Source organism: Cyprinus carpio, unplaced genomic scaffold, assembly GCF_018340385.1.
Source record: "Cyprinus carpio isolate SPL01 unplaced genomic scaffold, ASM1834038v1 S000006747, whole genome shotgun sequence".
NCBI classification, from domain to species: domain Eukaryota; kingdom Metazoa; phylum Chordata; class Actinopteri; order Cypriniformes; family Cyprinidae; genus Cyprinus; species Cyprinus carpio.
In genome coordinates, this window is record NW_024879346.1 from 319,912 (window position 1) to 384,800 (window position 64,889).

Sequence of the window (64,889 nt, forward strand, 5' to 3'; positions counted from 1 at the left end):
ATTCACTGATTTCTTCGTGTCCCGTGTATTGTTGCTCTGTGCGTGAATGAGTGTGTGAGTGGGCGTGTCTGCTCGTTTCGACTGATCAGCTGCCAGCTGATCTCATTCACTTCACCAGCTGCTGCCAATTCACTCAAACTATAAGGACTCACCACACTCTCCTCTCGTTGTCAGATCGTTGTTTGGATGTCCACAGGTTGTGTCGTCGTGATCCGTTCCAGTTCTGTTCCTGAGTCTAGTTCCTGTTCGGTGTCCTGTGATGTTCGTCTCGTCTTGTCTGGAAATCCACCATCACCTGTCTTCACCAGCACGCTGACCACCTAGTCCCTGCACCACCAGCCCACCCGAGCTCCATTACTCCGTTGTGTTTGTTTTTCTTAATAAAGAACCCTTGCATCATTGCTTCCACCTCTCGTGTCATGACATATGTCTTCCGCCATTTTAGAGATTTCCACAATGATCAGGCAGGTTTCTCTTTCTAACATGAACATAGATGAATTGATGATTTTACGTTTTTGGTTGCGCTTTCTCCCCCGAACATAAAAACAGATGATAACGCAGATTTACGGTCATGCACGCGCTTTCTCCCCCGAATGTAAACAAGATGTCTTACCGAGATACGTTCATGCAACTCTCGCTTTCCTCCCGCCGAATGTAAACAAAGCTGATTATCGCAGGCTTACGGTCCATGCACGGCGGCTTTCTCCCCCGAATGTAAACAAAACTGATTACGCAGATTACGTTCATGCACGCGCTTTCTCCCCGAACATAAACAATGCTGATTGCGCAAAGATTACGGTTTCATGAGAACCGGCCGACGCTTTCCTCCCCCAACCGTAAGCACCGCTGATTACAGCAGATTACGTCTATGCCACGCGCTGTCCCCTTCCCCCGAACGTAAACATCGCTGATTATGTCGATTACGCTCTTGGGTACTCTCCAAAATGGTGGAAGACGTAACTCGAGGGAGAAAAATAGTTAAATAAATTATGTTAGTTTTGATGTCTTTGCTCTCAAAAAGTATTCTTGTAGCTTTGCAAAACTGAAGTTGAGATATTATGTTTTTTTAATCACGTTTGTGTTGTTACAAACCCGTGTGCGATGTCACAAAGAACATTTTTCAGTTGCATTGTCTATATGCAGAGCCTGAGAGCTCTCATATTTCAACGAAAATATCTTAATTTGTGTTCTGAAGATAAACGAAGGTCTTAAGGGTTTGGAACGATATGAGGGTGAGTAATTAATGACAGAATTTTTATTTTGGGGTAAACTAAACCTTTAAGGGACTTTGACACAATTCTCACTGATAAACAACTTAGAGAATATAGAGAATGAAAAAGATAAATGAAAGATAATTGCAAAGTTTGTTTTGTTCACTGTAGTCAGCACAAATTATATTAACCCCTAATGGGTGTTTATATTGTTTTTGTCCAACCCCTGTGTAATTATAACAACATATTATTATATACAAAAACACACATATAAATGTATACATATATTAACATAATATATTGCATAATAATATAAAAGCCTGCATTGTCATTATGCAAACATTGTTTTTTTTTTCTGATTCACCCTAAAAGAAAACACCAGTAATGTGTCATTTTGTCTGTTTTCCTTCCATGTCTTAAGGCACAGCACTAGTACTACTGGCTAATTCATAAAGCATCGATGAGATCTTAAGTGAACCGAACAGCTGTACTTTTTAAAATTAATTCTAAACAGCCTCTTTTGAAAGTGTTTATATTTATTTTCTAGGATTTTATATGATGCAAACAAGTAACACTAAAGGAAATGAAGGAAAGAAAATAATTCACCAAATGCGTTATTATTTGGTAAATAATTTATTTTTACATCTATATTACATTCAAAACCAATGTCAATAAAATAAAATATACACTAGCTTTTTTTTTCTTCTTCAATAAAATAGTGCCTTATTGTCAGTTTCAAGGCATCCTTATCAGATTTACAAAAAGAAAACAAAGTATTCTTTTCCACTGGTTATTGGTTGGATTTAATATTTGCATCAGTGTGTCCATTAGACTTCTTTCCTTGTATCTTCCAAAGGCAAAAGTTGGTCCTCGATATTCTTCAGCTCCTGCTCCATATTTGCAATCTGCTATTTCAGAACACAATAAATGCATGCAAGCTCCTTCAGGCTGCTGAAATATTTTACTCTATAGACAAGGATGAAGCTTTCTCACGGGATATACAGAATGAATTATATTCAGTGCATGCATAAAACATTTCAATCCACATAAATACATGTGGTTTAATCTCCAGCTGAAACTTTAATAACACAAAATAAATAATGAGGGTTTTCTATTGAAAATGGAATTTAAACAGTGTATGAAAAAAAATTGTGCAATGAGGCATGCAAGCCACGCTTCATGCATTTTGAGTAAACATGGAAATCTGCGAGACTAGCTAGTATGTAAATCTGTTTTTTAAATGTCTTTTCTCATGAATAAAACCATGAATAGGAGGGTGAATCTCACAAAGAAATGTCCAGGTTATATTTCACATTACAATTTAAAAAACCAAACAAAACAAACAAAAACAATACAAATGAAGCCTATTTTTAGACTAAATAAATTGTCTAAAAATTGTCATTAGTGCAATGCAATATATATTCTCATTTTCATTAGTGTAATAAAGAGGGAGAATTCATCATCCATACATGAGACATGTTTTATGTATTTTATATTTTTATTTTGTTTAGTGTAGTGGGGGGGTTGATTTTATAGTCATGAGATGTGTTTTTTTTTAAACATGTACAAATTGTGATGCAAAAAATAATAATTAAAATTATATATATATATATATATCTGATATATATATATATATATATATTAGTCTATATATATATATATTATATTAACACCTGCACCACTAAAATACTGCAAATTATGAGCTATTGTAGTAGTGACACTTACACAGCTAATAACCAAAATTAGTGCTAAGTCAACAAAAACTTGAGGTTCTCTCACAGTCAGGTCTTTCCTTCGTCTGCTGGCACTGGGCCCTCAGTAACCTCGCCACTCTGACCACCCATATATATATTCCTGTACCAAAGAGAAGTCAGCCTCCTCCTTAGGAAAACAACAGTGCTCCTGAAGAGCTGTTTTTTTTTTTTTTTTTTTTTTGACTAAAAGAGCGCTGCATGTTATCAGTTGGCGTCTGAGTGCTACTTTGTTTTGGTTGGTGTTTTGACACAGGCTGCCATTTGTGTTGTGGTGGTCAGAGTGGGTGAGGGGTCTCTGCCACAGCTCCTCTGTGAGGAACATCATAAAGGGCGAGAGGAGAGTGAGAGAGATGGACACGCTGTGATACAACACAGACCTGCCAGCTGCCTTTCTCCAGCTCTCTGTTCCTCACTACAACAGCCTTCACCTTTCAACACTGGCTTGATGCTTTCCTGAAGACGACAGTTCATCATTCAGTGACTGGGACGACAGTGCTTCCCTTGACAGATCATACTCACCAGATAGACGTCACACAATCTGTGGAGCCAGAAAGAGTGCAGTGCAGACGTGACCGTGTGGAGCTCGTAGCTCTGGAAACCCCCTCACACTGCTGAACCATGCTGCACAGACGCCAACAGATGCACCTGTCCATGCTGGGGTGCGTTTCCCAAAACCATAGTTGCTAACTAAGTTAGCAACTTTGTTGGTTGCAATGCAATTTCCCATTGCCAACCAACTAAGTTGCTAACAGGTTAGCAACTATGGTTTTGGGAAACGCACCCCTGGAGAGGGTAATGGTGTGAGTGGAAAGAGGATGGGTATGATTGAATTAGCTATAAAAACATTAAATAAACTCTAAAATGTAAGTTTTTTGTATCGTTCTGATGGTACACAGACTTATAATAATAATGCAAATGGCTCTAAGCAGGGTTGCCAAGTCCACAGTTTTATCCCTTGAGCTGGTCTATTTTTGAACTGTTCTCCATACAAGTTTAAGATATGATATAGTGCATAAATTATATCTGACTGTAATTCTTGCTTTGAAACATTTTACCCATTTTATGTTCTTCCAGTGATAAAACCCTGCTAGACAGAGTAAGGGGATTTTTGTGAAGAGGCAGCACTGGTAGGGTGCCTTTACTACTATATAAAGTGATTTTTCATGTTTAAAGTGGTTTTTAAAGTTTAAAGTGTATATTTTACTGTTATATATGTTTTTTTTTCAAGTTGAAAGTGCATATAACTTTTTGGACTTGTTTTGACCGGCAACTGGGCTAGTGTTCTTACACAGATCTGGCAACCCAGGTTTTTAAAATCAATATTAGTTGGCCTTATGAGTTAAGAATTTTTCAATGCTTATAATGAGAGAGCAATGTGACTAATAGCTATTATAGAGTTTTAGTCTAAACATTTGATCACATCTGACTGAATTTCATGTTTTTTAAAGTCTCTTAAGCTCACCAAGATGCATTTATTTGATCAAAAATACAGTAAAAACAATAATACTGTGAAATATTATTACAATTTAAAATAACGATTTTCCATTTGAATATATACTTAAAAATGTAATTTATTTCTGTGATCAAAGCTGAATTTTCAGCATCATTACTCCAGTCTTCAGTGTCACATGATCCTTCAGAAATCATTCTAATATGAAGATTTGCTGCTCGGGAAAAAAAAGGATTACTGATTATAATTATCATCAATGTTGTGCTTTCATATTTTTGTGAAAACCATGATACATTTTTAAGGATTCTATGATGAATAGAAAGTTCAAAAGAACAGCATTTATTCGAAATATAAATATTTTGTAACACCATAAATGTATTTACTGTCACTTTTGATCAATTTAATGTGTCCTTGCCAAATATCAATTTCTTTAAAAACCCCAAACCTCTGAATAACACTGTATACATTAAAAAAATCACATCAAATACGGCACATACTTTTATACTTTTCCTTTCCATTTCTTTCCTTCCTCAAAATTCCCTCCAAAGTATTTGAAGCAGGCTTCCAGTGGATTTGATAACTGACACGGGCACACTGTGAAACTCCCAGCAAACACAGTTATCAACTGATGGGAAAAATCTCACTGAAGAACTGAGACTTAACCCTTCAAACTGATTTTCTGCCATTTGCTCCTACAAGTCATTTGCACTGGCTATGATTTAGTCTCATTACACCAAACAAGCAAATGTTAAAACATCGGCATAGTGCCAATGCAAGACAAAATACAGCACAAGATAAAGTGTGTACTTTATTTAAACCTTGATGCAGAGCGATCATTAAATCATGTGGGCATCATTCAGATCAGCTCTCGTGCTGTAACACCCCCAGCGAGCAGCATTCATCTGGGGTTGGCTTTATTGATTTAATGAAGATATATTGGTAAAACTTGCATCATGCACTGGGCGAGGGTGAAGTGCACGGTCTGCCCATCTTATTACAGAAATGTCTACAGCTCAGCACATGAGACACAGCCAGGCTGATGTCCTCTCCTGAGACAGGTGTTTTTGTTCGAGTAGGAAAACACTCAGCAGCGGGAGGTGAAGAGCTCTGGGTGCATCTTGATCGTAAGGTTTGATTAAAAGCACTCATCTAATGAGGTTGACTTACCCTGGGCCTTATAAGAGCAGAGCGCAAACATCAACGCGTCTGTCCTACGTCTCCCTGGAATCCCTTTCGGGGTAATCTTTCTTCTGCGACCGGACACAGGAATTGAGGCGAAACTTGGCTCTCATTGGCGGGAAATGACTGGATCACTAGAATAGAGCAAACCTGGTTACTGACCTGTGCTTCCATGGCACCACGCTTTCCTTGACTTTCTCTTGAAGTCTCTACAGAGATGAAACCAGAATGTGCAAGAAGATGTGAGTCTTTAGCCGTTTCATATATTAAGATTTCAGCACGGATTCGTTGTGCTTTCAGAGCGAGTGGAGTCAGTTCTGCCCTGAGGCCTTCATAAAGACATCTCGTTCCACTGATAGATGTCCATTGCCTGCTGTACAAAGTCTGGTGTTTTATTCATTAATAAGTCTAAATTATTACGTTTTATCATATACTGAGGAGTTAGAGTGTTCGTAGAAAGTAAAAAAAGGTTAATGGAGAGAAAAAAAATAACGGATAGAAGTCAGGACAAAGTTCCGCCTAACCTCTAATGTTAGTCTAATGGTATGAAATTAAAGAAGTGTATCAAGAAAAAAAATACCTTTTTACTCAAATATAATTCCAGTGTGGTTTTAGTATTAGGTTTATAATACTTGGGTAGGTATTATATTATTATATCGTTTCTATTTAATTTTTAAATTGTTATGTAATTTAGTTTCTTGTCAATTTATTGTTATTTAGTAATTTTTTTATGATTTTTTTCATATTTCTTTTAAGCAGTTTATGTTTAGTAGTTAGTTTTAGTATTTTTGTACTTCACTTCCTATAAAATTATTATTATTATTATTTTTTTTTTTTTTTATGTACAACCATAAAATTCTGGCCAATATAAGTCAATAATTCTTTTCAGGGCCCATAAAAAATAAAGGGGCTGATATCAAAATTCTATCTCTCTTTTTTTCTAAATTAAAAAACAATAACAACAACACCACAATTAAAAATTATTAGTTTAAATGCTACACGGAAAATAAGAAGCACAACTTCAGACACATAATAAATCTATATTAATTCTGAGATTATTGTAGATTAGATTTAACAGTATTAGTAAATACGTATTTTTCAAGATTAAGTGAGTGTTTTAGATGTACCGCAAAGGTAATATAAATGGAAAAAATATAGTGTGCACCATTAAAATATTTCAATATCAACAATTACTGAACAATTAAAAAACTATCTCTGTTATTGGTCCATATGTATTGGGCTTTCCCCACTATTAGCTTTGAAACATGGACCAAAATATATGATGACTCATCGCATGCACAGATTTTTTGTCCAATCAAATGCTCGTCTCTCACTGATACCACCTGCAAATGACTAGCAATATCAAGCAGTGAATTATGGTCAATGCTGGGCATTAAACTAAAGGCTATTTAAAAATGGTAGACAAGATCTTTGATTGGCTCCATCCCAACGTCTAGTTTTCAACAGTAAAAATACATCAAAACAGCATCAATTTTTGGCTGAGAGTGTGTATGTGTCTGTACATCCAAAGAAACCCTGAGAATGACATCAAGAGGGTCAATGACCATTGGGTCCTAAAGATTTTACTCATCTTCCGCCCATATTTATCTCGCACCAGAGAGTGCAAGAGCACCTGTCCCTGACACAGCGACGGAGCAGAGAGAGAAAAAGAGCAATAAAAGAGTCAGAGCTGCACCAACAGAGACATGTTGATGGCAAAACAGACGGTAACATTTCTCAGTGACATTTTGGATACTTTTGTTATATGACCCGCACATCGCAATATCAATTTTCAGTTTCCTGCCAAACTATTACGATATGGCATTTAGAGTTTATGAGCTCAGGGATAAAGCCATCAACCCAACCTGTTTAAAGGGCAGCTTGGCCGGTCACCTCTCTGCCAGCATTTCCCCATTCCCTGGGCCACCCAGAAGATGAGGTCCCGGTCACTTCCTGTTTCCAGAATGGCATTGGGGTAGAAGTGTTTGTATTCTTTTTTATGATGGTGGGTGGTGTGATAGATGATCTTCTGGATGTTGTTAATAATAAGAATTTTTTTATTTATTTTTTTTTTTTTTGTGGACTCTATGAGTTTTTTATGAAGCTGAAAGAAAAAATGGAGTTTAAAATGAAGAACCAGAACCTTGCTGAGGCCAGCCGAGCATTGCGAACGGGAAGAGACCATAAGAGAACCAGTATCAAGCACATCTGGGTCTGAAACAAACATTTCAAAAAAAGTCACCAATTCACGTGCTACAGTAAGCATTATTGAACTACATCACTTGCTAAAATAGTTTTTTCTGCTGATTATTATTAATTATAAATAGTTACCAGGGGCTAAAAAAAAAGTGCCTTAGAAGTATCATAAGAGCAGCCCAAATTATTATTAATAATTTTTTAATTATTATTAAGTCCTTCTTCATTATTAAAAACAGAGTATGGTATGTATTAATGTTATAATATATCATTTGGATTGTTTTGCACTCTTTTGTTTTCATTTCATTGAATGTTTTTGATCTAGGTGACGTGTTTAACGTGAGTCTAATGCTGATTATTATACTGGCCCTGTGTCATTTGAAGTCCAAGACAAATGTCCCTAAAATGCAACAATAAAGTTTAATTCTACTCTATCCATTCTGGAAAACATATAACAGCTTTGTTGTGTGAAGAACCACCCAATGGTTAGGTTATTCATTGAACACTCAAATCTCATTCATGTTGTGGTTTGAATTAGCGCATATTCATTAATGGAGTCACTATAAGTTTGGAAGATAAAAAAAAAAAAAAAAAAAATCATATAAGGTTTCAATAAGAACCATTAAATTAGTGTAACATAACACATTATGATTCCTCTACTATACATAATAGATAATTAATTTCTTTCTTTCAAAGAAATATATTGAAACATACACTACTGTTAAAAAAGTTTGTGGTCAGGACAATTTTTTTTTTTTTTTTTTTTTTTTTGTGGAAAGAAATAAATTTTATTCATCAAGGATGCATTAAACCGAACAAAAGTAACAGTAAAGATTTTTTAATGTTTAAAAAGACTGGTACAGTATTACAGTTTTCACAAAAAGGTATTAATCAACACAACTGCTTTACACACTGATAATAATAATTAAATGTTTTTCTTAAGCAGCAAAAATGTCTGAAGGATCATGAGACACTGAAGACTGGGTAGTAATGATGCTAAAAATTAAGCTTTGATCACAGGAATAAAAGGGATAGTTCACTCAAATGAAAATTACCCCATGATTTACTCACCCTCAAGCCATCCTAGGTGTATTTGACTTTCTTCTTTTCAGATGAATCCATCAGAGTTATATATATATATATATATATATATATATTATATATATTATATTATATATACTATATATATATATATATATATATAAAACTTTATAAACTATAATGTCTAGCTCCAGCGGATGACGTAGGACGTAGGCGTAAAGCTCTGGTGAGAAGTGACAAACACCGAAGCACAGAGGAGAGAGCAAACAAAACACCGGTCACAAATTAGAAGTACAAAAGAAGGATCTGTAAAAGAAAATGGCGGGGGATTTCGGTATTAGCCAAGAGGAAACTGGTTTGTCCTTTGCAGTAAAAACAAAACTTGGTTCTCGCGGAGACTAGCATATTCTCACTGGAGCTTATGTGACGCCTACATCCTACGTCATCTGCCGGACGCCACTCTCTACTGAAACACACATACGACAGTTAGCAGAAGCTAGAGATTATGGTTTATATAAAGTTTTACATTTGGATATTTTTCTTACACAAACTCATCACTATGCTTCAGAAGGCTTTTATTAACCTCCCGGAGCCGCGTGGAGCACTTTATAATGGATGGATGCACTTTATTTTGCTTCAAACTCTCTACCACCCATTCACTGCCATTATAAAGATTGGATGGTGAACCTTAAGGTGTTTATGTTTTCAAAAACATTAAAAATCTTACCAACCCTAAACATTTGAATGGTAGTGTAGATTAGGAGTATAAATCATTGAAACAGAAGTGTGGCTGATGTGAACTCTCACCTTGTGTGAGCATGATGGCATCAGGATTCACTCCAAACATCACAGCGGCACATTGTCGAGCCTCTGCAGCACTTCTGCCCCAAACCCACTCCTCCTGCTCCAGACACAGCCAAGAACCGTCAACGCTTCAGTCAAGACCTCACCTAATATGATCAGGCTCGATTCATTAATACATTATGCTGTAGCAGGTATGTTAAGATCATCTCTGGCCTACAGATTTTATGATAGTACCCCACCTCTGTGTCCTTTGAGTCTTCCAATGTCACTCGATAGGCTGGTATCTGATGACCCCACCAAAGCTGTCTGGAAATACACCAATCGCTGCAAGGTGGAAATTAACAGAAGTGTGTTATTTGTCAAACATACAGACAGACATAGACATGACCCTAAATCACAAAACAGAAAATTTTAAAAATATAGCTTTGCATAAATAAAAAGATCCATGCAGGGTAAATAATAAGACTAACCTGATGTTGGACAGTCAGCCCTTACACATTTTTGTATAAAAGTGAGGAATTATCTGTAGATCTCCTTCTTCCACTGCCTAAAAAGAGCATTTATATGCATATCAATGTATAAACTAACAGAATAATGAAATTAACAGTTAATTAATAGTTTGTCCGCTATCATTGACCAGTAACAGGAATATGTTTTCCAGTAAAGCACTCGATGAGCCACACATTTGCTGTTGCTCGAGGGAATATTGACAGATACAGTTAATACAACACACACGCGCGCACACACACACACACCAACAAAACCAGCATTATGTTAATTTAACCATGTACTGTAAATATGCATGTATGTTTGATATGCTCAAATGTTTAGAGATGGTAAGATTTTCATTAATGTTTTTTAAAGAAGTCTTTTATGATCACCAAGGCTGCATTTATTTGATCAAACACAGTAAAATCAGTAATATTGTGAAATATTTGTACAATTTAAAATAACTGTTTTCCATTTTTAAATGTCATTTATTCCTGTGGTGCAAAGCTGAATTTTCAGCATCATTACTCCAGTCTTCGGTGTCACATGATCCTTCAGAAATTTTCCTAATATGCTGATCTGCTGCTCAAGAAACATTTCTGATTATCATCAATGTTGAAAACATTGTGAGTGATATAACAATAAGTAATATATAAATATGATTTCATTGCGAACTATGAGAAAGAGTTACTGTGTGGTTTAACACATCAGCACCATTTCAATCTGATTCAACCACACATTTAAGTCACGCTCACTCACTTGAATTGCTTTTCTGCTCATTTCCTGACAGCGCACAAACCACTGTTTCTTCAGCAATGACATCTCCAGAACGACTATGTGGGAGGAATAAAATCAAGAGAGGACAAAAGGTCAAAGACTACTGGTATTTTTTTAGTCGAAAGAACATGACAAAATTTTTTTGAAAGGAATTGTCTATCCTGAGTAAAAATGTAGTGTAATATAGCCAGATAATTCAGCAGCCTGTAAGTCTTTTCAAAGTTAGAGGATGAGGAAAGGTTTACTGCTTATGGACCAGGTTATATCTGCGGATTGGTAATGACATGGGATGCTCCTTCTGTCCTCTGCACAGCTTCTTCTCAATCAGCGCAGTAATTACTTGTTGCCTTGCATCAAATTGCTTAACACCCTAAGAGACAGAAACGTTTCATGCTAAATATCCATAGAAATATTCTTTTAAATATAGACCCTCTATACAGATTCCTTATATACTGTAGATATCTAGATATGCTTTAACTTTCTAGACCAGACTTCCCACCATTTTAGGAGGCTGAATGTGGATAGGTTGGTCTCAGAGCACTTTCAAACTCTCTGTAGTTTGATGATCTTGAGATATTCCTGTAGCTTGCTGACCTTCTGTAATACATACCGCTAATGCATATGTAGAGGCCTACAGTACAGATGCTCTGACCTTTATAAAAGTCTTTCCATTGAGACAGACCTTCAGTTTGTTCATCTCAGAGCCCTCTGACACTCTGTAAACATTCACAATCCTGACATGTTCCTACACCTCACTGAACACTGTAATATATACATTTAGATGCCTGCAGTTTCTTTGACATTTAAAAAAAAAAAAAGCCTTTCCAACATGCAAGAAAAGACTGAGAATGTTTTCTCAGAGCCTCCTGACACTCAAACTGAATGGGCTTCTTTGTGTGAATAATACAGATTGATGTTCAAACCAAGGACAATAACTATAACTATAGCTATAAATCAATTTTTAATCATTTGAATAATTTTAATTCTATTCTTTGAGAATATGGAAATACACATCACAGGTATTACGATAACGAAACAGAGGAACAATATCGTTGGAAAGACTTTCCAGCTGATGAACGATAAAAACATTGACAGCCAACTTCATAGTGTGCTTGTAATAAACAAAACTTTATTGTCCACTGGTGTAGACACTAACATACTTATTGTTTTTAAACAGGCCTTAAGTATTGAGTACTGTATTTTAAGTCAGTGTCTTAGGGGTCACAATCATTTTCAATCATTAAAGAAGCTGGGAATTAAGAAACATAATATCATATTAGTCAAATCTTTATGTCAAATAATCACTGAATTAATACCAGAAGTCTTTGCCTATATGTAGAATATAGATATTACTGATTTGCTTTAAACAAGAGATCAAAGTTGAAAGACAGGAGCTGAGACTAAAGGTGCAGTCACAAATTTCACAGGCAAAAAATGTTCACCGTCTATTGTCACTACTGTAGAGATGTATGAAGCACAGCTCACACAGAAGTCACTTTAAACCTTGTCTCGGCATTTTAAAGCTTCCTGTAAATTTGTATGACCAACTTTAAATCAGTGCGAAATCTCTTGAAATCTATTTCGCCCTCACACAAAATTCCTGATCATGAATTCCAATTGAAATGACTGGATTTGAACCACTGGTCTTCGAATCTGACTGGCTTTCACCATTTCTATAATCAGTCTGCTTTCGGTATTTCTCACAGCGAGTGTCATGGCGGACGCCCAAATCTACTATAATTTTAAAAATAATCAGTGGGTGGACGAAGTACACAGGTCAAGTACTTTGAGTAAACATACAGATATGTATAATAAAATATTACTCCAGTAAAAGTAAAAGTACTCATTTTTCAATTTTACTCGAGTGAAAGTACAAAAGTACTCGATTTTTTTTATGTACTCAAGTAAAAAAGTACTGATAAATAGATTTATTTAGCAATTTTATATAGGCTACTTAATTACTTAATTTAATTTTATATCAGCACATATTTTTTACAATCCTACTGCTCAAAATACCTGGGATTTTCCCAAAATAACCACTATATGGAGTCTATAAGACATATTTTTGTTGTTTATATGGAATACTTTGACGAGAGTGATGTAGTAATGTTCACTGTGAAGCTTACACTGTGATGTTCCTGAGAGAAAACAGATCTGACCATCTGATCTTCACCAGTAAGATAAAAGTGTTTTAAAGTTTGTTGTTTTGCAGAACATCACAGTTATATATGACGTGAGAATAAGGCCTGAAGTTAGGAAGAACATTTTAAGGTGAATATAATTATATTTACATAATGATTTTTTTCTTCTCAAACCTCGTCTGTGGTGTAAAAACACCCCTGGTCTAATACCCCCAGAGGGCATCATTTCCCACTTTGATAATTACTGTAGTTACCATGTTCTGAACATCACAGCCTTTCTTTTCCCCCAGATGTAATCTATCTAGGTGGTTGAATAAAAATATTTGGACTTTATTTAAATCTAAAAGTTACCTCAACTTAGCACTAGCAAGCTTGTTAGCTAGACAGTTAGCATCAGCTAACAATATTTAATTATTTTCGGTTATGAATAAACATTTGCATTAAATATCAATAATAAAATTAATTTTTGGTTACACTTTATTTTAAGGTGTCCTTGTTACAGTGTAATAAGACATTTAAGTACTGCGTAATATTAATTAACTACATGCACTGAATTGTTATTAAAATAGAAAGTACAGGCGCATTTCAATAAATTAGAATGTTGTGGAAAAGTTCATTTATTTCAGTAATTCAACTCAAATTGTGAAACTCGTGTATTAAATCATTTCAATGCACACAGACTGAAGTAGTTTAAGTCTTTGGTTCTTTTAATTGTGAAGATTTTGGCTCACATTTATCAAAAACCCACCAATTCACAATCTCAATAAATTAGAATACTTCATAAGACCAATAAAAAAAAAATAAAAAAAAAACATTTTTAGTATATTGTTGGCCTTCTGTAAAGTATGTTCAATTACTGTACATGTACTCAATACTTGGTAGGGGCTCCTTTTGCTTTAATTACTGCATCAATTCGGCGTGGCATGGAGGTGATCAGTTTGTGGGCACTGCTGAGGTGGTATGGAAGCCCAGGTTTCTTTGACAGTGGCCTTCAGATCATCTGCATTTTTGGTCTCTTGTTTCTCATTTTCCTCTTGACAATACCCCACAGATTCTCTCTGGGGTTCAGGTCTGGTGAGTTTGCTGGCCAGTCAAGCACACCAACACCATGGTCATGTAACCAACTTTTTTTTTTTTTTTTGCAGTGTGGGCAGGTGCCAAATCCTGCTGGAAAATGAAATCAGCATCTTCAAAAAGCTGGTCAGCAGAAGGAAGTATGAAGTGCTCCAAAATTTCATGGTAAACGGGTGCAGTGACTTTGGTTTCCAAAAAACACAATGGACCAACTCCAGCAGATGACATTGCACACCAAATAATTACAGACTGTGGAAACTTAACACCGGACTTCAAGCAATTTGAAGCTATGAGCTTCTCCACCCTTCCTCCAGACTCTAGGACCTTGGTTTCCAAATGAAATACAAAACTTGCTCTCATCTGAAAAGAGGACTTTGGACCACTGGGCAGCAGTCCAGTTCTTCTTCTTAGCCCAGGTAAGACACCTCTGACATTGTCTGTGGTTCAGGAGTGGCTTAACAAGAGGAATATGACAACTGTAGCCAAATTTCTTGACACGTCTGTGTGTGGTGGCTCTTGATCCCTTGACCCCAGTCTCAGTCCATTCCTTGTGAAGTTCACTCAAATTCTTGAATCGATTCTGCTTGAAAATCCTCATAAGGCTGCGGTTCTCTTGGTTGGTTGTGCATCTTTTTCTTCCACACGTTTTCCTTCCACTCAACTTTCTGTTAACATGCTTAGATACAGCACTCTGTGAACAGCCAGCTTCTTTGCCAATTAATGTTTGTGGCTTACCCTCCTTGTGAAGTGTGTCAATGATTGTCTTCTGGACAACTGTCAGATCAGCAGTCTTCCCCATGATTGTGTAGCCTAGTGAACCAAACTGAGAGACCATTTTGAAGGCTCAGGAAACCTTTGCAGGTGCTTTGAGTTGATTAGCTGATTGGCATGTCACCATATTCTAATTTGTTGATGTTGAATTGGTGGGTTTTTGTTAAATGTGAAAATCATCACAATTAAAAGAGCCAAAGACTTAAACTACTTCAGTCTGTGTGCATTGAATTGTGTGCTCAATCAATTTGAGTTGAATTATTAAAATGAACTTTTCCACAACATTCTAATTCATTGAGATGCACCTGTACATGTAACGTGTAACAAGGACACCTTCATATAAAGTGTTACCGAATTTTTTGCATTCATGTAAACCTATTGTAGAAGACTCCCAAAACAATATTAGGAAGTTTAAAAATGGCATAATAGGTGCACTTTAAAAAATTGTATGTTAAAGTGTACTTTTATCACAAGACAATATATGGTCCTTCTTAGAGACAAAATGCATACTGTTCATAGTATACACGCTGCACACTGCAGGAACAGTATGGATATCACAGAAGAATACTATTCCACACCAAGCCATTGAGAAAACTGAGAATAACTTTTTATTACCGGATCCATCGTAAAACAGGTTCTGCTCCACCCTTACCAAAAAGTAGTATACTTCAAGTTTATTTTATTAAGTATACTTAAGTAAAGTTCAAGTATATTTAGACTTTTTGTAAGTATAAGTCAAGTATACTTAAATGTCATTTTAATGAGTATATTTCTGAGGAGTACATAAAGCCCATTTCTGAGAAGTACATAAAAAGTAAACTAAAAGCATACTTTTCTATTTTTAGTTTAAAAGAAGTATACTAATAGCACACTTGAATAAACTTCTTTTTCGTAAGGGCAGTCAAGAGATGCACCTAGTTTTCTCAGCTGATAATCAATCTCATCCCCTAAAATCTACTAACTTGTGTCAGTAAGATTTTTTATGCTTACAAAGCCTGCATGTATTTAATCAAAAATACAATGTAGTGAAATATTCCTGCAATTTATTTTAAAAAAATTATGTTTGAGCATATATTCTAAAATGTAATTTATTCCTGTGATCGGCGCTGAATTTCCAGTATCATTACTCCAGTCTTCAAAAACTAAAATTTAATTAAAACTAAAAATAAAAAAATGAGAGCTAATTCAACATATTAATACATACTATACCATATAAATTATACGAAAATAACACTGCTTGGAGTACCATGTAAATGCAATAGAACATGAATATGGTAATCATTGAGTACAATGGTATAACAAAGCAAAACAATAAATAAAATAGGAAACACAATCAAATACAAACTCAAATGTGTTTGGCAATGAAGGTTCCTGTTTTTGAAATGTTATGAATAAACTTCATGGCATGCATCTTTTATAGTATACACATCTAACAGTATGATCAGAGAAATGCTGAGTATGAAAAAGACAAATAAAAGGGATAAAAGCAATGTTCCTTCACTCAGTGTGGGCTGTCACAGGACGCACACATCCTGTTGGCAGTGGTTTTTCACACTAATATTTTTATGTCTAAAATTCCATATGACTTAAAATGTTTTGATAAAAAACGCAGATGAGTGACTAATAAAAAAGCCGCAAACAATCAAAGTTAAATTACACTGGATTATATTTCCTCCTCGCGATACAGAGTTCTCGCAGCGTCCGCTGTTTCCTACCGGATAGTTTTTAAAGGGACACTCAGCGGCTGCGTCTCAAGAGCTCACGAGCTGCCTATATAGAGAGCACTAGTGAGCATCAAGGGTGCGTTGCGCGTTCCGAGATCGCAGCATTTTTTAGTGTTTTCTGAGTCAATAACATATTTAAATATACAATTCAGCTGAGCTGACTCCAAACATTACTATATTGTCTGAAAATCCTGTCTAGGTAGTCAGCTCGCTTTTTTTAAACACAGCCAACTTCGGGAACCGGTCCGTCCGCAAACGCGTCCTTCCGAGGAGTGATTAGACAGGCGCAAACTCATCTCATGTCCTCGTCTCTGATTCATATCGCGTCCAGCTCGACATTCTGACCGAGAGCTGCACTCGTCGTTCTTTAACATCCTTTAAACCGAGAGCAGACGATCATCGACTGAAGGAGACCGAGCGCCGCTGGAAGGTTTGTCGGGCTTTGATCAGCGCTATGGCGGAGGTATCAGGTACATCGAGCGAGACGATAACGGAGACCGTTCAGACGGGCACACCGCCTCCGCCCCAGCAGGTACCCTGCCCTAGATAGCGTACACACCATTACGAGCCACAGCTACACCGAATCATTCAGGTTCACGGACTGAGAACCAGCAGCCCGGGGTCTCTCATTAACTGATCGTTTGTAGTTAGCACATCGAGTAGTTTAACAGACGGACTAGATCCCAGCGCGAGGCCTGTTCAGTGAGCAGCATGTTCACCAGGGCTCTGGTTTCGGTGTGTTAGGATCACAAGTTAACCCACATCACAACAGAAGTCCTCCTGAAAATCTCCCTTTAGAGAGATTCAGCACGATAACCGCGGTTTGTAGGTCAGTTACTGCAGTTCTTATTGTTACTGCCGTTATAAAAGAAATTAAATTGTGCTTTTTACAGCCTTGTAAACACTTTTACAACATGTACGGCACAAAAAGTACTCGGGACAGTACTAGGGTTATTACAGTTAACTAAATCTAAAACCTAAAAAAATAACATTTTTGTAACTTAAAATAAAACAATAAAACGTATTTCAGCTGGTTGCCAAGGTAACTTCTCATTTGCATTTAAACATTTTCGTTTAGTTTCATATACTAAAACTAAAATGAATAAAAATATTATTAGACATATATATATATATATGTATGTATGTGTGTGTGTGTGTATGTGTATGTATGTATGTGTGTGTGTGTAAAATAAAAATGACAGATCCAACAAAATTACTAAAACTTTAAAGGAAATTCAAACGAAAAATATATCAATAAAAACTAATTCCAAATGTTAATAAAAAACTGTAACAGTATGTTAACTTAGTGTTTATATATATATATATATATATATATGTATGTATATATGTGTATGTATGTATGTATGTATGTATGTATGTATTTATATTATACATATTTATTTTTTGTTCAAATTTGTAATGAAAAATACCACAATAGTGATCCCATAATAAATATATATATAGTATATATATATATATATATATATATATATATATATATATATATATATATATATATATATATATATAATACCATATTCATATACCATCATGCGTGGTGTTTTACAGTAATTTAAAGAATGGTAGCTATTGCTGTGGTGTACTGTATGTCTAGCAGATGTTGGTGTACTGTAGTACAGTACATGGTAAGATCCCATGTTACTTTAATACGGTTTTACAGTCAGTAACATAAAGCCAAAACAATGGTTGAGGTAGCTGTCAGTCACCATCATCGTTGTCTAACTGTTAATGGTTACTCATATCTGTAATAACATTTAATAATGTAAGTAATATTCTCCCTATGATGGGCTGGTTGTGTGTGCTTTCAGGAGGGCAGAAGCCTGACCATCAAGCTCAGGAAAAGGAAGACGGAGAAGAAAGTGGAGTGGTCCAGTGACACGGTGGACAATGAGCATCTGGGCCGGAGGTCTTCAAAGTGTGAGTCTCGTTTTGTTAGCATTAGCTCTGAATCCGTTATTCAGTTTGATATTCATCGAGGACTTGATGAGAATCTGCTTCATACTTGAAACCAGTGTAGGACAGATCTGCATCTGGGCCAGATTTTAAATAGCTGACCTTGAAAATCAGGTTTTAAATGACTTGCATCTATTGAACGCTTCGTTTCTTTAAATAGATCGTCCTCGGCTTGTTTGTGTTTCTTCCGTCACATTCTTCTAAAATGGCTTTGATGTGTTCAGGTTGCTGTGTTTACGAGAAGCCTCGACAGTTCGGCGAGTCGTCCTCGGAAAGCGAGGGGGATGACGAGGAAGGCTGCGGAAGCGCGCACTGCATTCTGGGACACGGGAGAATAGGCCATGGACAGAGGGAGGGCGGAGGGGGCACAGCGCCCCCTAGCTCTGGGGGATCAAACCCTCACTAGTAGCTGAGGCCAGTGGGAGAGTGGGTTTGGAGGGAAGGGTAACGGACGGCGTGGCCACTACATTCATAATCCCTCATCCTCACTCACATCTGATTACATCACACCATCACGGGGTGTCGGAAGCTTTTTGATGAATGAAAGCTTGTAGAGCAATGCAATGTGATTCGTTTTCTCCTCTGTCATTAGTTTGATGACCGGGAGAAGACTTTTTTTGCGATCTGAATGCTGCAGAAAATTTGTTGTACATAGGTTTTTAATTCTTTTGTCGAATCTGTATTTATGTGTTTGCATTTAACAACTTGATCTTATCAGTTTTGTGTCCACAAATGGATTAAAACCTTAAAATATGATTCGGGAGGGTTATACCTTTTAAGCGGATTTAAAAGTAATAAATGCAGTGTAAAAAAGGACTTTTCTATCATATATAATTTGCCTTCGGTGTCACAATTCTAGCAGCAGTTTTTCTTCATATCACTTGAGGAACTTCAAGCGTAATGTGTGTTGTGTGTTATAGTGAATTTAAAACATGGCAAGGTTCAGGAACTCAACCCTTTGGATATTTTTACAAGGGTGCATTAAATCATCTCCATCAGCCGTCATAAGTTTGATTGAGTTATAGTGAGACTCCCCTCAGACAATCAGACTAGTGAGAGACTCGGCATGTACGTGCAAAGACATCGATGTGTTTGTAACTTCGTTTTGTTGAATTGGAATGATATGTGTTTGTGGTGTTGGTTTTGATTGCGAGTTGAGAACGTCTGCTTGAGCATCACACAAAACTGACTGAAAATAAACCGCAGCAGTGAAATTAAAGAAATAGTTCATAAACATATGAATATTTGCTGAAAATGTACTCTCCCTTTAGGCCATCCAAGATGTAGATGATGTAGATGTTCATCAGAACAGATTTGGAGAAATGTAGCATTACATCACTTGTTCACCAGTGGATGCTGCGCAGGGAATGGGTGCCGTCAGAACGAGAGTCCAAACAGCTGATAAAAACATCACAAAAATCCACAAGTAATCCACATGACTCCAGTCTATCGGTTAACGTCTTGTGTGTGTCCATAAGAAACAAATCCATGATTAAGACTTTTTTTTTTTTATTTCAAACCACTGCTTGCGGCAAAAAATACGAGGCCATAATCCATAATGTTGCTTTCTCCAGTAAAACAGTCATCTTGTCTGAATCAGGAGAGAAATATGCACAGATCAAGCACTGTTTACAAGCAAAAACAGTTCTAAATGAATATGTTGCTGGATTTTGATGAGAGGACAACAGGGGATGAACCTTTTCCATTGGAGAAAGTGTTATTTTGGATTATGATATTTTGGCCAGACTTGACAGTTTAAAGCTAAAACACTGACTAATGATGGATTTGTTTCTTAGAAATGTGCAGCTTTTAACTTCAAAAGATGTTAATTGATGGACTGGAGTGGTGTGGATTACTTGTGGATTATTGTGATTTTTTTTTTCAGCAGTTTGAACTCTCATTCTGACGGCACCCATTCACTGCAGAGGATCCATTGGTGAGCAAGTGGTGTAATGATACATTTCTCCAAATCTGTTCTGATGAAGAAACAAACTCATCTACATCTTGGATGTGCTGAGGGTGAGTTGGTTTTCAGGTGATATTTTGATTTATTTCTCAGCTACTCCTTTAAACAGTGAATTGATCTGAAAATGTTTAGATTTAAAATATTTTCTTTTCATTTGCATGCCTTACACGAAATACAGGGGAAATGTTTTGTGTGTGATAAAGAGGATCACCCAGTGACATGTAAGGTGTCTCATCTCATCCTGGGCGCTATGGCTGCTTTTATTTGGCAGAAATTGGTATAAAATCCTGCTAAAAGTGGGAGAAGTGCATGCCGTCAGGATGGTGTGTTGTAGTTTGACTTGAGCTCTAAGGTGTAACTGGATTATATGTGTAATAAAGAGCACGAGAGAGTGCATGGCTGAATGCTGGCCAAGACCAAATGCACATAGCATCATCTCTCTTCTGATGTCACATACAGTTTACAGTTGATTCCCATCAGGACCGTCACTGCAGTCATCAGCATCCAAGCATTCACATGCATCTGTTGTCCCTTTACTGTGAATGCACCTGTATGTACATAGCAATGGTCATAGAATGGATTTAACATGAATAAACAGAAGTTAAATTATGTTGTTTATATCTATTAAATGCTTAATGGCAACCGTAATGTGTGTTTGACTCTCATCCTGATTCTATTCAGTCCTTATGAAATGTACATTTATATAATGATTTATGTGATGCATTATTAAGGGTTCAGGAGCTAATATGTTTTAGATTAGTCATGTGGAAAGTGAGTGTTAATTTAAAAATATACATTAGAAGCATAGAATGGAGATGTGGATCAGTGATGTTATTAAAGGGATAGTTCACCCAAAAATTTAAATTTGATGTTTATCTGCTTACCCCCGGGGCATCCAAGATGTAGGTGACTTTGTTTCTTCAGTAGAACAAAAATTATGATTTTTAACTTCAGGCGTTGCAGTCTCTCAGTCGTATAATGCATGGCAATGGTAACAGAATCTATGAGCTTAAAAAAAAACATGCACAGACAAATCCAAATTAAACCCTGCGGCTCGTGGCGATACACTGATGTGTAAAGACACAAAACGATCGGTCTCTCCAAGAAACTGAACAGTATTTATAACGTATTTTACCTCTAATTCACACAATGTCCGAACTGTTTGAACTCTTGTGAACGCGCTTCACAGCAGCAAGTGGACCATTGACACTTGTTAGAACATAGATAGAGTGTCTCAATAGATAGGTGGTGGTAATGCACTTATAAGTCTGCAATCCACCATAAAGTAAGAAGAAGAAGAAGAAGAAGATGCCTCAGGCGCCTGCTGCTGTGAATGCACATTCACAAGAGTTCTATCAGTTCGGACATTGCGTGAATCAGAGGTAAAAAACGATATAAATACTGTTCAGTTTCTTGAACAGACCGATCGTTTTGTGTCTTTACACATCAATATATCATCAAGAGCCGCAGGGTTTAATTTGGATTTGTCTGTGCATTTTTTTTTTTTTTATGCTCATACATTTTGTTACTATTGTCATGCATTTTACAACTGAGAGACTGTAACGGCTGAAGCTAAAAATCATAATTTGTGTTCTACTGAAGAAACAAAGTCACCTACATCTTGGATGCTCTGGGGATACGGAGATAAACATCAAATTTTTATTTTTGGGTGAACTATCCCTTTAACTCAAACTTATGTTTGTTAATTGAAATAAAGCTGAAATAACTATTAAAACACAAATTAGATTTAAACAAAGTTGGCAACTTACTGAAATAAAATTGCTTAATTTGAAATGCTTAAATGATTAAAACAGATTAAAATGAGAACAGATTTAGAAAAATATCTCTTCTAAATTTATTTCAATTTTTATCTCTTATTACTGAAATTAAAATTTAAATGAAAATTAATTCAAAATCGAAAGCTAATTCAACAAAATAATTCTAAAATAACACTACTGTGGATTATTGGTAGTTGCATGTGAACCAAGGTAAATAATTTAAGATAATAAACATATTACAAATAGAAAGGAAATTAATTGTTCCTGTCATTTCCAGGACTGAATATGTGATAGAAATTATTAAAATCTTAAAATGAAAGGAAATGAATTGTTCCTGTCATTTCCAGGACTGAATATGTGATAGAAATTATTAAAACAAAAATCACACACAAACACACGTTTATATATATATGCATGTATATATATTTGAAATACAAACAACTGGAAAAATAACTAAAAAGCGTGATATATAAAGTCCATTATAAAGATTAATATTTAAAAATGGATGTTTGGTGGTCATTTTTAATTTTACTAATAACCACGGTGGCCATCTGTGTCATGACAGCAAATTTAAGTTAGAGCCGGGATATAGAGGTTTCCGTAAACATCCATACAACCAATATTCATATCGCCATGACCAAAAATGGACACGGTGGTTAAACGAAGTAAAATAAAAATGGTCAAGCAATCACCTTCACAATTTTTGGACCACTTGAGGTGGACTGACCCAATAACAGATAAAATCTGTGTCCACAAGCATCCATGTCCTAATATAAACAAACATACTCCAGACATGAAATATGGGGAAAATGAAGTTTATTTTAGCTGTAAGGACTATTAAAGACTGAACTGTAGATGCAGATCTCACAACCCTGAGCTGCAATCCATTTCACTCTACAGCAGACTTTTCTATTCACAGCTGTCTGGTTTCAGCAGTGGCCCGCACTTCAATCAACTCAGGGCTTACAAAAATGGAAAAACACATTTTAAAGAACCTTCAAAGGTCACACGTATTCTTACATTGCTCAAGGTGTAGTAAACCCACAATTCTAGCGCTACATTTTAATGCTTAAATAACTGACATGAACATCCTAGAAATTTATAAACCAGTACCACAAAGAAAAAAGTCATTCACGACACAAGAAGTTTCATGCATAGATAAAACGCCACTGAACACATTCAGGAAGAGAAAGCTATTCTTGCAAGCGAGAGACATGCTTGTGCAATAAAGCATTGGATATTAAGCTGTCAGTATGCACTTATGCAAAATGACTTCCAATTTATTTACACATAATTCCCTGTGAACTGGCCAAAGTACCAGATATCGTGAGGCACAAAAGATATAATCAACTGAAACAGAAATCAATCAAGAAAGACTGACAACACATCTGAATCAATCTAGATATGCAGTTAATGCTGTAATGAAGTATACAACAAAACAGAATGGTTCTAATGACGTCACCCAAAATATAAAGGAAGGCAGATTTGTAGCATTTCATGAACAGGTTTAGTAAATGAAAATAAGTATGGAACAACGTAATGCACAGGTTCGCTGTATACAGAAAGTGATTTAAAAATCATTCGCGTCCAGTTCCTTTATAATTGCACTCAAAAAAAACAAAACAAGTTTGCCTGTGATTGGACTAATGGACTAATTAAGGATGGGCGATATAATGGACTCAGCCCATTAAATGGAAGGGCACATATGAAAAGTCAGATACAAACAATCCAAAGACGCTGTTAGAGGCCACATTGAGCTATGAATTCAATAAAGTGACACATGCAGATGTGCAGTACATACAGCGCGGCGTCGCAAAGCTATTAATCACCATATAAAAGTAATGTTTCGTTACAAACAACTTGTCGTTGAACTGGTTCAGCCTTCAGAATCTCACTGAAATTCCCTGACAATCAATGATTGCTGGGGTGCTCAGTTTTTTCTGTACGTGTTTCGTCAGGTTTGTAGATGGCAGATGTTGTTTTATCGCCGTGGCTGTAGAGTCTAGTGTTTAACTCGCTCCACTTCTCCTGCTAGTGTGCTATGTAAAAATAGTTTTGGGGAAAATTAAAAGTACATTTTAAAGTGAGCAAAAAACTTCCACTGGTGGTGGTGAGGAAAGAGGTGCTGGTACATTTAGGGTGCTCTTCAATCACTCGAGGGGTCGAATCCTCAGTGGAAGATTTGGGTGCTGGACGATCTGCACGTCAGCAACCTGTGACAGAAACACAGAAGTGCTTAATCACTGCAGTATGAGAAAAGCTTGATATTTGTGTGTTCTACTTGAAACAGTTCATCCAAAAATGACAATTCTGACCTAATTCACTCACCCTTATATTGAGCTATGCTGGAGAGAATGGATTAAAGTCAATATTGATTCAAATCTTGGACAGTTTGTCACAAAGTTATTGTATAACTTCATAATAGTGCTGGGCAATCAATTATATCATATCGGGATTGCAATAAAATGTATGTGGATAATGATGATAAGCTCTGGACGTTTTCACTTGATATGGATTAATCTAACAGCCTATAACGTAGTAGAAATAAATGTGAAATAAAATCTGCTTCACAAACCCAAACATGTGTGACATGAACTTCATCAGAGTCACTTCACCAGCTTTACACGGTTTACTTTGAGAGAAATTACCAGCAAACACACACTGAGATCTTCCTGACAACCCGCCAAAATAAAAGTGCTGCCTTACTTACAACAGGATTATATTACTACTGTTACTACTAAATTATAACTGAAAAATATTACTACTGTATGCTAAAATGCAATTATTATTCAGAATATTATTTTGTTTGAGGAATATCTTTCAACCAAGAGATTTTTTTCATTAATTTATAGAAAATAATAATTCTTTGTTGTAAATTAATTGTTAAATTTTCATTTGATTGCAATTTAAAAGATTAAATTTGTTATTAATGCATTTAATTTGACACTTTTTTGTGATCAACTTGTATTGAATCATAAAACATAGAAACCATAAAAAAAAAAAAATTGATTTTTTTGGGGAAATTAATTTTGATTTAGTTGGTCCGTAGATTTTCATTGTGAAGAAACAAGTTATGTTTACATTCATTTTCAAGGTCTAAAAAAAATGTGCAAAGCATTTTCTTCCCCATTAATGCTTAATGAATATTGTGATACATTTTCGATATGGTCTGATATGGAAAAAAAAAAGTATTTGATAATATTTTTTAGCCATATCGCTTGCTGCTCTTCTCTGAATACTTGAGATGTAGCAAATAATTGTATGGACTACCTTTATTATGATACTCCTTTAATGTGCTTTTGCATCCACATTCATCATAATTTCAGGAAAAAGAAATAGTAGCACAAGCTGTGGTTTAAATTTTAAAAATAAATAAAAAAAATATTTGTTTATCTGCATGTCATGAATTCTGTATTAACTGATGTAAGAGAACTGTGGACATGAAAATGTATTTACTTAAATTACTGAAATATTAAAAGGAGAAACTTCAAGCAAATATTTATGGATGTATTTACTTAAATTACTGAAATATTAAAACGAGAAACTTCAAGCAAATATTTATGGCCTCAGGATCTGAGCTATATTTACTATAATAATACAGTCATACAAACTTAAAGCAGCATGAAGTTGATTAAATGACACAATTTTCATTTTAGGATGAACTACCCCTTAAAGCCAGAGGTCAAAACATACATTTGTGTACAAAGAAATTAAAATGACAATATATCCCCATAGACAGTCACTCTGGGGGAAGAGGACAATATCTGAAAGTGCATCCCAGAGAAACAGAGATCGTGTCAGCTGGGAAATGATGTATGGTTTAAAACCACAAGCAGGTTTCACAGCTCTCTGAAAATGTCATGCTTGTTTTTCTCTGGGTGAAAGATTTAAACCACAAGCCTCACAGCAAAGGTTAGGATGCTTGTAAAAAAAAAAAAAAAACAAAAAAAAAACTTATAGGAATACCCATCCAAAAATCAAACAGTAATCCATAACCGAATGTTCTGTAAAAGATGTGAGTGCAAAACTCATATATTTTTTTTGGCATTGTGGGTGGTTGCGAAGCAACTTAAGTGTTCTTGGTGTATTTTAGCATTTTGCTGTGTTTGCGACGGCGCAAGAAAATGGAGTGAAGACTTTTAGATCAGGGTTTCCTAACCTGATCTTGGGGTCCATGAGTTAATTAAAATCTAATTAGAAATAATCATAAAAATGTACAATTAATGTAAAATCTAAATGAAAAACTTTAAAAAAAAAAATATACAATTAATGTAAAATCTAAATGTATTTTATATTTTATTGTTTACCTGCATGTCATGCGACATTTAACCATGTCAGGGAAAAACCGTGCACATGCAGATGTGTGTACTGAATTATTAAATTAAAAGGATATACTTCAATCAAATATTTTTGGCAAAAAGCTTTGAGAATCCCTGGTTTAGAGAGTGACAGCATACCCCCCTCTTCAACAAGCCTCAAAACCGAGCTATATTTTCTTTAATATTCATGCATGTAGCATAAAAGCTTGGACGTATGACAAACCTAAGTTCAATACTTACTGTTACAGGTTTGTTCAAATCCTTATGACAGTGAAAGTGATTACTGATTTTGCAAACTTTATACTAAAATGCAGTAGTGCACGAATTTCCAGCAACCAAAAAATATTTGTTTGAAAAATTTATTTTTCGGTTTCGGTGACCAAACACTGACCAAGAAGGTGACTTTTAGCAGTTATCTGATGGTACATTTTGACTGTGTCAGTGTCTATTTGTGCACACTTGGGATGATCTGAGCTGATCTCAAGGATTGGGATTGGGACCAATTAAGTTTTTTTTTTTTTTTTAAACTAATCAGTATGGGTTCTTCTAAGCCAAATCCTTATTTTACATCAGCTGTCATGCAGGTGTCTTGCAGTCGGTATTAACTTTAATGTACTTGAAGTGTGCACCAAACACAAGGAAAATACAAGTTTTGGATTGTGTGGACGGGATTGACAAAATCAGTTTATCATTTTAAATGGATCTTAATCTTGATGAACACAGATCTTTTAGTCAATGCTGTCTTCAGTTGATGCATGAACCAAACTTTACCAAACATTATTCCAGTAATCACAATAAGCTTTGCAACTTTTAATATGACACAAAGTCTGAGCTTTCAAACGGTCTGTCAGTTTTTCTAATGAAAGTAAAACAATACGTTAACAATTCGGTTTCGGTGCCTCACTACATACGGGACGGATAGATTTATACATTTCTTGCGTAAGTAGATAACAGGAAAGCCTTCCCTTATGACAACAGCACAAACAAAAGAAGAAAACAACAGGTTCTGTGGGCAGAAACAACTAACAGCTACTTACCCAAAACACACTTTTCCCAGGACTTCAGCTCCTTTGTTTATCTCCGTTCTTGCTTTCTTCAGCTGTGTGCTGTGGCTCATTCTGCTCCCGTATGTCGTTCTGTTCCTCCTCGCTCTCTGTGACCTCTCCGTCAGCTTTCCCATCATCCCCGTCTGCCGAAGCCTCACTCTGGCGTACGCTGACAGAGATGACCAGCGCTTGCACGATACCGTAGATCAACGCAAACAGCAGCAGGTACTCCTGTACCACCCACAGCAGTCCGGCCATCCCGACAGACGACACCAGAAACATGGCCATCCCGTGGAGCCACAGCTTCAGCGCCCCCTGCACCCCCAGCACGTCCAAAAGTAACTTGGTCGGAGGGGATACGGTGGTCAGGAAGCCCACCACAAACAAGTCAAAGAGGTGGCGGAGGAAATTAAAGCAAATATCGTAGTGCTCAGGCACGATTTCTCCCGTCCACGAGCGAGAGAAGAACTGGAATGCAGATGTCTGCGGCGTGGGGGACGGCGGAGGCGTCCCATAGTCTGACTCCCCATCAACTTCATCGCTGTCCCACGTCCCTTCACTCCACCCGGCACATTTCTGCTGGTGGAGCGGGGTGGACAGCGACCACCGGGGCCAGAAAAAGTATCTGGATGGAAGCATTCGGCTCCACCAGCGCGAGGAGCTTCGGGCGGCTGCTTTCTCAATCTCAACATCAGCCCTCAGCTCTTCAACTTCCAACGGCTTGAAAGTCTCCTCGGTCTCCCAGAATTCCTCTGCGATTGTCTTTTGGTCCTTTTTGGTGTTCTCGCCCCTCCAAACCCAGGCAGTAAGTCCCCATAAGCCCCATCTGCTTCTAGCATGAATCTCCGTTGTTGGGGGTTTCTCAGGTTTGGCCTTACTGCCCCAGGACGAGTACAGACTCGCTGGACTGACCCACCCCCAAACTCGCCCTACAACTGCGGTCATGTCTGCACTATTACTTTATAATGTATAGTGTTAAGTCTTTATAATGTGTGGGGGGGAAGCTAATATAGTTGATAATTACACATTAATAACTATAGTATAACGCAATAATAAGCACAGACACCTCTTCATCTAATGGTATAGCTATTAAAAAGTCAGAAAACTTTAGAACGATGTATAAAGTGTTACACTGCTTCAAGTATAAGAAGACAATGAGACCTCAGCAGACCTGTGTTAAGGCGTGTTTGTATTAAAGCAGCTGAACCAGAAAACGACTGACGGCCACACCTGTGCAAATCACTCAGTGACAGGAAAAGAACATAATTTTTAATTAAAATTAAAACCGAAACCGAACCAATATTCCTGTGGCAGGGGGGTTTCGTTTATTTTGAGCTCTCCGGCGGAGCGGCGTCGGTTAGCATGTCTGAACTAGCCGCGCGACTTTAAACACTGAACTGTGTCGATGCTGAACGACGAAACACTAGCGACAGGGGAATAAAACATACCTGCGACCCCAAATCCTCAGTTTTATATGACTGCAGTAAGGACATGCAGTTACATCTTCCAGACATCACGGTCTCTCTGCTTCACTTAAAAAAATAAATAAATAAACATTTGAGTCCACTTATAGAAGCCAGCTTCACATTCCTGTTCACTAGCACCCGGCAGAAACGTGCTAAAATTAAACCGTTTCAGCACGTAACCAGCTCGACAAGGTGCGAAAATACAGTCCAGTTTAAGTATGTTTAAGTTTTGGTTTTGTTTTCTAGGTGGTTTGATTGTGTGTTATTTGGGATAATGGGTTCTTTCAAACGGTTCATTTGAAAGAACTGGTTCAACCAATCAATTCAGTGAATCTTTTAACTCGCGCTGCCTGATATCTCGGCGTGGATTATTGTTCGATCGAAAATGTCCCATTAAAGCCATATAAAAAAGCCACATTGCTGTTATTTACGAGTATTTCATTACGAATCATACATGGATGTAAGAGACTAGCTGGAATAAATGCCATTACTTTTTATTACATTTATATTTATGCATTTAGCTGACACTTTATGGATGTAAGAGACTAGCTGGAATAAATGCCATTACTTTTTCAATAGTAAAAAGTATGCTAATATGCCATACCTGAATACCACAGATCTTTTACTTCATATAATAAAAGAAATACGCTAATATATATGCCAAGGTTCAGAATTTAACAATTCTTTCTATCTGTTCTCGGTTCGATGAGTTGGAGTTGTTGACTCGACAACAGATTCATTTGAAAAGATCCGACTCGAAAGGACGATTCGTTCACAGATCGAGCGTCGCTACGCACTGCTACGTGCAGAACAGAAGCGGTTACAGATTTGTGACAGTGCGTGTAAACTATTAACATTTATATACTTACAAAGCGTTGGTCCTTATTTTGTTACAACAGGTAGACTAGTAGCAAAAAATATGTATAAGCGTGTACCGGAAGTGAGTGGAGTGAAGTCAAATATAACACTAGCCGCTAAGTAACTGAACTCTTTCCATAATAAAAGTCCTTAGCGATTCCTAACAAACAGCAGCTGAAGAGATGATACATTGTACACGAATACTTGAAAAGACCCATTAATAAAAATTCGAGCCTATACTGACTGATTCTTAATCTTTAAATATATTTTAAACATTTAGATAGCATATCAGAATTTCATGAATAACCAATTTCATTTTTTTTTAACATATAAATCATGTATAGGGTGTAAATCTGCTACATGGTATGAAAGCTTTGTACTGTAGAATGACTCCTAAAAGCATTTGCACTAATATTTGACCTTATCCAACAACATGAATAAGATTAAGCATAACACTACAAGTTGGCCCTGCTACTCCCATAAAAAAAAACAATGACTTCATATTGAGCTGTAATAGTGATTTTTTATTAAAATGTAAAAGAAAAACTACATTTTTAGAAAAAGCAGCATACAAAGAACTGAGAAGTCAAAAAACAAGCAGTTACTTTCTCAAACTGTCCTTGGAATGACACAATGACACTGAAACACAAGTGTATAGGCTGAGAAAACAACAACTACAGAGGAGCTTTCAGGTCACCACCGGCCCTTCTGCCACTGCATCAACTTCTGTCCTTGAAAGAAAACATGTGTGTTAGATTACACACGCGTGAGATGAGTGTATTAGTTGCCTGTGAGTGTTTCAGTGCGCCGCGAGAAAGTTACTTCATTGAGTTTCAGTGGAACCGAACAACGCAATCATCATTAACACCCAATTATAACCAAAGCGAAGTTTACTGGGCCAGTACTTACACAGTGACAGATTCAAAGGACATCACTCCGGCATCATGTCAACCTAGAAAAGATAAAACATTAACTAGAAGTTCTTAGTAATAAACACATTTCCATACTCAAGAGCTGTGCTCAGAGAAATGTGAAGAGCTTCATGTTGTCATCAGAGACTCTAGTCTATTGAATCATCAGCGCACATCACTGATAAAACATCAGCACTGTTAGGACACTGACCTCTATGATGATTCACGGGCTGGAGACTGTATCTATGTTGGCTAAAAATCCTTAGTTGAAAGCTTTGAAAATAATATATAATATATTTTGTTTTGTCGGGGGGGGGAAAAAAAATTATTAACTTAAAATTATACACACACGAAAGCTTTGAAAATAATATATAATATATTATGGTTTCCACACATATGATTGGTTATATATATATATTATACCCAGTCATTTAAACAACACATTTCAGAGCTGTAAACAACAATACCCAGTCATTTGAAACCATGATATTTTTGCTGAAGGTTATCATACCATCAAAATCTCATACTGGCCCATGCCTTCATGCAAAAATAATAAACAGGGGTTTTCAATCTTTCAGATGTCACAGACCTCCAAATAGAGTCAGAGGGACCACCATCCTTAAGTTTAAAAGACAGCTATATATTTATATGTATAAAGACCATATACTATTACGTAGTTTTCAGTTACATTTTTTAGTACAGTTAATGTATTATGAGTCTATTTAAATACATTTTTAATATTTTTATATTAATTGAATGTTTTTGTTTAATTATAGTTTATTTACTTTACACATTTTTAAGCTGTTTTGTAAACCTCTGAAGGAAAACAGAAGTGCTGTGGTCTCGTACTTACCTAGAGACTGCTGCAGCTTCGATACATTCTTTGACTTTTGTTTTCCCAAGAAATCAAAGTTCAGTTTCAAGTACATATGATCTGCAGAACACTGGAGGTAATATTATCGAGTCATATTCGTCTGAGCATGTTGATGTATGGACTAATGGCGCATTCGAGGTTAAAGCTCGGCCACGTCGGCGTTTCTAAGCAAGCTTAAAAATATAGCACTAAACTGTGTGTTTGGGGGTGATTGATACTAAATAAATAAATAAATAAAAGGTAAATCGTCGCTGCCTAGATCACTGCAGTGCAGCATCCGCAGAATTGAAAGAAACGCGCAGCGAATGACATTAACAGGGTCCTAACGCTGCGGGCAGGGTAGCGAAATATCTGCCTGCACGAAAATACAAGCATATCTTGTGCAGATGTCCTTTTCTTCTTTATAATTTATTCAAATAAAATTATGCATGCACTTTTTATTGCGAGATGGGATATTTGTGCTACGACAAAACCATTTTCAAACCACCGAAGCATTTAAGTATATTAATGTAACTAATAATTATTCATTAAGTAATATCGCAAAAGCACAGTCGCTCAGCATGAAATGTTGTTATTGAGAAAAAAACAGAAATCATTAAATAAGAGATAAAGTTAAATGTTCTTAAAAAGTTCAGAAATATATATATACGAAAAATATAAAAATAAATATAAAAGAGTACAAATATTGCAAATATCGCACATTTCTGCCACTGTCTGAATGAAAGATTTTTATGTTTACAGTTATAGAAATATAACTAGAAGCTATAAAATATTTTGCGGTATTGAATCCTGCAGGCGCGTGCACGGTGTACTACGGCTGACCACTAGCGCTCCTCCAGCGCGCACTAGTGAGGGAAGGGAGTGACACAGACACAATGGGAGGACAGGAACAGCATCAGTAGAGGATTGTCTTAAGATTCCAGGTCTGTCTTTACAATGGATTTCCCCTTCGACGTGAACGCGCTTTTCCCCGAGAGAATTACAGTGCTGGATAACAACTTGAGTGCAGGTCGGAGAGCGCATGGGAGGTAATGTGTGCTGGGAGAGAGATGAGGGGCATCTGTGTGCAGCATGCACTGCTTTTGTCTTGTAACAGTGGTTGACAGTCGTGCATTGTGCTGGGAGTGATATTGCATCTGGTCCAGGTCATCTTTGTCATCTTTTTGCTGTAATGATAAGCCCAGTGTGTTTCTGTATGGAGGGCTTGACGTCAGAGTATGCAAATACTGCTCTGAGTAAAAACCAAATCTGCCATGAGTCTGATTTAATCTGCCATGGGTTTAATCTGACCGATGCTGATTCAGCAAGACAGCCGCAGACTTCACTGTCATCACACAATAAGAAATCTCACCATGCTGCAGATAGATCGATTATAATAAGAATCTGAATGAATGCATTTATTATATTGAATATAAATAAATTTTATAATAATAATACAATACAAATATTTTAAGAATACATTTTATTTGTAATGCACTTTTCTTATTACAAACAAATAATAAATGATATTTAAATAACAATAATAGTTTTACTGAAAAGATGTGTTTGAGCAGTTTCTTAAAGCAATCAAGTGAAGGAGCATTTCTAACAGAAGCAGGTTATGAATTGCATATTTTTTGAGCAATGGAAGGAAAAGCCATTACTCCCATAGATAGATTTATTTATCCATGCGATAAATCTATCATAAATAATATTTATTTATGAATTTTAAAATGAATTTCAAAAAGCACCAAAAATAACTTTGAATATTCAATTTGCCAACATTAAAAAGAAATCAAAATTAGTATTTTTTCATTGACAGATACATTTAATCATTTAGCAGAGGCTTTTATCAAAAATGATTTACAAATTATTGGACAATCACACTAACAAAAAAAGCGACAAGATGTAAGTGCTGTGATAAGTCCCATTTAAACCTGCATATTGTTTTTTTATTAAATTAGAGGCTCTTTAGAAGTTTCCCAACCTTTTGGACACGAGGCTGAATCCAGCTCTTATTCGCAGCTTCTGATTGACATCTGAGTTCCACCTTAAAAGACGCGATGCTTCCGCGTCAGTCTGCTTGTTATTCGCTCTCAACTAGGGACTGTGCTGCTTTTTCTCTTTTTCATGCTTTTTAAGGGATTGTGTTGCTCTTGTGTCTATTTTCAGAATAAAAGAATAAATAAACTATTTTGAAATGCAAATTGCACTGCTTTATATAAGCAAAAATGGCCTAAAAATATAAAGGCACATAAAATATAATTACAGTATTTTTTAATTATTGAACATGTCATCAGTTATACTTAGGGACCGTGTGATTTTTCTCTTATTCATTCATTAAAAAAAAATAATTCAAACAGTTATTACAAATTTTAATATCCCGAGTTGACTAGAGATTATGCCAGCTACAGCTTGGATCCAGCCTCTTCTGAAGACTTCAGATGACCCAACACCAGATGACACACAGCCCTGCAAGGACTCCAGAACATGAAACATGGATGAGTATACCAGATGATCGTCATCATTGTTTTAAAATGCAAATGCATGCGTATTTGTAAATACTGTAAATTGCACTACCTTAAAAACTGTACTTTCTGGATCCAAGCTGTCGCTTTTATGTGCCTTTATATTTTTACAGTCCATTTTTTCTTATACAGCAGTGTTATTTGCATTTCAAAATAGTTTATTATTCTTTTATTCTAAAAATAGACACAAAAGCAACACAATCCCATAAAAAAGCACAAAAAAGCCGCACGGTCCCTAGTTGTGAGTGAATAAGAAGCTGTTTTTTTAAGGTGGAACGGATAGTGTCAATCAGAAGCTGGATTCAGCCTCGTCTTTTTGACTCCAAGGATCACTTTTTGTCAAAGACAATATTCAAAGGCCCTAATATGTAAGCTGATATCTCATGTATAAACTCTAAAATAATAAAATAATATGTGTATATGTCAATTTAATTTGTATCTACATTGATGCATGTTTTTTGTATCAACATTTTAATTAAGATTATATTAATGCAACTACTTACTGGGGCCCCCTGGAAGAGCCATGATTCACAACTGTGACGTAACAACACCCTATTGGCTATTTATAAAAATAGGATAAGCCATTTAATATGTCCCACCCAAATATAATATATTAACACAGGACAAAAACTGCTCTCATTTATATATGTATATTTCATAATATCAGCCACTGACCTTCTTGATATTGGCGTGAGCTATTGAAAAACCTGTTAAAATGTATAGCACAGCTATATATGATTCCAGCTTGTAATCCAAACAGTTATGCATTGTAAATGTGTACGCATCCGTTATGACTTGCATAACTGGAATCATATATGCGAATTCACATTTGACGACATCTGTGTGTGAGATTCCTAACATACCTGGTTTTTGTTCTCCAGACCAGATCCTCTTCTTCAGATCAGCACAGTTATAGATGAGCTGGGCAAAGCCTCCTCTAAGGTGATAATAACTGTCTTTTTGAGCTTGCAGATGTCAGTTTCAGTTTGTCATCATGTCATGTGTGTGTGTGTGTGTGTGTGTATCTCCTCAGGCCCAGCAGCTGCCTGCTCCTATAACCAGTGCTGCAAAGCTCCAGGCCAACAGACACCATCTCTACCTCCTGAAAGATGGAGAACAGAACGGGTTCGCTCTCTTTCTCTGTCCCTCCCTCAGCCTATGCTTCAGATTTAATCTATTTACATGTCAATACAGCTGGGCTCTCTCCTTCCTGTTTTCCCATTTCCATTACATATAAACACATCCTCGTTCTGCTGTTAATAAAAGTGTTTGATTCGCTCTTCCTGTCCTTTTGCTTTACCAGCGGGAGGGGTGTTATTGTTGGATTTCTGAAGGTTGGCTACAAGAAGCTGTTTTTACTTGTAAGAGTTTGCTCATTATTGAGTTGGTAATTAAATCTTGACACATTAGTGATTTAAAGTATGTTGTAATTGCATCCAGGACCAACGGGGGGCGCATTTGGAGACCGAGCCATTGTGTGTGTGCTGGATTTCTATGTGACAGAGACATTGCAGAGACATGGCTACGGGCTCCAGCTCTTTGACTTCATGCTCAAAGTGAGTGTCTGTCAGCAGACAGATTTATTAAAGGACTAGTTTACAGAAAAATCAGTCCAAACCATGTCACTTTTCTTGCTTGCTTGCGTGGAGCACAAAAGGGGATGTTTCAAAGAATGATCATGCTGCTTTTTTACCATGCAATAAAAACAAGCAACAAAAAGCATCATAGAAGTATCATGAAAGTGGTCGATATAATTCATCCTGAAAGTCTGAACAAGCTGGAACGTAATTCTTTATTCTCAGATCATTCCCCCTTCACCATTAAAACTCATTTGCAACTTCACATTTTCAAACTTGCCCCATCAAGACCATTTGTTTTTGTGTGTCGACATTGCTGAATGCGACACAGCAAGGTTGAATTTGCAGAAGTGCAAATAAGATTTGAGCACTATGGTGAAGGGTAAGATTTTGGTTAAAATACTTGTTTTATTCAGATTTCCATTGAATAACTTCATTTAAATCTTGAGTATCTTATATTTTGTGTATTTCTCAGACAAAGAAGTTGCATGGACTGCTTTTCTGCTTTTTTTTTTTTTTTTGAGGCTTGTGTGGAAAAGAGCAGCAGGAACATTTTTCCAAATATCTATTTTTGTGATTTCCAGCTGAGAGGTTGGTGTAAAGACCCATTCGTATTTGCTACTAAGGAAAGAGTCCTGTTTGTATTTTGTGACTCATGTTTTCCTGTCCTGATCATAATCTCTGATTGAACAGCACAAACGGGTGGAGCCTGAACAGATGGCGTACGATAGACCTTCTCCTAAATTCCTGTCATTTCTAGAAAAGCACTATGATCTCAAGAGCAGTGTGCCTCGGTATGATCTCTCTTTTAAAATGAAAGTGCTGCATGGTGCAAAACAATCACGGCCAGTCAGAGCATGTTTGGTGTTACGTGGAGGGCCAGTGAGATTTTTAAAATCTTGTTCCTTTACATTTAATTGAGTCACACCTGGTTATGAGGAACACACGGTTACCCTTCTCAGAAATGCAAACTGTAATCCAGTTTGTATTTGAAACAAACAAGATTACACTACTTGATGAAAACGACTTCATCAGATACTGTAATAACATGTTATGTCTTGGGTGTAAATCCTGATATGGATTATGTGCATGACGTGTGAGCGTTTGTTTTTGCACACAATACAGACTTTATACAATAGTGTTTTCCTCAAAGAATTAGGTGTGTGAATGACCGTTGCAAAACTTGATTGTTATGATGTAATCGTCCAATTTCTTGTCCTGTCACACTCATTCCTCTCAGGTGAATAACTTTGTGGTGTCAGTGGATTCTTCCAGAGTAGATCAGGTAATGCCTGACTGCATCACTGTTCTTCTGTGGGTTTGGAATGTTGTTCTGGATCTGTGCCAGTGTTCAGTGAGTCGTTCTTTCAGGTCAACCTCCCATTCAGCTCATTATAGTACGTGCAAGGCGGCACTGCATTGAAATTCCTCCTCTTTTTCTTTTTCTTTTCTTCCTCAAATTTCTGCAAGTACACCTGACAGTGACAAGGAAATACTGGCCATAAATATTTCTTTTGACCATGAAACTGTATTTTGCATTATTTTAATCCTTGCTGTTATTGTTAACTAAAACATATTTTTCATTAATTGAAATAAATCTGAAAACAAAATAAAATATAAATATTAGATGAAAATCTTAAAAGTAAAAGTTGAAGGAAATTTTGAAGTCGTTTTGAAGTACAAAAATGACTGCAACTAAAACTGAATTAAAATTTAATATAAAATATAAAATAAATAAATAAAAAATAAGTGCATAGTAATTAATAATAAATAATAAAATAAATTAATATAAAAATGTCAAAAGCACAAACAATTATAAAACTAAAAATATAAGCTAATTGAAAATATGAATTATACTATAATAGTATATAATAATACTTAGAAGTAATTAATAAAAATCAAAAAAATATTTATTTAAATCATATGACAGTGGGATTATTTAGTTGTTATTCCCTGCATATTGGTGATAAACACTGTAGTTGTACAACTAATCTATGTCTCTGTAGAACTGCTATTGTCACAAAAACTTTCATCTTGATAGCTTCGGTTTGAGATAAAAACTTTTTTTTTTTCTTTCAGAGATTTGATAAGGATCACCGCGTTCACTTGCATAACTCAGGGCTAGGTTATCATTCTTGTTCTGTATATAGTTATCAGACAACTGGTGAGTAACTTTAGATTGAAATTTAATACAGAAAATAAGTCCAAAGCCTAGTAGTTTCTCTAAAACTTTAACAATATTATTTTGCTGCCTTGCAAACAAATGACATTTTAGACGATTCCACAATTAATTGAAAAATCTGTCTTTGTTGTGCTTGTCCGTAATGCTCATAGCTCTCTTTTGGTTCCTTTATTGTTTAATATTTTTAGTGCTTCTATATTTAAATCAAGTGTATTTGCTGATCTAAATCATGACCTGTTATGTGTTTTCTATGAAAGGAATCTTTGTACCTGCCAAAAACATTTCCAATGCATTTATTCATGTGTATAAATGACTCACCGAGCCTGATCTGGGCTGTTTATACAGTAGTTGATAGCTACACTACACTGGTAGCTATCAACATACAAACAACTCAAAACACTTATTGTTCAAGTGCTTTTGTCTCATGAAATCTATCAAGGAACACCTCCCACCCCTTTGACGGATCAGGGGATGTACGGATTTTTGTAAGGACATTGAATATCTATTGTTCCCCTCCCCAACCCCACAGTGACCCAGCTTCCACCTTACTTATCACTCCCTTATTGTATCCTCAAATCCACTCAATACAGACTCTTCCTCTGCAGACAGAACCCCATAACCTCTGCCCACATCAGTCAGTCCCAGCAACTCACTCCCCTACAAGATCCCTTGCTGTTTCCCCTTTAAAATCCAATTATAGATAAGTGCTATATGTTTTCCCCAAAGTGCAGTGGAATGATAATCGATATATGCATTATGCCCATGGATATAAATATCTGTGAAGAGTGCAGTGTGTGTGCTGTTTAACTGCTTGCTGAACTCTAGACTTATCCTCAACCCGGTTGTTTCCATTGGCTCTTTCTGACCACAATGCTCTTTTTTTTTTTTAAAGCGGTCCAATTGAGAAAAAGTTCCCCCCAAAAAGCCAGAGGGAGAGATCAAACCGTATTCACTGATGGAAAGAGAAGGTGGGTTACTCATAGGCTCACTGTCGTATATTTAACCAGTTGGCACAATACAGACCCTAGTAGCAGACATTAACACCAACTAGCTGAAGACGGACATCATCCAGCCACTGTAATAAATAGTTTCAGCTGGAAACAGGCCTCCCTTTATTTATTAAGTGTTTTGATTTGGTCCATCAGTTACTTTAGAGGCCTCACAATCCAGTCACCAAGTACACAGGTAACAAGGTGGAACAAAAAATCTGTTCTTATTCAGAGCCGGTGTCATTCTTTCAAATACTGGACTGGAATGGCATTTTAATGTTTCATGTGGAAGTGATTCAGATTCCTGAACAAATGACTATTATGAGGCGGTTAGCAGATAGGACAGTTGATGTAGTTTGATTGTCTAACAAGTGATTCTAAAAATTTTTTTGGTGAGTTAAAAACAGAAAAAACTAGTGTAATCAGATTCCTGAACAAATGACTATTACGAGGTGGTTCTTTTTAGTGATTCAGCGGCTTACGGTACAACCAATGAAGTCTGAATGTCGAACAAATGATTGTAATGAATCCTTTTTTCAATGATTTTAAAACATATGACTAGTGTAGTCTGACTCATGAACGAATGACTGTTATGAACCAGTTCTGAATCAGAAACATATAGTGTAACAAATGACTTTTATGAGCCAGTTACATTTAGCCGATCGAAAACATACAAGACAATCAATATAGTGTGATTCCTGAACAAACTCTTTTTAGAGATTCAAAAATGTACAGCACAAACCATGAGGTCTGGTTGTTCGAGTTCTGTTTAGGGAATTATAATTTCACCAGTGTAGTCCAATTGAACAAATGACTCAGCATCAGCTATGAATCAAAAACATACAGCACAACCAGTGTAGTCTAATTTCTGAACTAATGACTGTAATGAGCCAGTTATTTATAGTGAGGCATTGGAATTGACCTATCGGTAAGCCCCTCCCCTCGGTCGCAGATGAGCCAATGGCAGTTGAGTATCAGCTGCACGGAGACCGGACACTCGGACATCTTTAGGTTTCAGTGCCATAGAGAAACATTAGAAGATCCGAAGCTTTCATCGGTGTGATGGTGTTTATGCTACGAAAATGGAAAAACGATGTGCATGGGGTACTTATAACACAGATTCCAGGTATCCTGAGAGGATGGCCAATGGAATTTATTTAAACCATTTCCTAAACCCAAATAAGACTGTCACTAAGCGTTCAACCCCAATTCCAATGACGAAAAAGTTCATTTTCTGGTTGTCATACTCTCATTAAGTTACAATTTTCATCTGCTCAAGCAGAACGTTTATGTCATCTTGTGCTTCAGCAACGTGTCTCTGGCTAAATCCATGCTAACGTAAAAACCTTAATAGCGAACTGTTCTCACGTCATGTACAGTGTAGGTCAAAAACACATAAACGAAGGTTTACATTTCAGTGCCTCTCCATATTAAACTGGTTAAATGTAAATTAATTTAATCTTACCCTGCGGTACATGAATCCTGGATGTTCCAGCAGTAACTAAGGGGGGCGGGCTTACCAACAGATCAACTTCCTTTCACTTTCTTTTCCTTAAAAGTACTAAAAGGATCATAAGTGGAACTGTTGAGGAATCGGTAAGAGGAATCATAATTCATAAATCTTTTTGATTCCACTTCCTCTCTTCCGCAGTGGGTTCGGCAGGAGCAGAGGGCTCTCCCCTGGCCGTTCATTCACCCCGCGGGTCCCCCCCACTCTCCCCGTCTGCTTCCGTCATCTCCGCAATCCCGTTCGCTCAGTGTGGGATCCTCCCCCAGCCGGGCCCCGCTCCGGCCCTCCGCGGCCCCCGGGACCCCCTCCTCCCAGCTCAGCGACAGCTGCAGGGCAAAACGCACCAGGTACACCTCAGCCACACCTCACAGCCAGTTACAGCATTCTTCAGTCTAAATCCAGCACTTTGCTTGCAAATATTTACATTGCCTCCTCTTCGCTTTTTCCATCTGGGGCTTATTTTGGAGGCTGAGAGCATTTGCTTTGTGGGAATGAAAGCGAAGAGACACATAGGTCGCTCATGTTCACTAAGAGCCACTTCCTGTGTTAGATGAGTGCATGGTCGACTTGGCTGCAGGAATGTGAATTCAGCTCATTAGTGCATCATTAGTGTGTCACTGTGTACTGCATACAGCTCAGATACACTGTCTGTTTATTCTTCTAACACGTAAGCAGCCTTGACCACTTTCTTTTGGAGAAGCGCTAAACATTTCTCCTCCTCTCCTCTCTCTTTCTTCTTCTCCTCCTTTCATCTCTGATTATGACATGCTCGTTTTATGCATTGACTTCCCCAATTATGACACGCTCATTTTGTTGTCGAACCCCTCACTTTATTTGATGCGTTTCAACTTTTGTTTCCTTTTAACCACATGCTTTCTCTCTTTATCTCATTCTCTCGTTCCACGCTAGTTCTCTAAATAGATCTAGGCTCAGCTTTCATTGACCCTCAGTCTTTAACTTCATTGTCTTAAACATCTTAGCTAGATTCCAATAAAAAGGAGTAGCTCACCCAGAAATGAAAATTGGCTGAAAATTTACTCAGCTTCAGGCCATCCAAGATGTAAATTAATTTGTTTCTTCATGGGAAACAGATTTGGAGGAAATTAGCATTACATCACTCGCTCACCAATGGATTCTCTTGCAGTGAATGGGTGCCGTCAGAATGAGAGAGTCCAAACAGTTGAAAAAAACATCACAATAATCAACACATCTCCAGTCCATCAATTAACATCTTGTGAAGTTAAAGCTGAAATCCATCAAGATGTTTTTTACCTTCAAACTGTTGCATTCGGCTAAAAATACGAGTCCTCTCTTCATGGTATTTCATAGTATTCATGTTTTAATCAGCTGTTTGGACTCTCATTCTGACGGCACCCATTCACTGCAGAGCAAGTGATGTAATGCTGAATTTCTCCAAATCTGTTCTGATGAAGAAACAAACTCATCTATATCTTAGATGGCCTGAGGCTGAGTAAATTTTCAGAAATTGTTTATTTTTGGGTAAACTATTCTTTTAAAAATAGAGTTCATCCAAACGTAAAAACTGATGTCATTCTTTACTCACACTTTTGTTAATTTTATGTGGAACTCACAAGGAGAATTTTGAAGAATCTTCAGAAGGATGGTGTGAAGATTCTGTAGAATTCTATTTCTATTGAACTTTTTTTTCATTGTTTGACTGAACTAAAACGTTCTGATTTTTGCTTTCTGCCTTGTGAGTGTATGAATGATGAATGATGCCTGTAAAAGTATTTGATAATATTACACATTTGTAATTAAACTGGAATCTCTTTTTGGTCTTTTCCACACCCTTTTCAGTCAGGAGTGTTTTAGATAATAGAATAGAGTTTTTACAGATCAATTTGCTATAGCGTTAACCCTCAACTGTCAAAAAATCCTCTGTCCTGACCAGCAAGTAATAAAAGTTGCCACTGAAAAACTGATAGGTGGTATTATTTAATCACTTGTCAATGAATTCATTTGTCATATAACAGATTACTGTAACAGAACATAAGTTGCTCAGTGTATCATCAGCTTTAGATTCTACACTTAATGGTCAGGAGCTCCTTAGGACCTTGGATTCATTTTTAAGTCCAGATTTTGTCTGGTTCAAAACAACAGCATTTGTTTTTTAAAATAGAAAATATTTAACATTATAAGTTAACTGCCACTTTTGAAACAATATAAAGTTTCTTGCTGAATATATTGAGTTCTTTCTATCTTTTTAAATGATTTTATACTGTAGTTAACAAGATGAACTAAACTCTTGTCTGAACTACATGTGTTCACTGAAATGCCAATTCTGTCAGTCTGTCACAAAATGGCTCAGAATAAATGGTTCTGAGAAACGCTTGCCACTTGCTTTGATATTTAAAGTCCTGAAATATCAGCCATTGCATTTGACTGCAACTCTGATGTCCAAAAGAAAACCAGACGTTAAGTTGCATCATTACACCATACTAGATTTTAATCTGTCGTGAGATTAAAAATCCTCTGTCACATTACACAATCATTTCCTTTGTCCTCTTTCACTGGAATTTATTTTCATACAGTGGTGAGTTTTAAATTTGCGTTGGCAGTTATGTTTAATTACGTTTTATTTTTTATTTGTTCCTTTTTTTCTGTCACATTTATTTTTTTATTGTTCCATTTCTGTCATTTTTTCATTTATTTCTCCGTTTTCACTCTCCTTGTTCCTCTATTGCTGTTGTTTGTCCATTTCCTCATATCCTGTAGCCATCAGGGTCTGGTTGCCAGGAGCAACCTCTACAGTCGCCCTATCAACAGCCGAGAACTCAGGCAGTTTATTGGCGGAAGAGCAAAACCCCTTGAAGCTTCCAGGTAATGCACCATTTGAACCGCAGTCAACCATTTACCACGGCACAATGTGCAGCGTTACGATGGTCCTCAGGAAACCACAGTTGTAAACCATTAGTAGCTGTCCTGTGGTGCTTCCTCGGGGCTGAAAGCAGAGTTCTGTGAGAGAGTGTGTGAGACAAGGGCAGATGCAGAGGAACACAAACACACTTCAGAAAGGTCGGCCTTTTTCTCACATAACCTTTGTGAGAGTCAGTATTGTTTACATGTGAACTGGAAGTGGTATACTGAAGAAAACACCAGGGATTGAGAGACGAGGTAATGACAAGGGCTCCACAGAATCAACGCCCTACAGAATTCCACAGAAAAGCACCGCCGATTTCTGCTGAACTTGTTTATAATGAGGTTTGCTACGCCAAGTATCACTTTTTATTTATAGCTCATGCTGAGGGTTAGGATTTGAGCAAACCATTAACCCAGAGATATACAAACTTGCTGCATTAATTTGTCCCATACTATCATGCTTGTTTTCAGAGCTTAAAAGTATATTTTTTAATGTAGTTTTGCTTGCAGATAGTATGATATATAATGAAATAAAAGGTAGCTTAAGTGCCCTTAAAGAGATTACACTTTCATGACTATATTTCTAAACACACTTAAGTACAATAAAAAAATATACTTTGTAATAATTTAAATTTAAAGTATATTTTATATCGTGATTTATTTAATAATCTTTTGTCATGCTTTAAAAAAAAGACTTATTTTGATGTGTTGATTAGCTTATTAAAGCACGACAAGTATTTTATGATTTTATGATTTTAACATTACTTTGTTATTCGATCTTAGATTTAAGTTCTAATATATTTTAACTGTACCAAATTGCAGTTTCATTACAAATATGTTATAAAAAATATATTTATCTACATACCCAAGTTTCTGTAGAAATGACGTTAAATTAATCTTTTAATTTACCATAAATGTTTGTCACTGCATTCAGCAGTACACTTTAAACATATTTCAATGAAATGACATATAAAGATTTACTTATATCCTGGATCAAAAATGCACTCAAAGTTCAGATAATTGCATTTAATATAATTGAATAAATGTACACTATAAAGCATTTTCATGTAATTGCACTTAAATAGGCAATTAAGTGTTGGAAAACACAACGTTCATTTTTTGCACTTAAGTTGATTTGTAAACATTGATTCTTAAGCTCTTTTTTGTAATGTGTTTTCAGTTCACCAAAATAAATCATTTAAAACCTGGCTTATTCAATATTTAGTTTAATATGCTAATGCTTTCAGCTGCAACTAAAAGTCTAGTATCCTCAGATAAGTTTAACACTTGTCATTTTAACTGTTATTTTGCGTATATTTTCTTTTACAAACAGTGCAAAAAAATGTCACTGAAGTGTGTATGTTCTGTGCAGGCCAAGTTATGATAGGAAATACAGTATGTGCATGTGTCCTACTTTATCTTTTCTTTTTTTTCTGATACAAGTTTGATTTTTGGGGAAGTTGTGGGCCTAGTGGTTAGAGAGTTTGACTCTTAACCCTAAGGTTGTTGGTTTGAGTCTCAGGCCGGCACTACCACAACTGAGGGGCCCTTGAGCCAGGCACCGAGCCCCCAACTGCTCCCCAGGCGCCACAGCATAAATGGCTGCCACTGCTCTCGGGGTGTGTGTTTCAACTGTGTGTGTGCACTTTTAGACGGGTTAAATGCAGAGCACGAATTCTGAGTATGGGTCGACATACTTGGCTGTATGTCACGTCACTTTCACTTTTTACTTTTTTTTTACTTCTCTTCTCTTCTCAGCCTTGGCCTTGTACTTAATTCACTTGAACTGATCTTCTCTGCTGCTCAATGGTGCTTCTTTCTCTCCAGTTTTCATTGTATTTCATCTTCTTTTCCAGACACATCCTCAGGCCAGGTTGTGTGTTCTTTCCGACACTTACCACCCCAAAGAAAAGATCATGTACAGGAACCAGGCCTCCATAACCAGCCTTGGAACGCAGAAGGGAACAAAGCAAGAGCGCGCAGACAGGCCAAAATAGTGTCACAGAACAGAGAAAGGACTGGAGGAGGGGAGGTGGAGCGTGGCTGCGATGGAGAGGGGCGGACGGGAGAGGTGGAATGGTCCTGGACGATGGTTGGCCGGGGGAGAGTCACTGTATGGTCCAGTGGGTCCGACAGCAAACAAGAGTATCGCAGCACACGGCCCTGGTGACAGAAAATGTTAAAGGGGTCAGCGGAGCCCATTTTCCAACAAGCTGATATGATTCTTTAGGGTCTTAATGAAAAGTCTGTAACATAGTTTGGTTAACAAAACTTCTCTAATGGAAGTGTAAAAACAGCAGTCTTTTTTACCCTGCCAAAACAGGTCTTTTCAGAGCAAGCGTTTTTTGTAGACATTTTCCTTTAAATGCCAAATGAGCTCTGCCGACCACTGGGTCGGATTTTTTATCATTATAGGGTGGTTGTGTACACACACTGCCAACACACATTTCAGTTTCAAAAACAAAGTGCATGTGCCTCCGATGACCCCTTTAAGAAGAGAATGAACTTGTTGGGACATCGCAAAGAAATGGAGAATAATAAATGGAGAAAAATAAATTTTTACGGATTTTTATTAAACCACAAAAGTGAAAAAAGACCTTTACTGAAAAAAACATCAGCAGCTATTTGTAACTTTTTTTTTTTTTTTTATCAGTCCTGTTTATAAATGTTTCACCTATTCATTTTATGGCTTTTGCTTTGATAAATCACATTTTTATGATGTTTTATAATGGTTTTTTACAAAAACATGGTCAATGCAAAAGGACGAAGAATTTTTTGTGTGAAATTTAATTAAACGGTGGAACATTTTTTGGTTTCTGTTCGATTTCATTTATTTCGTGCTCTCAAACAACATAAGACTTTGACAGTCAAACTGATGCTCATTCTTGTACAGCAATCACATAAAATGTCAATGAATCCCTTAAGGAAATCCTTTATAATTATACTCACAACACAGATTTAACCCTTGGAAAACATTTGACCAAGGACATTAGTACAGTGTCTACAGTAAATAAGTCATGTACCGTCTGTAAAAGTCCCAGCTGACATCATCAACAACACTAAAATACAAACATCACAATTTTTTTTTTTTTAATCTGTGCGTTCATCTGGAATATACATTTCAAAATGTTCCCTCTCAGATGATGTTCAAGTTGACATTTTTGTGATCTGCGCTCTTTTTAAAATGTTCTTCAGTTGTTCAATAATAAGAATACAGTGCTAAGTGCTAATACATGTCATTTGCTCTTTAAACTGATGCCTTGAAATGTATTTGTGCTTACTGGGATGGTATTAGTGTCTGGGTGTCAAGCCAGTTTGCTCAAAGCAGGATCCCGTTCAGGGTGATCTGCATTTTATATTCCTGTCACTGGTGTTACATTTTCCCTGCAACACGCCTCTACAGAGTAGTACTTATGTATGTGTGATGATTTAAAAAAATGGGCCAAACTCTGTGAAAGACCTTTGATTCAATGTGTATAGTCACACGAGTACACAGCTTTAATATGCATCTGGTGATCATAAAATCACAATATGCTAAGGCACAGGGTTTAATATGTCCCTCAAAACATTTTAAACTCCAATCTGGCCGTCTGTCAAGCATCTTACAAGGGAAGTCTTTGGTCAACTTTTATTTAAAGTACTTGTGTGTCATATTGCGTTTATATAGATAACAGTGCTATTTCAATTTTGAGGGGGTGTCTTTTGAGAGCTTGAGATTTTGTTTGAATGTGTATTAAGGATTAATATAGAATTATTTATTGGAAAGAAATTTGAGGAATGAGTCATTAGTGCTGCTACCTTCGGAACTACACATACAGTTGAAGTCAAAGAATGGTCTGACCCTGAAGTCACCCTAATGAGTGCTCCAGCCTTTCACTGAACAGCCCATTCTTGCCAGACGTGTTTTCCCTTGCGTTGACTTGTCAACAGGCCAAATGTCAGCACTTTTTTCTTCCCCATTGCACTGTTATCTTTAGACCCTATGCCATTCAAGTTCAAGACATCGCATCATCCCTGCTCGTCTGCTTTCCCTTTTTTTTCACTAAAACGTTCTTCAGTTAGTTTCAGAAAAATTTATTTTTTTTTTCATCATAGACGACACATTTGCGGTCTCCGCTGTCCAGGGCATGATGTCTGTTCGTTTTCATTCCCGTTCTTGTTCTAATATGTAATCCCTCAGTAGTGTGACGTAGATCTCTGACTGGAGGGAAGCGTTGGTGGTAACTGTCCATTTCCAGGAGGCTGTATAGTGCGCCTCTGGGCATGTGATGATGTAAGTGTGAGAGGGGGGCCTTTGAGGAGCTCTAGGGTCTCGTTCCTCCTCGTCTTACTGTCCAGTTTTCACCTAAAAGTGCGCTAGAGAAAGACGAAATTCATTAGTTGACAAATCTTCGACACACAAAACTTATAATACTGAAGGATCATCTAAAATGATCTTTTGCTTTTTATAACAGGACAATATGGATCTGACTGTGCAAGATCTCCCAAAGGCAAAACAATGTTGAGTTACTTATTCAGTATTACAAAAATCTTATATATTTAAGACTTCTAAAGTCATATTGTACAGATTTGTTTTGAGGAAATGCACTTGGGAATATCAAGTGTGAAAAATATTGCTCGCACCCACCACCATCTAACTTGAATAATTATATACTAATTATACACCAAATTAGACAATATTATTTTAAGTCTACTGATGAGATTCTCTGTGTGAGAAATTGCGACCTTTGCGATTTTATAATAGGCCCACAAGGACTCATCAAGCTCCACGATATGAAATAATGTAAACAAAAAAAATACATGAATGAATAAAGAAATGCATTTGAAATAAAATTTATTATATATTTTTTTTATCTATAAAAACTGTTTCTAGTATATAAGTCGTTCTGTAAGTCATATGAAAGATTTGATGTGGGAAAGGATCCATGAATGTAATCCGCAACTGGGGACTATCAAGCTCCAAAAACAACAACAACAACAAAAAAAAACAAATACAAAGTTGTGTTTTTTCTCTAAGGTCTTCTGGAAGTCATATGACAGATTGAGTGTGAGGGATAAGAACCAACATTTATTTTTGCTTTTATAATACGCACTGGAACTATCAAGCTCTAAAAATGACCCAAAAATGTTTTTTTTTTTTAAAATTCATTTATATATATTCAAAAATGTTTTATATTTCTTTAAGTCTTCCTGTAGTCTTTATGACATGATTTGTTGTGAGGAAATTGGATCAAAACAAAAACATTTACTTTTGCTTTTTTAGTTTGTGGACTAGCAGCGGCAAAAATGACCAAAAACATAATTACATTTTTTTTTTTATGTAATTACTATTATTATTTTAACAATCCAATAATGTGCTATATAAGTTCATTCATATGATAGAATTTGTGATGAATAAAGACCAAAATGTATAAAGTCCTAAGTTTATCAATTTCTGTGGCATTACTGAATATTTAGCAAATATCATAATTAAGTTGTCAGATGTTCTGGCAGCCCCAATCCCCATTTATTTATTTTTTTGAATGAGAAGAAATAAAGCAGCTTGTGTACATTTGTGGAGAGGTAATATTTTTCAAATTTGCTTGTAGAACCAGACAAACATACAAGCCAAATCGTTGGAGGACTTCAGCTCTACTCTGGGTAGCACCCCGGCTGGATGTAAGTCTCAAGTGATAATTTTTGTCGCGTCTCTGCAGGGCTTGAATTTGTTTGGACGACTGTCTGTACTGACTTCAAGGTCCGATGTTAGAAACTGCATGGTTTCCTACACTGTAACTCGGATCGCTAGGAAGCCTCAAACAACTGTGACTCCCTACTGAAGGACTAGGTGTGAGAAGAGAAAGAATCTTAATGAACTTAGTGGGGGGAAAAAAAACTGCTATCTCTGGTTACCCAATGGATGGGGGTAGCGTTGAGATGAGCGCATTCACAAGCAATGTTCTGCATGCACCCCACCTCTTTATATATATCACACAGGCATTCTTATATTTTAACGACTCATTAACCCCCAGAAAAAGCTTTGTACATCAGATATCTTGAGGGTTTATCTCATCACCACATACCTTCCTTCCCTCTGATTTTTCTCAAAACCCTTAAACTACCGAGTTGGCAACACTCTGAAGAGAGAAAATGAAAGCAGGACGGGGGGGCAGAGCCTCTGGAGTTACATAACATACTAGCTGTTCCCTACCACTTCAAACCAGGCCAGACACCAACACACACCCACCAACACATTTTCACAAAAGATTCAAAATGTTGAAATCAATGCTGTATAACCCACCTACTTAGCTTCTGTTGCAGGCTATTAAACAAATATGGCACCAAAAAATATTGACACTTGAAATGTTAAAAATGTAGTTTTTAAAATATGAAAATAAATTATGGTATTGGCTTGTGGTTTTTTTTTAATGCATTTTAAAATAATGTCTAAAGCTTAAAAAAGGTCAGTTTATAGTTATTGAGAAAACATTTTCCATAAAATTCATAGAAGTATTTGTTTTGATCAACCCCTAAAATTTACAAGGGTTGAATGGTGTGAGGCAATCAGTCAATACTATAATTTTTGTAAAAATTGCACTTATGTATTTCCCCATCACGCTGTAGATTGAAATAATCCAAGGTAGGTTTACTTATCGGGGTGTCGCACTTTTAAGAATGTTGCTATGTTGCTTTAAGAAATGTTTTGTAATGTGGAAAATTCATGTGGTAAATAGCAATTCGCTATATTCTGAATCTTGTGGTTTGTGGTTTATGTCTTTATTTCGTTCTTAAACATTAACTATTCAAGGAAAGCACCTAATTATGTAGGTGTGTAGAGTATAGTTTCCAAAACAGCAGTGACACAGAATGGACTGAACGCTCAGACAAATGGATCCTCACTCCATATTTATACTCTGAGCAACCAGTCTCGGCTGTAAACTGCAGACTGTACAACAGCTGTCTGAGAGATGGAAATGACGAGATGCTGTTGAATCATTAAAATCCTATTAATAATAACTAACAACTGCAAAATCACTGGAAATTAAACAAACCATGACGTCAGGGATCGAAGCGTACACCGTAGCCGCTGTTAGTCCCCTGTTTTACACACCACAAGCTGCACTAATAATAAACGGACTTTCTTAGAAGTTATGTGTGTTTAGACAGAAGTTTTGTCATGTACTGTATTTCACATCTCTCACATTCGAGGTCAGGCAATAATTATCAGGTGGTGCTTTTCTAAGGCCAACTAATTGTTAGTGCCCCTAAACTATTATACAGTAAGTACTAAACTTTTACTTTTCTGAGAATCCAACCAGCAATTTTTGCCTGGTGGACAATGAATCTTCCCACTCAAGGGACTCGAATCATATCTACAGACCTCATGGTTGACTCTTTTTATCTCCTGACAAGCTCCACCCGTCACAAAAGCCTGGGGTCATGCGACAAAACCTTTCACAGAACGAGCTCCCACTCACATTTCCTTCTGAAAATGGTGGGTTTAATCTGTGCAATAAACACATTCTGCCGCTTCACCTCCTCTCGGGGAGAAGAAAAAAGGGAAAAAGCTCATTATTATGTTAATCTGGCTTCTTCATATCGTTTCATTGTTGTTTGGGAATTCTCCGGATAACTCGTGCCTGAAGCTACATGGTTCCTCAATGTTTAGAGGAAGCAGTTTTCAAGGGTGTTTCAATGATGGTAAACAGATGGGTTTCACTTACTGAACCACAGAATTATTACTCGAACACACCCACAGCTGACTACACTACAGGTGCATTTATTTGATCTAAAGCACAGTAAAATCTAGTGTGAAATAGCATTACCATTCAAAACAATAGTTTTCTATTTGAATTTCATTTAAATGTATTTTATTAATCTGATGCAAAAGCTGAATTTCAGCATCATTGCTCCAGTCTTCAGTGTCACATGATGTATATGAATAATTTGCTGACTCATGAAACATTTCTTATTATCAATGCATGATAAATAGACAGTTTCAAAAGAACAGCATTTATTTGAAAAACATTATATTTGTCTTTCCTGTCATTTTTGATCAGTTTAAAAAAAATGCCATACTTGCTGAATAAAAATATACCTTTTTTTTCAAAACGCCCCCTCCCATACTTTTGAACTGTAAGTGTATAATAATGCTACATGATACAGTATGGATATTAGGCAGATATGGTCCTTTCTGCACAGATTTATTTTTCATTAAAACAACATTTCAAGCATGGATGGGCAGTCGGGGCCACCAAAAATCTCTCATTTCCAAACTCAGCTTTTCCAGGTCAACGTTAGAAGAACAACCACTAGCTTTGCTTTAGCACGACCCCATGTGATGTGCTGTGGCGTGTCTCACAAGCAGTCCCTTTGACCAGCTGGCCTGGCCGACTCACGCGTTTAAAAACCGAAACGACTAAGCGCTCACCTCTGCTTTCAGCAATGCCATCAAGGGACTTGGCCCCAACTTTCCATGTCCTTCCTGATGAGTTGAGGCTCTGCTGTGACCCAACCTCACTCCACTGCCTGAGGAAAGGCATTCGAGACACGCCTCTCTTTAGCGCTGCAAAAAAACAAAAAGAGGATGAGAGGAGGGACTACGTGACAAAGATATGCCACAATAAACTGCTGTGGAATCAATAACAGCGGGCCAAATTAAAGGGCTGGGAAGGGGCAACGAGCGGCAGACAGAGAATAGGCCAAAAAGTGGAAACAGAGATTGAATCTGGAGATAATAGTGTGGCTTGCAGTGTTTGCTGTGAGGTGTTTGATTTTTTACCTGGTTATGTTCTCTCCTGTGCTCCGCACGTGATCAAATTCGAATGTGAGGGACTGTGGTGAACCCTTGTGTGGAAGAAAATAGGTTCTATGTGATTAACACTGCATAATCACTGTCCAAGATGATCTGACATGATTCAAGACTTTAATGGGAAGTATCATTTACACAAATGTGCCATGACTTAACTATGTCGTGAAGGTTGTTGCGTCCGGGAGAAAGCATTCACACAAAGCCGGATCTATCAGATGCCAAAATATTTCCAACGAATTAACATTCTTGCTCCACAGTATCTCTTCGGATACTTTGCCACAATATTGTAGATTTAAAAAAAAACACACACATTTGCATCAATGTGTGATTCCATCATACAAACACCATTGCACAGTTCCCCCTTTCAGAGCCGGCTTCGACCGTTTACTGTTTGCGACAAGAGGCAACATTGATCTCAAGGGAATAAAACTGATTAAAAGTGAGCTTGACTACTTCTGTAATACAACTGCATTCATGTCTTGTGGACTTCGTTACACTTGGCTGAATTCTGAATAAGCAGTGCTGCGTCTCTGGAGCTGAAGCCCTGAGGCTCCGGATTTATGTGAAGAACATCTTGTACGTACAAACGCTCAACAATAAAGGAGTGTCTCGGTGGCCAAGGGCCAGTTGAGAACGTTTAGACCATTAAAGGAACTGTTCTGCCAATCAGCAGAGGAATACATGCTTCCATGATCTGCTATTTATCGGTTTTCGTAAAGGTTTAAAGTACCCATTGTTTTTCCAAAGTCTCAGACGTAAATGAGGTAATTACTATCCAGCTGTCTGACATATAAAAGCGTTTGTGATCGTCTTGGGCCCTCAGTATTGGGAATATTGGGACAAGGATACATGAATCAGTGGGTTCGCGCACGCTATGCCATATTTTCCATCCTAAGTTACTTATAAATATAGCTGTAATGGACTTACCACTACGGTAGGCTAACCGTTGTTGTTAACATTTTTGATTTTTTTAAATATAAATATATTCTATGATAAAATGTTAAAATATATATGTTTTTTTTGGTTGTTTTACCAAACACCATTTAAATACACTGCTGTTCAAAATTTGAAGTCTAAAGATTTCTGTAAAATAATCAAAATGGGTTATAAAAGATTTATACTATGCGGTCTTTCGACTTTTATTACTCAAAAGTAATTTTTTTTATTTTTTTTAAACGTGTCAATGTTTCCACAAAAAATGTGAAGCAGCACAACTGTTAAGAAATGTTTTATAATAAGAAATCATGTGCTACTGAAGACATGAGTAATGATGCCAAAAATTCAGCAGGAACAAATTACATTTTAAAATGCATAAAAATAGAAAGCAGTTATTTAAAATTGTAATAATATTTCACAATATTACTGTTTTACTGTATTTTTGATCAGATAAATGCAGCCTTGGTGAGCTTGAGACAAAAATGTTAAAAACAATTATACACCGCAAACATTTAAACGGTAGTGTTTGTTGTTAAAAACACATTCAAAAATGCTATATTAAAATTGCTATAAAATAAAAAAACTTCAGTCCTGATGAAATTCAAATTGTCAATATGTGAGCTGCAATGTGCAATTAATTTTAAGGATTGTTTTATAAACATTAACTACACTCTAAAGAAAATCTCCAAACTTACCTGTCCAAACAAACTTTTAAGGTGTAATTTAGCAGCTGTCAGTTTGGCCCGAGCTTGCTGTCGGTGATAATGGGGAGGTTTTGGGGAGACATGCATATGGCCGGATTTCATTGCGGATGACGGGGAGTGGTGCTGGGCTTCACACTTTCCCACACTCTCACAGCTGCCTTTAGCATTGCCAGTGAGCTGGCTGTCACTGTACGCTTTAAAGCTCTCATTAAGATTCGTCACTTTCAGTAAACCAGAGTCCTTCTCCAAGTCCACCAGATTTTCCATACTTATGCTGTGATCTCTCTTGAGCTCCCCCTTTCCAGCACTCCCCGACTTTGCATCTGGGGTGCAAGGATAGGATGCCGAGGCTCCATCTGGCCCTTCCTCCGAGGTCCTGTCCGTATCTTCCCAGGGCAGGAGGTCCAACAACGCACCCTCCGAACTGAACTTACGCATCATTATGCTGGATTTTGAAAGAAAGAAAGATACAGAAAATGACAGGCCTAAAGAAAGAACAACAGAACAGACAAAAAGAATTAGGCTACATTAAATATATAAATACATACAGTGTCTAACTTGTTTCTAACTTGTTTCTAACATCACTGAAATAGAGATAAGCTGCTTTAGACAGACAGAAAGACAGACAGGACAGACAGACAGACAGACTAGATAGTTAGATAGATAGATAGATATCTCTTAACACATTCCCAAAGTGTTGCTTCAAGTGTTTGTTGTTGACTACTTAGTTAAAGGGTTAAAAAATATAACCTACGTTATGCTTTACATTTGTAACAAACGAGTCAGTTCAGTTCTCATCCACGAACGGCTCTACACTGCAAGCTCGCGAATGCGTTTCTTTTAACAGGAGCGCTTCAGTTTGTCGCGTCGCGTCGCGTCTGTAGCGCAGCGTGTAAACAAACCAACGTGAAATCTGAACACTTGAATAGGCTATGATGCACATATGTCATATACCTTATTTTAGATCCCTTTCTCGTCTTTTCATGACAGATCCTTGATCGTGTCTTAAATCCGAGCGATTCGGGTCGAGTCCGTGCACACACAGAGCCACTGGATCCGAAGCGAGGCAGCAGAGCGGAAGCGGTCTTCTGTGTACTCAAAATAACGTCTTGTTTGTCCCTCTTCATTTAACTCTTCATGACAAGCAACGACTATTTTTTTTGTCACACCCATAGTTCCAGTCTGGACTTGCCCTCCCACATACTTGTAAGGACGGAGTAGAACAAATAATGACACAGACGTGAGCGGTATGGTTGACTGTCAGTTTGTTTTGTTTTTTTACGTCAAATACTCGCCGTAGTAAACTGTAGCCACCACATAGACATGTAACACATACAGAAACGATAAGCTTCTAATAATATGCCAAGAAAATAAAAGATTAATATTTTATTGTTTTGCATTGTTACCTTGACAAAGGCGTTGTGCCGAAACCGTTGGTAAATAAAAGAATTCACCTGCAAGGGGAGTGTGCGCGTCTTATAATTGAAGTAGAATTATGATTTGGCATAAACCATGGTTAGACTATGGTACAGTTTTTACACATAACCGCTGGGTGACAGTAGGTGCCTCCCTGAACGACTAGGCTATAGGTGCGTATTTTTTTTTTTTTTTTTTTTTGTATATTATATTATACAATCATATTTTATATTAAATCCTGAAGGCTTCTCTCTTGTTCACAAACAGCGCCACCTCCAGGTAAAGCGTAGTATTTCATGCACGGGACACCCGGATGCCAAATTTCCCCATTTTGATAGACTGAACTGTCTTTTTTTTTTTTTTTTTTTTTTAACATAGCTACGAGGTTAATTGAAAATAAATACATTAATAACAAAAACAGCCTTCCGATTTAGGAGAGCCGAGCAAACCTACTGTGAGGACTTTTCGGATTGGCCATGTTTCCTGCACATTTAGGGATACTAATGCAAGCTTGTCCAGTAGATGGAGGAGTTACACAACAGATGTTTTTTAGAAGCCCATTCAAGCCTGGATATCCAGCTATCAAGATACAAAAGAACTATCAAGATTTATACCTGAGGAAATACTTCATAATCTAATTAAATTCTAATAAAATGGTTATGTTATCGTTTGTTTTGTTATCATACAGGGTTGTTGGGTTGTTTTTTAGCCCCCAAATCTGAGTTCAACCTTTTACTAATCTTAAAATAGTTAATCCATTATGCCTGTTACATTACAAACTAATTACAACGATTATATATACAATTTTAACAAGAAACAAGTCTCTCTGCAAGAATTTGTTATGTGCAAATGAAAATAAATACACACTTCACATTACATTACAGTCACTGCAATGGCCATTACGCTCGTCACTGGTTCAGTATGTGTGTTGCTACTTTTCGAGCACTGAGACGGGAGTTTTGGCATGGCCCATGAGCCTCTCTGTCTAAAGGGGTGCTGTGCTTTTGTCATGTCTCTCAACATGGGGTCCTTCAGTTTCAGGACCAGACAAAAAAAACAGCACATCCTTCTCCCAAGAATGGCATTGTACTTTAGCCTTTGAAATAGGTCACAAAAGACTTCTGAAGACACTTTGCATCATGGTTCAAGAAGAAAATCTTGCGTTACTGAGCTGTCCCTGAGCATAGGACATGATACTTGAATACTAATGCTAAAGTCACCAGTAGTACTCATACTAAAACTGATTAATGCGGTTAGTATATAAATCCTTGTGTAAAGGACTGGATTGTGTGTCAGTTCCTAGGCCTTCATCAGCAAGCTACCGTGCCTTCTGAACTCTGTATTGCAGCTGTTATACTTAGCTGTGCTACATTGTCATCGATCTCACAACTCACAAGTGTGAATTTCTTGTTCTGTGGCTCTTTCATCTCAAAACTGCAAACTTGTTTCCAAAGAGTCGGGAGCGCGTTAGAGCCTTGTATTATCCATAGTTGTTGTTACTCAATGCAATGTCACTGAAACAATTTTCAGAAAGTAATGTTTAAAATTCATGTGTGTTTCCTTTTAAATGGGTATGTTACTGATGAACGGCAGAAACAGTGAAGTAAAAGTGCAAGATGAGAGTGTACTAACCAAGCAGCAGTATCACAGCGCAGTGGCTCCACCTGCTGAAAAACCATTGTGCTGTGTCCTGGTTGGGAAATGTGTAATAGTTCAAGACCCAGTCTAAAGGAGTTTCGTCTTTTTTATATTTAATATGTGCACATTGCTGATGTTTTTTTTGCAGAGATGGTGCTGAATGTATGTATGGCCTATGTTTGGATTGATGCCTAAGAGTTTAAGACCATGTATTTGTATGCATTTTAGAAGGACCCTTTAAGTGGGATGAGGTTACCACATCATGGTCCAGTTGAATCTGGATTGTAACATTCTTTTCGAACATGAGGACCATAGTCTGGACTATTTTTTGATTGTTCGCTGGTTAGGCGGAGTCTGGTGTTTGAGAGCTGTGCTCCTGTTTTCATCGACAAGAGGTTGGGATTATAATTTGGTATCAGCCAAACTTCAGCTCTGGTCAGTGTTTGGACATTGATTGTATACAGATTAAGACTTCGTCCACACATCAACTTTCACATGACGAAAATCCTACACATCTTACGTTAATTCATTGTTTTGTTTGTTTTTGTTACCTTTTGTGTATTTACAGATTTTGCTATATGTTTGCTGTATTTAACCTGAATTTGTAATGTTTTATATTTGTTGTATTTAATAAATCCCATTGATTTCAAATCCCATTGATACTGCACATTTTGTGACAATATAGACACCTAGTTAGGTGGTAACTGCATCCATCTCAAATGCTGTAATTGATTTCCCAAAAGACTGAAGTTATGCGTAAGTTGCATGTAGTTATGATAAAAATGATAACAGAATGTATTGTTATAGATCAGGGGTTGCATCTGTTCTTGGAGATCTACTTTCGTGCAGAGTTCAGTGGCCAACACCTGCATTAAAACAAACCATGTTCTGTAATTATGTCAAGGTTGCCTTCAGATCCTACAATTAGTTGGTTCATGTGTGTTTTGGATAAGGCACCAGAGTTGGGCAACCACTGTTGTAGATTAATAGTGTGGCCCTAAGTGAGGGTTGCCCATTGCAGGGCCAGCACTAAGGGGCCAACGTTTTGCCAATGAGCAAAATCTCAGAGGCACTGTGCTGGCAGCCTGCTGGGGGCCCTTAAGCTAGCCTTAAGTGGACCTGTAATGGGCCAGATGCAGGCTGTTTGCAGGACATACTTACAATATGGTGATGGTATTTACTTGTTTTTATGCTTTCCGGCATATTTTCACTGCCACCTGTACAACAAAACAAAACATAACCATTACAATTCCATGTTACAACAGACAGGTGTTCTGACCAATTTCATACAAAGCTCTGAATGTTGTCTGTATAAAAGATTAATAATTGTAGTTGGCATGAATTGTCAGGCATTGCGACCAGCAGTGTGTGTGATGTTTGGGGTCTATGGCAGAGTAAACTAAACCCGCTCTAGTCGTAGAGTCCACTATGCTGCTGATGAGCTGATGCTGGATCTGACTGGACAGGTGTTTGAAACCTGTTGATCTGCTGGGGGAAGGACTTTAAGACCACTGGAAAGAGGTTCCTGAAGACCATGATCCCCTATAAGAGGGGATCCAGGACATTTGATGTGGTGGAGAAATTTGGTCTAAAAGGGGGAATTATACACAGTATATATTGCATATAAAAAGCCTGTTTAATCAAATGAGTTATTAAATATTGCATACTCATATATGATGTAGTTCTTCAGTTGCTCCATGCTAGTCTAAAAACTGTATCTTCTCAAAAACATGTTTATCATCCGTTTAAAAATTTATGTCCTAACATATAAATCTTATCATTTCAAACTTATAGAATTTTTAGTAATTTTGTATGTAATGTGTGAATGATGTCGATTTGTACATGGATGGTAATTAATGACACTCTCCATCCTAGACAACAGAAGAAAATCCCCCTAATTAAATAAGTTCATCTTAATAGATGACTCATAATCTGCAGCTAAAAAAAAAAAAAAAAAATGGGGTGGGTTTGAAAAAATAGTGTTGTTTGATGTACCAGAGCTCTAGTAAACAGAAAAACAGTTATACATTGTCAAATAGTTATTTGAGTTTACATTCAGCGTAATCTTACTCTCAGGGTGTAACCGTGACCTGCTCTGATTTAAGAGACAGCAGCTTCTAAAAACTATCAGTCTTTCTCCTCTTTTCAATGGTGGTTCATCTTCTTCACCCAGCACTACATGGGCAGATGTTGCTGCTCGCAGCATCGGTTCTGAATGTTAAGGCTGAGGAGCCGTACACCTGAGCAATGAGGGAACATTGTTTTCTCTTGTGGCCCAGTGAGAAAAGATGTTTTCTGTTTTCAATCTGTGTTTTAAAGATTTATGACATGTGGAATACATATCTGATGATCGGCATTGCAATTTTGTATTCATGATGTGTGTGATGGTGTGGATTGGAAACGATATATATATATATATATATATTTTGTACCCTTAGCGCGTCTCTCATAAAATGGATAGACTGACTCTGGAGCTGCTGCTCCACTTAATGGATTTAAATGAGAGCAGCTTCTCAAAACTCTCCGTCCTCCTCCTCTTTCTCACTGGTATCTCATGTTCCTTTAATGGATTTACACTAGCGGGGCCGATATTGCCTCAGCTATACATTTGCACACATTTACATAGATCAGCCTTGAGGTTACGTTTTTTGTACGTGATGTGTGGGCTGCTGCCACAATGTGTGATGCCACATCTGTTGTGCTCCAACGCGCGTTTTACAAATTTTGTTATGTACATGTTATAGTTGAGTTCTTATTTACATTTACATTTATTCATTTAGCAGACACTTTTATTATTTCATGTTGTAGACCACAAAATAGGCAATGATTTACCATTGAGATACAAGTTTTAACAAAATACAAAAAATAAATTATAAAATGGGGATAAACACCCTTCACCCAACATGAAAACTCTTAAACCATTTTTTTGTTACAAGAAAAGGGATGAGCAAGTAGAAGTTTAAATCATTTATAATTTTTAAAAACGATTTTTATGTGGTTGAATTTTCTGGGCATTGGTCTGAAAAAAACTGCCGAGGGGGATTATTGAAAAATGGACATTGAATTCATTTTTGGAACATCGGAAATATCGTGGTGCTCCCCGGTAGGGGGGCTCTGTAAATAAAACAGCTCAGCTCATAAATGATACTTTATCAGGTAAAATTTGCCAATGTGATCCAAAACTTTTCTGAAAGAGTTTCTGAATCAGTCCCTTCAGAGCTTCATCATGATAAAAACTATGGGATATTAATGTGAGAAGAGAAAAGTGTGAAAACAAATGGGGATAGCCTATATTGAATGAGGAAAATCCACGATGAGTTACTAGTGTAAGCCTACATTTGTATGTTAGTCATTTTAAACTTAGGTGTTTCGTGCAATCAATAAAAATATATAAATCATGATTAATTGCATTGATCGTCATGAGTTATCTTGTTGAATAAATCAACAACTTAATCGCACATCAATTTTTTATCTGTTCTAAAATGTACCTTAAATTGGGGATATTTTTCCCAATGGTTTCAAAGGGGGACAACGGGGCTTTAAGCTAGTCTCCCTGACTATAAAATGCATGTTTTGAGCTTCCTCAAACTGAAAAAAGATTCATGGCTCTAACATATTTTTTCTTAAAAAAAAAAAAGACATGTTCTGTGTCAAAAAGATGCCACCTGTAAACTTTTTTGTGTAAGGCATTTTGTTAAAACGTTGCTAAATATCGTAATTTAACTAAGGCCTAGTGCTGGCTTAAATTAAGCTTCATTTGTGAAAAACGGGCATCCAGTTTTAATCTAATCAACATGGGCATGGACAAATATGGATGGGTTATGCATTGGTTTCTTATAATGAAAAAATAGTTAACAGAACATGAAGAGTAAGGCCTGTTTCATAGGTCATAGATGTTTTTCAAAGGAATTGTTCATGTCTCTAGACACATGAAAAAATAGAAAAAAAAAACAACAAACATAGATTTTACTAAGGGTCCTTATTACTTCTCTTCTTTGCCAACTGAGCCAATTTACTTCCACAAACCTGTTTGGATTTTCGCAAGCAGCCCCCCAGGGCACCCCCCCCCCCCCCCCCCCCCCCCCCCCCACCCCCCCCCCCCCCCCCCCCCCCCCCCCCCCCCCCCCCCCCCCCCCCCCCCCCTGGGCAGATCACTTTCTGAACATGCACAACGGACATGTAGTATGTGTTTTTTATTACAGTTGTTTAGCCTCTTCTGTGCCCACATACTGTAATTATTTTGATGCAGCTAAATCTCCCCAACTGTTTTCATTGGACCGATATTGGACTGTTCCTAGTTGTCAGACAACGAGCTGGAATAGAAAATAATGACTGAAAACACGACCCCTTACGAGTAACCAGCTCTCCATTCCAAGATGTTAATCTGCACAAAAAAACTCCTGATATAAATCAAAATCCGCTACCCATCAGATAACTAACAATAGCCTGAGCTGTGATTCGACGGATTTTGACTGTGCATGTTTAAAATAGCGAGAGCAGCATCTCTGTGTTTGTAACTGAAAGCGCAGCTCCTTTCAGATTTACGGGGGAAAAACTTTTGCCTGTGTAAAGCAATTAAGTAATAAGATATTCTTTGATTTGTTGTAAAATTTGTGTTACAAAAGTTTGCAAAATTCTATTGTGGCAGCGATTGAGTTGAGTTAAACCATTTGCGACTGTCTTTTTTTCAAACGTTCGGTACATGTAGGGACTAATTGGAGCACCCCAATTAAAACTGCACTAAGCTTAGAGGGCCAATATTAAAATGTACAAAATGTTAAAATCAAGCTCTGTTAAAAAACTTTACTTACATTTTCCATTGGATAATACAAACGTTATCCAAGACAAGTGCAAAAGACCGTTTAGTGGGGCTATTGTGACCATATATGATTGTCTATGATTGGGCTCCGTACCTCTATGTCAGTGCTCACATCTGAGGAAAGGTTGCTCTCAGTGTTGTGTGTGTGTGTGTGTGCGTGTGTGTGTGTGTGGTGTTTCTTTCCTAGTAAAAGCTAGGTGTTTGAAAAAAGCAGAGACGTCTGGCTGATGTTGTTTCTACCAGATTTACTAATTTTCTACTCTGTCTGTCCAGCAGTTTTAGCAAAGAGATGCTCCTCCACTACCTCCATACTGGAAAGATGTGCATCGTAGAGGACTGAAGACAATTATGAATAGGCCTAAAGCAAAGACCGAGTTCAGCTGTGTAAGTCGTTGGAGGGTTCGCGAGGGACCCATAAAAGAAGTAACAAACAAGGTTATAAGTTATCATTTCAAAAATTAGTTTTTTTTTTGAAATAAACTCACGTCCTAAATGTAGACAAACCTATTTATTATAGTATTGTAGCAATCACAAAGTCACAAAACTGTTACAAACAGCGAGCACAACAGCAGGGTGATATGGGTTCAAAACTGTGGACCATGCTATGTCGACCTGCTTTGGACGCAAAATGCATTCAGTATGACGCTGCATCTTTCAAAATTACATGGCAATTTGCATGTTTACATACTATTTTACAGAATGTAAAGCATAAGTTCAAACACCAATACAGACCTATTAAAACTTTAAGTCAAAAATTAAACCTGGGAATAAGACAGCAGTACACACCCCCACCGCAGAACCTTGGGGGACGAAGAACAGCCCGCGCAGCGCAGGTGTGTGCAATTGTCACCTGTTTTCAAACTTATAGCATGTGATGTAATAAAGGCTTGCTATACACTTCGAATAAAGATTCGAGTGCCTTGGACTATTATTAATCTATGCGAGTTAAACTAATGGCTTGCAATCCAACTAGCACCGTGAGACAAGGAAATTTTATACCTCGAAGCTTCATTTGCATCTTTACTTCGAGACAGCAGTTTGTTATAAAATGTCGAACAATTGATACTATATTCTAAATCTAAAAAAAAAAAAAAAAATAAAAAAAAAAGTTCTTTTAATTTCATTACCAACACGGGGACTACTCAGGAAATGAGGTTTTACTGTAAAAACATAGGACCATGCAACATACACACATACCCTGCGGGTGAATCACATACCGTTAGGAGAGTTTTATATAAGACAATTTAGAACAACAAGCAAGCATTGGATAATCGCCACTAGTTATTGTAGTGTTTGTGAGGAACAGAGTGCTTGCAGGGCGACAGAAAAACTTTGCTAGTGTATGGAAGAATTAAGTGTTTTCTATAGTTTTAGTAGCCTGCATTTTTAAAAATGTATGTTAAAATAAAGCACTGAACACAGAATTAATGTAGCAAAATTAGCTATAAAAAGGATCTTTTAACTGAAACGCCAGTTCGATTTTTTTTTTCCTAGCAAACCGCTGAACAAGTTTCCTAGCAACCGCAGACGGCTCGTGTGTGGTAATGTACTCGAGCTCTCCAGCGAATTAAAAGTGCCAAAGCTGGTGCATGAACATATATCCGAAAACGAAGTCTAAAACCGCTTTCCTCGCTGTCCAGTATTCAGCTTTTATACCGCCCCGAAGGACAGAGCCCAAAGAAATGCGCTATTTTCAACTGCAGCACGAAGGTAAGAGGCGCTCGATGGCTTCAGTCGAGTTCTGCAGGCCACTAACGTTAAGTTTTGCATTAATGATCAATACTAGTGGGCTTTGGTATATCAGGTAGCGTATGTGCAAGTACATGTAGGTCTTTTAGTATTCGGTTAAAACATAAATTTTCTAATTAAGAGTTTTATTTAGTGTTTATTTGACGTTCATATATGTCGAACGTCTTAGATCCTTTGGATACGCACTGTAGATAAAATACCAAAGTACCACATTTTCAAAATAACATTTTGAAACCGAATTTGTTCCATTTTTCTCGGACAGGCACCCCAGAGAGGTCTCTGTAATGACTGGCTTACGATCAGACATGAGGGCTATGATGACAAATCCACCGTGCGACAGAGGACAGACATAAGCACGGGGCCTGGACATCTTCGAGTGAGGGGGATTTTGCCCAAAACCCACATCGATCCATCCATGTCAGTCCATGCATTCTGTGTGTGTTCTTTTTATTTTAACATTGCTCTCCCATATACAACCCCATCGTCGAATCATCTAGACCAGCAACCTGTTCTGTCCTTCTTCTGTGTATGGCCGGTGTTTCACCGCTGCGGTACGACTCAGGGAGGAGCTGGCATCGTGTGCTCACATTCGTTCTGATTTTACAGTAAGAATGGGATCACCTGACGTGGAGAAAGTATGGGTGGTGACACCTGTATAAAATGCATCTCTTACATCTGGTTACATATGTCACTGCACATTGACAGTCATGTCTAAACGTGTGTAATGCTACAAGCAGGCAGATTGTTCCTACATCCATACAGTATAATATGTATTAATAGATGGATGTTTTGGATTGTACAACAGTGAATTAAAAAATCCTGTCAACATGATAATGGAACACCCCCCCCCCCCCCCCCCCCCCCCATCATGCCTAAACAAAAGAATCAAAAGAAGAAATATATGCTGCAATATTAATTAAATTATAAACTAATAATATTCAGAATATTAATTACCTACATGAAACCTAATTTTTAACCCAAAAACAGCTCAAATCAGTACTAAAAAGCATATTATTAAATATATAAGATAAGATAAGTATTAATGTAAAGCATTTACCGAAAGAGTGTGTGGGAATTTATATAATATATATATCTTATATGTGTGTGTGTGTGTGTCATGAAAAAGCCTTAATATGCAAAATATAGCTTTTTTGCTTCTGACCTTATGTGAAAAAACTGTTATGTTACTAAAATGATATTAAGAATAGTGTGCTGTGTGTGTGTGTATATATATATATATATATTATAATATATATGCTATATTATATAATAATTATATCCTTTATAATTTTAGAATTCAGTATTGTCAATAAACCTATTTTGCCTATATGGTTGTTTATATTAATAGGTTTTTATGTGGTTTTAAACCACTTTTCATCGGAAGGCCT

General features: G+C 36.9%; 2 protein-coding genes, 1 non-coding gene and 1 pseudogene across 3 annotated transcripts; 2 read left to right on the forward strand and 2 right to left on the reverse strand.

Moving 5' to 3' along the window:
* The first annotated feature begins 16,673 nt into the window (after positions 1 to 16,673).
* LOC109063811 (E3 ubiquitin-protein ligase PPP1R11-like) lies at positions 16,674 to 19,588 on the forward strand. The gene is made up of 3 exons (XM_019080828.2): positions 16,674 to 17,143; positions 18,441 to 18,549; positions 18,810 to 19,588. The coding sequence occupies exons 1-3, from the start codon at positions 17,066 to 17,068 to the stop codon at positions 18,989 to 18,991; spliced, it is 369 nt and encodes a 122-aa protein (XP_018936373.1). The 5' UTR covers positions 16,674 to 17,065; the 3' UTR covers positions 18,992 to 19,588.
* A 4,774-nt stretch (positions 19,589 to 24,362) lies between these two features.
* LOC109063813 lies at positions 24,363 to 29,372 on the reverse strand. The gene is made up of 2 exons (XM_042755782.1): positions 27,686 to 29,372; positions 24,363 to 24,542 (listed from the first exon to the last, which is right to left on the reverse strand). The coding sequence occupies exon 1, from the start codon at positions 28,637 to 28,639 to the stop codon at positions 27,710 to 27,712; it is 930 nt and encodes a 309-aa protein (XP_042611716.1). The 5' UTR covers positions 28,640 to 29,372; the 3' UTR covers positions 24,363 to 24,542; positions 27,686 to 27,709.
* Positions 29,373 to 31,035: 1,663 nt separating this feature from the next.
* LOC122144657 lies at positions 31,036 to 31,102 on the reverse strand. Its single transcript, XR_006159806.1, has one exon. It is a non-coding gene; the product is annotated as a small nucleolar RNA SNORD52 (small nucleolar RNA).
* A 1,500-nt stretch (positions 31,103 to 32,602) lies between these two features.
* LOC122144651 lies at positions 32,603 to 36,825 on the forward strand (annotated as a pseudogene).
* The last annotated feature ends 28,064 nt before the right edge of the window (positions 36,826 to 64,889 follow it).

Bases quoted from the DNA above. Each gene is read 5' to 3' on its own strand.
- LOC109063811 (XM_019080828.2), top strand. From the start codon at position 17,066: ATGGCGGAGGTATCAGGTACATCGAGCGAGACGATAACGGAGACCGTT. The intron at 17,144-18,440 runs GTACCCTGCCCT...GTGTGCTTTCAG, and splicing joins CACCGCCTCCGCCCCAGCAG to GAGGGCAGAAGCCTGACCAT. The intron at 18,550-18,809 runs GTGAGTCTCGTT...TGATGTGTTCAG, and splicing joins GGGCCGGAGGTCTTCAAAGT to GTTGCTGTGTTTACGAGAAG.
- LOC109063813 (XM_042755782.1), bottom strand. From the start codon at position 28,639: ATGACCGCAGTTGTAGGGCGAGTTTGGGGGTGGGTCAGTCCAGCGAGT.